Here is a 59,638-nt window from a genome sequence, read left to right as displayed (position 1 = left end):
AAACATCTCAGCCCCAGGACATTGCTGCAGGGGTTCCTCAGGGCAGTGTCCTCGGCCCAACCATCTTCAGCTGCTTCATCAATGACCTCCCCTCCATCATAAGGTCAGAAATGGGGATGTTCGCTGATGATTGTAAAGTGTTCAGTTCCATTCGTAACCCCTCAAATAACGAAGCAGTCCGAGCCGGCATGCAGCAAGACCTGGACAACATCCAGGCTTGGGCTCATCAGTGGCAAGTAACATTGGCGCCAGACAAGGGCCAGGCAATGACCATCTCCTACAAGCGACAGTCTAACCACCTGCCCTTGACATTCAACGGCATTACCATCGCCGAATCCCCCACCATCAACATCCTGGGGCTCAAAATTGACCAGAAACTTAACTGGACCAGCCATATAAACACTGTGGCTGCAAGAGCAGGTCAGAGGCTAGATATTCTGCGGCGAGTGACTCACCTCCTGACCCCCCAAAGCCTTTCTACCATCTGCAAGTCACAAGTCAGGAGTGTGATGGAATACTCTCCACTCGCCTGGATGAGTGCAGCTCAACAACACATAAGAAGCTCGACACCATCCAGGACAAAGCAGCCCGCTTGATTGGCACCCCATCCACCACTCTAAACATTCACTCCCTTCACCACCGGCGCACAGTGGTTGCAGTGTTTACCATCCACAGGATGCAGTGCAGCAACTCGCCAAGGCTTCTTCGACAGCACCTCCCAAACCCGCGACCTCTACCACCTAGAAGGACAAGGGCAGCAGACACATGGGAACAAGACCACCTGCACGTTCCCCGCCAAGTCACACACCATCCCGACTTGGAAATATATGGCCGTTCCTTCATCGTCGCTGGTTCAAAATCCTGGAACTCCCTTCCTAACAGCACTGTGGGAGAAGCTTCTCCGCACGGACTGCAGCAGTTCTGGAAGGCCAATTCGGGATGGGCAATAAATGCTGGCCTCGCCAGCGACGCCCAAATCGCATGCACGAATAAAAAAAATGCGATTTTAATATATAAGCTGTGGGTGACTATCAATGAATGCGCTATTTATATATGAGCTGTGGGTGAGTGTATATGAATGCAATGTTTATATATGAACTGTGGGTGTTTATATATGCGTGCGATGTTTATATATGAAATGTGGGTATGTATACATGAGTGCGATGTTGATTTCTGGACTGTGGATTTGTATATGTGGGTGCGATGTTTATATATGAACTGTCGTTGTATATATAGGTGTGCGATGTTTAAATATGAACTGTGGGTGAGTGTATTTGAGTGAGATGTTTATATACGAACAGTGGATGTGTATATATGAGTGCAGTATTGACATATGAATTGTGGGTGTGTATATATGAGTGCGATGTTTATATATGAACTGTGGGTGTGTCTATATGAGTGCGATGTTTATATATGAACTGTGGGTGTGTTTTTATGAGTGCGATGTTTGTATATGAACTGTGGGTGTGTTTTTATGAGTGTGATGTTTATATATGAACTGTGTGTATGTATATATGAGTGCGATGTTTATATATGAACTGTGGATGTGTATATATGAGTGCGATGTTTATATATGAAATGTGGGTGTGTTTTTATGAGTGTGATGTTTATATATGAACTGTGAGTGTGTATATATAAGTTCGATGTTGATATATGAAATGTTGTTGTGTGTCTGTGAGTGCGGTGTTTATATCTTGAACAGTGGATGTGTATCTATGAGTGCTGTGTTTATCTATGGACTGTGGTTGGGTATATATGAGTGTGATGTTTATATATGAACTGTGGTTGTGTATGTGAGTGCGGTGTTTATATCTTGAACAGTGGATGTGTATATATGAGTGCTGTGTTTATCTATGGACTGTGGTTGGGTATATATAAGTGTGATGTTTATATATGAAGTGCAGTAATGAACAGTAAGGCGTCGCTGGGGTGATATTTTCTTGCAAGACAATGGCGAAAAGTTGCATTTGCTTTGGTGTCCCAATAGCTCAGTCGCGGTTGCATTCGACTGAAAACTTAAAGGTCTTTGGTGTAATCCAGTGTTTGGCTGTTTTTGGTTATTTAGTTTCTTCTTCTTTGGGTCGATTCTAGCATTTATTTGCAGTGAAATTTTATCCCCGCCACTGAAGGATTGGGGATGGAACAGAGAGACATCAACGATGGGAAATATTTATAGCATTTGGTTTTTATTTCTCTGTTACCTTCTGCCTTTTCCTCTTGGTTTTTCCTCTCTCGGTGCCGGGTGACCATTTGATTTGATGCATTTGTTCTAAACTGATCCTTTTTCCACATCTCGGAGCGGTCAGACCCGCTCTGTCTTTCTGTTGTTGCTGATGATCATTAATGGGAACAGGCCGCGAGTTAAACGTTTCTCTGCAAACCGGAGAAAGAAAAAGAATAAGAAAGACTTGTTTCTCCGGCCCAGGGGTAAAGTTACAATGGATGTTATTCAATAAAATTGTCCCGTGAATTTGTCTGTGGATCTGATTGTAAAGCTTGGATTTTAAAATTACGAATACCCAAAACAAAGCCCCTTATCAACCCATAGAGGAATCAAACCCGCGATCACGACATTGTGGCATGTTTTACTCGAGCAAGCTGGACAACCAGTCTCCTAAAATGCAGTCTGAAAAGCGTTTCACATGCAAAACAAATCATTATTAAACTTGTGACTGTCACTCGGTAACCACGTTGGCGTCTCTTTCAGTCTGCAACAGAATGTTATAGGTTGGTTAATGGTGTTTACAGAAATATTTCTCTTTTCGTCGAGTTTATTTGGTTTCATGCAATTAATTATAGAGGTGTGAACACCGAATCATAACCACGAGCCCACCAGGCACCTGTACGGACAGTTCACCCAATCCGGTTACTTTGATGATCTGCCCTACTCTGCTAGAAAAACAATAGGATGAACAGCCCTTGTCTGTGAAAAGGTGTCCTCTCCCCTTGATCAAACTAATGTGTGCAATTGATGAACTGGAGTGAATTGCGCTCGAAGCAGATCTGGAAAATGCGCAATGCAGCCGCACAGGAATTCCAAATCCACTGTACGTGGAGGAAAAGGAGTGACAGAAACAGAAGGAGATGCCACGTGAAAGATTTGGACCCGGACCTGCTGCATGAGACTTTAAATGTTGTCAGCCTTTAACTGTAGCTCACAGAGTCAGAACAGTCATTGTTATCATTTGCCTTTTATGTATCTTCTTGTACTGCATCTCTTCAATATCCCCGGGTTGTTACAGCACTGCTTTCTTCAAATTAAATCCCATTGTGAAAACATACACGATTTCAAACCGAATCGATGTGTGTGAGATTGGAAGGAGAGTGTGAGTGGGGATCATGGGCCCGTGCGTGCGTGCATTTTGGAAATGGAAACTGAGACATCCGCTGCTTGTTGGAGTGTTTCAACTCACTTTTCCATTTCACGCGCAGACCTACCCGCACTCGGTACTGTCATGGCCTGAACAAGTCTTTCGTGTTCTCACAGAAAATGCCACTTTGTGCGAGCAGTTTGTCCGGCCTGGGCTGCAATGAGGTAGGACACTGGGAGTATTCAATTAATGAAATCAGTACTTCAAACAGAAAACATTCTTCACTCACTTATCCTGAGACATTAGGGTCTCTATACTTGAATTATTGTTCCATTCATTGGAACTTGGGAACATGAGTAGGCCATTCAGCCCCTCGAGCATCCTTCCTTAGGTGGGTGCCCGGAACTGAATGCAATCCTCCAGATGGGGTCTCACCAGAGCTCTGTGCAGCTGTAACATAACATCCACCCCTTGTTTTCCAGCCCTCTTGAGATAAACGGGGAGAGTCAGAGCTCAAGAGAGAAAGCGAGAGTGAGCAAATGGGAGCGAGAGAGAGGACTATGCATTGCACAAACCGTCCCTGTGTCGATTTCTCAGGAGCGCTGTGAATCCCCACTGAGCTTTTGAACCACTGACTGCACCGCAGCAAAAGTTCCAAAGCAGCATATGGGTAACGTGAAATAACCTAATCGACAGCCGATTTGTGGTGCCATGGGTAGCACGTGGGACTTCTTCTAATCACTGCAAAGGTTGTATGTCCGAATCTCACCATCGTTGAATTTTAGTTCAGGGTTCGGTGATTTCGGCGCTGGGAAGTGAAATTTTGCAGCAAAACCGCAACAGGATCATTAATGATCGTCAAGGAAGGGAAATAACCCCCTCCACTTCATCTGATACAAGTGGCTCCAGTCCCACCCGAATTTATAATGCTTAATCCACTCTGAGCTGGATTGGTGAAACACTCTCAAGATGGAGGCACATCATCTGCTCACCGCAAAAGTCAATCTGCTGGACTTCCGGCTCTGTCAGACTGCATGTTCCTTCAGAAAGGTTTCCAACTGGACACATGCATCCTGCTGCCTGCGAGCATTGGTGCTTGAGGGGTAGAATTCTTGCTTGCAGTAATTCTATTCCTGTGAAAGTAGCTCCTGAAGATCGCAAGATGGAAAGTATCGTGACTGAGCGGTCGAACGCGCAGGGTTAAAGCTCAGGCTAAATTCCATAATTTGTAGATGGATCAAAATCATAGTTTGCGGCTCCAATACCGCAGCCTCCCTCCTGTAAACTGATAACACTAAATATCTCATCTGATATTGCAACAAGAGGAACCACACGGCGATACAAATAATTGATGCATTTTGGAACACTCAATTATACGTACAGCTCCGTTCGAAATGTTCACAAGGAAAAGGATTCGTTGATCTAGGTGAGATTCGACTAACAACCTCGCCATTTCCCGACCTTGTCCGGTCATATAAGGACCGCGCACTGACTGATTGCGCTGCTGGAGCCCGGTCACTTTGATCACCTCTCCTACTCTGCTGGAAAGAATCTTAAGGTGAGAAACGTGTCCTGTCCCCGTGATGAAAATAATATCTGCACGTTCACTTTCAGCTTCTTTCACATCCTCTGCTCCATCGCACTACAATCGGGTTTTCTGTGAACAGGTCAAAATAAACACTGGCAGAAATTCTAACAGCGGTGGGATTCAAACCCACGCTTCTATAGAAATTAAATTTAACACCTTCGACCGCAAGGCCGCGCTACCATAATGTCACAGTAATGTTTAAAGAGCTGTTTAATGCTCCAATAAATGAATTGAAGCTAATTGACCGCATTTAGCCGGTGCTGGGGTTGTTCTCCTTCGAGCAGAGAACGTTAAGAGGAGATTTGATCGAAGTGTTCAAAATCATGAAGAGTTGAGATAAATAAATAAAGAGAAACTGTTTCCATTGGCGGAAGGGTCGAGAACCAGAGGACACAGATTTAAGGTGATTGGCAAAAGAACCAAAGGCGACATGAGGAAACAGTTCTTTACCCAGCGAGTAGTTATAATCTGGAATGCGCTGATTGAAAGGTGGCTTTCAAAAAGGAATTCGATAAATACTTGAAGGGAAATAAATTCAGGGCTAACGGGAAGGAGCGGGGGAATGGGACTATCTTGACTGCTTTAACAACGAGCCGGCACGAGCTCGATGGGCCGAATGGCCTCCCTCTCTGCTGTAACCATTTTATGATTCTATGATTCTGTTTATACTCTTTATTTTCTTTGCATGCATTTCTCTATCTCTCCCTGTCTCTGTCTCTTGTTTTGTCCTCTAATGGACTTCTCAGGCTTCCGTGAACGGCGATGCCTGATCGATCCTGCAACACCAGCAGAGAAAGTTAAAGAAAGGTTGAGACGGTAGGAAAAGTAAAGGTGCAACCCAGCTGCTGCAGTCAATGTCTAAACATTAAGATCTCTTCGCTCTCACAGTAAAACAAAGCACCAATTTGAGTAAAGTATACTTATGGGAGAGTGTATGTTATCACCATGCCGAGATAGACGGCAAAACATATCATAGAATCATTAAAATTTACGTTAGCGGAGGCCATTCGGCCTATCATGTTTGTACCGGCCGGAAAAGAGATATCCAGCATCACCCGACTTACCGGCGTTTAGTCCGTAGTCTTGTCGGTTACGGCTCTTCAAGTGCATATTGAAGTCCTTTTTAAACCCGATGAGGGTTTCTGCTCCTCCCACCCTCTCAGGCAGTGAGTTCCAGACCCCCACCACCCGCTGGGTGGAACAAAATTCCCCTCTGCTCCACTCTAATCCTTCTACCAATTACCTTAAATCTATGACCCTTTTTATTGAACTCTCTGCTACGTGAATCAGGTCCTTCCTATCCACTCTATCGAGGCCCGTGATAATTTTATACACCTCAATTAAATCTCGCCTCAGCCTCGTCGGTTCCAGAGAAAACAACCTCAGCCTATCCAATCTATCCTCATAGCCAAAATTCTCCACTCTTCGCAACATCGTCGTAAATCTCTGTACCATTTCGAGTGTCGTCCCATCTTTCCTGTAATGTGGTGACCAAAACTGTACGCAATACTCCAGCTGCAGCCGAACTAGTGTTTTATTCAGTTCCAGAATAACCTCCCTGCTCTTACATTCTATGCCTCGGCTTATAAAGCAAAGTATCCTTTATACCTTTTTAACCACATTAAACACCTCTCCTCTTCCCTTCAGGGATCTGTGGACATGCACTCCAAGGTCTCTCTTTTTAACGACACCTCTCAGTATCCTCCAAAGCAATGTAGTTTCCGAGCAACTAATTCTGAAACGTCTTGCTTGATCATATAAGTCGGAGAGACGAAACCAATTTAGTAAAGGGAAACTAATATTGGTGACTGGAAATAGTTAGTGTACAACTTGATATTGCTGTATACCGGAATAGAAAACGAGATTGGATGGACAGAAGAGGTCTGAAAGGGTAGCCGATCGGCTATGGGAGACAGCGAAACTTTAAACTGGCTGCATGATGTAAGTAACAGCGTCTGGTTGGTAGAGATGTATGATTCTTGTTTCGGGGGCTTTGGTTGATTAATATCTGAGAGTCCCGGGGTAAAATCCCCAATAAGCTCTTGCTGTTCAGCTACGTTGAGTGTAAAATACACCAATTGGCTTCTGACATCTTTTCAGTGTTCCTGTTGGTAGGATTAAAGTGCATGTTTGAGCTCCAGAGGACAGAGTGCTGAAGTTTCCAAAGTGCAACACATGTGAAGTAAATAAAATGTCTCAAGATGATGCAGAGATTGATGCTGAATGTGAATCTCCCCCTATTCAGGTGGTCTCATTGATATTGGATGACGGGACAGGGAACGACATATGGAAGTTTGCCGATGACACCAAAATGGGCAGCGTTATAAGCAGTGTAGATTATATAGGAATAGGAGCACAGGAACAGGAGTAGACCATTCAGCCCCTCGTGGCTGCTCCGCCATTTGATAAGATCATGGCTGATCTGTGATCTAACTCCATATACCTGCCTTTGGCCCATATCCCTTAATACCTTTGGTTGCCAAAAAGCTATCTATCTCAGATTTAAATTTATAAATTGAGCTAGTATCAATTGCCATTTGCGGAAGAGAGTTCCAAACTTCTACAACCTTTTGTGTGTAGAAATGTTTTCTAATCTCGCTCCTGAAAGGTCTGGCTCTAATTTTTAGACAGTGCCCCCTACTTCCAAAACCCCCAACCAGCGGAAATAGTTTCTCTCTATCCACCCTATCTGTTCTCCTTGATATCTTATAAACTTCGATCAGATCACCCCTTAACCTTCGAAACTCTGGAGAATGCAACCCCAATTTGTGTAATCTCTCTTCGTAACTTAACCCTTGAAGTCCGGGTATCATTCTGGTAAATTCCAGAGAGACATTAATATAATGAATGAATGGGCAAAACTGTGGCAAATGGATTTCAATTTAGGCAAGTGTGAGGTCATCCACTTTGGACCTCAAAAGGATAGATCAGAATACTTTATAAAAGGTGAAAAATTCGAAACTGTGGAGTTCCAAAGGAACTTAGGTGTCCATGGACAGAGATCAATTACATGTCATGGACACGAACAGAATATAATCCAAAAGGCTAATGGAATGGTGGCCTATATGTTTAGAGGATGAGAATAGACATTATGCTACAGCTACACAAAGCTCTGGTTGGACCACACCTGGAGTACTGTGTTCAGTTTTGGGCACCGCACCTTAGGAAGGATATATTGGCCTTGGAGGGAGTGCAGTGTGATTTACTAGAAAGACAACTGGACGCTAGGCAATAAATTATGAGGAGAGATTGCACAAACTACAGTTGTATTCCCTTCAATTTAGTAGATTAAGGGTTGATGTGATCGAAATGTTCAAGATATTAAGAGGAACTGATGGGGTAGATGGACAGAAACTATTTCCGCTCGTTGTGGTGTCTGGGACTTGGGGACATAGGCTAAACATTAGAGTCAGACTTTCAGGAGTGAAGTTAGGAAACACTTCTGCAAGCAAAGTGTTGGAGAAGTTTGGAACTCTCTTCCATAAACAGCAGTTGATGCGAGCTCAATTGTTAATTTCAAACCCGTGATTTATCGATTTTTGTCAACCAAAGATATTTCGAGATATGGGACTAAGGCGGGTACAGGGATTTCGGTCATAACTCAGCCATGATCGTATTGAGTTGCGGAACAGACTCGACGGAACAAATACCACAATCCTGTTCCGAGGTTCCTCATTGGTGCAAAATGCAAAACGATCTTGCATTGGCCGGGAATCGAACCCGGGTCTCCCGCGTGGCAGGCGAGAATTCTACCCCTGAACCACCAATGCTGGCATTTGCAGAAGTTACATGCTCCTATATGGAATGCTGTCTAAACGAACATGCCGTTGACTTGCGATGGCCGAGTGGTTCAAGCGTTGGTCTCAAAACTCCATTGGGGTTTTCCTGCCTTGGTTTGAATTCTGCTCGCAACCCCCAACTGTTTAAAGATCTCTTCAATGCTCAAATAGATTAATTGGAGTTAATTGACTGCATTTACCGCTCTCCCAGCATCAGAGATACTTCAACGTGGCTGGTGCTTTCAATTGAGCGTCCAATCTTCTCTTGCAAGATTTCAAGACCCGAGAAGGAATCTCTCCCAATCTGTAACTTAAATTCTGGTCGTTTGCAAAACCTGACATTTATACTCTTTATTTTCTTTGCATGCATCTCTCTATCTTTCCCTGTCTCTGTCTCTTCTCTCTCTGTTGTGCCCGACGGGCTTCTCAGGCTTCCTTGAACGGCGAAGGCTGATCTCACCTGCAACACCAGCAGAGAAAGGTAAAAAAAAGGACTGAGACGGTTGGAAAAGTAAAGGTGCAACCCAGCTGCTGCAGCTAATGTCTACACACTTATGTCTCTTCACTCTCACAGTGAAACAAAGCATCAATTTGATTAAAGTATACTTCTGGTCGAGTGTATATTATCGCGATGCCGAGACAGACGGCAATTATATCATAGAATCCGAGAAAGTTATGCCAAAGAAGGAAGCCATTCTGCACATCGTGCCTGTGCCGGCCGAAAAATCGGTACCGAGCCTCATCTCACTTTCCAGCGTTTGGTCCCTAATCTTGTCGGTTATGGATCTTCACGTGCATATTGAAGTTTTTATTTTTCAATGCGATGAGGGTTTCCGCCTCTCCCACCCTTTCTGGCAGTGATTTTCCGACCCCCACACCCACCACCCTCTGGATGGAAAAAAAAATTCACTCCCCTCTAATCATTCTACCGATTAACTAAGATTGATGTATCCTGATTATTGACCTCCCTACGAAGGGAAATAGGTCCTTACTATACACTCGATCGAGGCCCGTCATAATGTTAAACACCTCAATTAAATCTCCCAACAGCCTCCTCAGTTCCAAAGCAAACAACCCCAGCTTATCCAATCTAATCTCATAGCTAAAATTCTCCAGTTCTGGCAACATTGTCTTAAATCTCCTCTGTACCATCTCTCGTGCAATCACATCTTTCCTGTAATGTGGTGACCACAACTGTACGCAGTATTCTTGCTGTGGGCTAACTATTGTTTTATAAATTTCTAACAGAACCTCCCCTGCTCTTATATTCTATGCCTCGGCTAATAAAGGAGAATATTCTTTATGGCTTCTCAACCACCTTATCTAGCTGTTCTGCTACCTTCTGGGATCTGTGGACATACACTCCAAGGTTTTGCTGTTTATCTACATCTCTCAGTCTCCTCCCAAGCAATGTAGTTTCAGAGCAACTCATTCTGAAACGTCTTACTTCATAATTCAAGTCGTACAGTCGAAACCAATTTGTTAAACGGAGACTAATATTGGTGACTGGAAATAGTTAATGTACAACTTGATATTGCTGTGCACCGGAACAGAAAACGAGATTGGATGGACAGAAGAGGTCTGAAAGGATGGCCGATCGGCTGTGGGAGGCAGCGCACCTTTCAACTGACTCCACGGCTTCAGCATCAGCGGTTTGTTGGTCGAGGGGTGTGATTTTCGCTTGGAGGGTTGTGTTATGTGATACGCGCGCGATCTCAGTTTCAAATCCCGCATGACCCCTCTTCTTTCTGTGCTTTTAGTGAAAAGTCACCAATGTGCTTCCGATATCTTTTCAATGTTGCTGTTGGTGGAATTGAATTATATCCAGAGAATGTTTGAGCTCCAGAGGACAGAGTGCGGAAATTCCCAAGGCACAACACAGGTGAAAAAATAAATGTCTCAATATGATGAGGAGATTGAAGCTGAATGTGAATTTACCCCAGTGCAGTCGGTCTCATTGATATAAGATGACGGGATAGAGAGCGACGTGTGCAGATGACGCCAAGATGGGCAGCACTGTAAGCAAAGTAGATGGAAGCAGAACATTACAGAGAGTATTTAATATCATAAATGAATGGGCAAAACTGTGGCAAATGGATTTCAATTTAGGTAAGTGTGAGGTCATCCAACTTGGACCGATAGAGCATTGATCAGAATACGTTCTAACTGGTGAAATGCTCGAAACCGTGGAGTTCCAAAGGGACTTAGCGGTCCATATACATAGATCATTAAAATGTCATGGACAGGTACAGAAAATAATCAAAAAGGCTAATGGAAAACTAGCTTTTATATCTAAAGGACCAGAATACAAGGTGATAGACATTATGCTACAGCTATACAAAGCTCTGGTTAGACCACACCTGGAGTACTGTGTTCAATTCTGGGCACCGCACCGAAGGAAGGATATTTTGGCCGTGGAGGTAGTGCAGTGTAATTTTGCTAGATTGATACCTGGAATCCAAGGGTTAAATTACGAGGGGAGATTACACAAACTAGGGTTGTATTCCCTGGAATTTAGTAGAATAAGGGCTGATTTGATTGAAGTTTTCAAGATATTACGGGGAACTGTTGGTGTTGATGGAGAGAAACTCTTCCCGCTCGTTCGGATGTCTAGGACTCGGGAACCTGGCCTAAAAATTGGAGTCAGGAATTTCAGGAGTGAAATTAGTTAACACTTCGACAAGCAAAGGGGGGTAGAAGTTTGGATCTCACTTCTGCAAGCGACAGTGTCAGCTTAATTGTTGATTTTAAACCTGAGACTGATAGATTTGCGGAACCGGCTCGAGTGGCTAAACTCATCTTCCTAATTGGTGCAAAACATGAAACGTTCATGCATTGTCCGCGAATCGAATCCGTGTCAGAGGCCAGAATTCTATCCCAGAGCCACCAATACTCGTACGTACACGCACTGCATATGTACATTTATGTTACTCTCATAGTGATTGAAAGCAGCAATTTGAGTAAACTATACTTATGGTAGAATGTAAACTATGACGATGTCGAGACAGACGATTATGTTGTTTCAGAGCAATTCATTTTGCATAGTGTTACTTGATAATGCAAGTCTTACATTCAAAGCAAATTTGATAATGAGCGAGAAATATTGTTGATATGAAATGATCAGTGTGGAACCTGATATTGCTCTACATCGTGCATCGTAGAAGAAAGCGGGATTGTATGGACAGAACCTTCTGAAAGGATGGCGGAACGGCTGCATGGCAGCGAAATTTTACAGCGGCTGCACGGCTCTGTTGCTTGTTGGTCTTTGGGTCTGAATGTCGCTCAGGAAGTTCGAATCGTTCAAAATTCCGAATGAGCCCTGTTATGTCCCCATTTTTAGTCAAAAATCACCAATTGGCTTCTTACATCTTTTCAGCGGTGTGGAAGGCAGTTTTGACTTATCTCCAGCAGAGCATGTTTGAGCACCAGAGGAAAGAAAGCAAAGGGTTTGTCCATGCAACACAAGTAGACGAAATGAAGATCATCTTTCAAGAAGTTGTAGATTGAAGCCGGCACATGAATTTATCCCAATTCAGACAATCTCATGGGTACAGAACAAAAAAGGTAAAGGATGCTGCATTGGCCTGTAACCAAACCTCTGGTTTCCCACCAGCAGGCGAGGGTTCCACCACTGAACCACCAATGGACACACGGCTGCAGGCAGCACGTGTAGCTTTAGATACATGTCTAGAACATGCAATCTGGCAGAGTTCCCTACGCAATCGACTCGACAGCCGCGCGATGCCTTTGTGTTAACTTATAGATTAATCATGGTCGTGAAATTCACTGGGGGTTCGAAACCAGCTTACACGACGATTGTGAAACAGTCAAATAAATAAGAGCTGTAATTACCAGGCAGTGTTTACTTCTCTCAGAGGTTAAGGGATAATCCAGCCCAATGTTCACCTTTAAGATTTCACGACTTGAGACAGAATTTCAAAAAAACTGTACCTTAAATTCTGCTCAATCACAGAATTTGGAGATTTATACTATTTTTTTTCTTTGCATGCATCTCCCTATCGCTGTCTACGTTTCTTCTCTCTCTTATCAGGCTTCCTTGAACGGCCAGGTCTGGAAACCCGGGATGGAAAAGACTGTCGGATCTTCAGTCCAATTGTTGGATTTCGACGGGATGAGCTTTGCTATTTTCCGTCTCCGTTTTCGGAAAATATAAACCCAGATGGGATTTCACCTCCTCAGTCCCGTCACCTCCGGGTAATGGGAATGAACCCAATCTATCGCTCGGTCGGAACATCCGTATTCTTATTGCTTAAGTATAAAATTACGGGGTTACAGCTATATTCAGGACGCATTTTAGAAATTAACACGAAACAGACTTATGCGAAAACTAGAAGCACGTGGAATTAAAGGACCAGTGGTAACGTGGGCACCTAATTGGCTCAGGAATGGGAGGCAGAGAGTAGTGGTGAACGGATACCCTTATACATTAGGGTCTCTATACTTGAATTATGTTTTCATTTATTGGAGCATAGGAACAGGAATCGGCCATTCAGCCCCTCGAGCCTCCAGGTTAACACATCCTTCCTGAGGTGGAGTGCCCAGAACTGAATGATGTCCTCCAGATGAGGTCTCACCAGAGCTCTGTGCAGCTGTAACACAGCTTCCACCCCTTTGTATTCCAGCCTTCTTGAAATAAACGGGGAGAGTAAGAGCTCAAGAATGAAAGCGAGAGAGAGCAAGACGAATAGAGAGAGACAGACAGACAGACAGATCACTCGGCATTGGAGAAACCGTCGCTGTGTAGATTTCTCAGGAGCTGCTGTGAATCCCCACTGAGCTTTCGAACCACTTGCTCCACCGCAGCAAAAAGTCATAAGCAGCAAATGGGTAATGTGAAATCACATAATCGATAGCCGATTTGTGGCGCAATGGGTCGCACGTTGGACTTCAAATCACCAGCTCCAAAGTTGTTGATTCCAATTTGACTACCGTTGAAGTTGAGGGCTCAATTTTGGTGGTGGGAATTAGAACTTTGCAGCAAAACCACAACAGGATCACGAATGTGCATCAAAGAAGGGAAACAACCTGAAAATCGCAAGAATTCAAGTATCGTGACTGAGCGGTCTAACACGTTGGTTTAAAGATCCAGCTAAATCCCATAATTTGTAGTTGGATCAAAATCACGGTTTGTGGCTCCAATTCCGCAGCCTCCTTCCTGTAAACTAATAAAACCAAACATCTCATCTGTTTTTACAACAGCGTAGGCCGGAGGAACCACATGGCTGAACAAATAACTAGATGCATTTTGTAACACACCAATTGCACATTCTACTCCGTTCGAAATGTTCACAAAGAAAAGGATTGGTTGATCTAGATGAGACTCAACTAACAACCTCGGCATTTCCCGACCCTGGGCTGTCATATAAGGACCGCCCACTGACTGATCGCGCCGCAAGAGCCCGGTCACTTTGATCACCTGTCCCACTCTGCTGGAAGGAATATTAAGGAGAGAGGCCCTCTCCTGTGGGAACGTGTCCTGTCCCCGTGATGAAAATAATATCTGCACTTTCACTTTCAGCTTCTTTCACATCCTCTGCTCCATCGCACTACATTCGGTTTTTCTGTGAACAGGTCTAAATAAATATTGGCAGAAATTCTAAGAGCAGTGGGATTCAAACCCACGCCTCCATAGAAATTAAATGTAACACCTTAGACCGCGTGGCCGCGCTACCATAATGTCACAGTAATGTTTAAAGAGCTGTTTAATGCACAAATATATGAATTGAAGCTAATTGACCGCATTTACCCCGTGCTGGGGCTGTTCTCCTTCGAGCAGAGAACGTTAAGAGGAGATTTGATAGAAGTGTTCAAAATCATGAAGGGTTTAGCTAAAGTAAATAAAGAGAAACTGTTCCCATTGGCTGAAGGATCGAGAACCAGAGGACACAGATTTAAGGTGATTGGCAAAAGAACCAAAGGCGACATGAGGAAACACTTTTTTTACCCAGTGAGTATTTATAATCTGGAATGCGCTGCCTGAAATGTTGGTGGAAGCAGATTCAATCGTGACTTTCAAAAAGGAATTGGATAAATACTTGAAGGGAAATAAATGCAGGGCTACCGGGAAGTGGCGGGGGGAATGGGACTAACTGGATCGGTCTTACAATGAGCCAGCGCGGGCTCGATGGACCGAATAGCCTCCTATGCTGTAACCATTTTATGATTGTATGATTCTATTGATAACCCTTATTTTCTTTGCATGTATTTCTCTATCTCTCCCTGTCTCTGTCTCTTGTGTTGTTCCCTGATGGACTTCTCAGGCTTCCTTGAACGGCGTTGGCTGATCGATCCTGCAACACCAGCAGAGAAGGTTAAAGAAAGATTGAGACAGGAGGAAAAGTAAAGGGGCAACCCAGCTGCTGCAGCCAATGTCTACACATTAATGTCTCTTCGCTCTCAATTAAGTCACTCTCTTTTCATTCCTCTTATTTCGTTCTTTTTCTTTCTGCCTCCAGCACCTTTATCTGTATCCTGTTTTTATTCCCTCATGTGTCTCTGCTGGATGATCCAAAATTCAGACACGCCGCTTCTTCCAGCTTTTTCATCCTTCCACAATAATGGTCCATTTCATTGAGACTTTACTGCGGCCTTGCTACTCTAACATTCACCTTCACATTCTTACGTCTTTATGTTTGCTCTTTTTCGACCGCTGTTCCTCGGGGGCACATGGCCCGTTCATTTGTGCCTTGAAACATTTCCAGCTGCGTGAATGTTCCAGAGACAAGCACAAAGAAAGCAGGTCTGGCATTCCGAAGGACAGCGGCATAGTTTTCCGTGGAATTTCCATGGGGTATCTTGTGACACGGGGGATGTTAACTGAAGAACTGGAATTTGTTTTCATGGTCGTTGGAGCTTTTCCCCGAGCAGTTGATGTGCGGGAGAGACGGGCGGCACTACATTGCTACGAATGACGGCTGAAAGGTGCACTTTTGGCAATCTGGGCGGTGCAGTAAAGTCAGAAATGTTCCGCTTGATGTTAATAGGTCTGTGGAAATATCTGATTCAAAAGGAATGAGGAGAAATGAGAAGAGCGGCAATGGTGAAAAGGTGTCGATTACAGGAGATTGGCCGTGAGCGAAAGGTCCTTTGAAAGCTCGGCGAAGAGGGGAATTTTGTTCGGAAACGGCAGACTTTAAGCGCGTGAGGAAAGTGAAGTGTGAGCTGCGTTCTTGGGTCAAATTGGGTGTTTTCAGGAAAACAGCCATTGTGAAATCACGAAAATGAAAACAGAAAATGCTGGAAACGCTGAACAGGTCAGGCAGCGCCTGTGGAGAAAGAACCAGAGGAAACGTTCCAGCTGCATGACATTTGTAATCAGAACTAAAAGGTTTGTCATGTGTTTGAGCAACTTGACGGTCGAAGATGCCAGCTTCCATCTCTGAATTATTTGGGTTCGAATCTTACTGCTGCCAGAATTTGTCGAGTTTTTCATTTTGGCCGCCACACCAAAAACCCTTCTTTAATAAGAAGTGTTTTTCCGCATTGCTGGTTTACAACTGTTTGTAAAATTCAGCAAAGTCTGGATTGCCACCCAACTGTTTCTTGGACGGAGGTGTTGGGAGTGTTAGGGGTGATCTCGGTGAAGTATCAATCAATGTGCACAATGGCGCCCTGGTGAACCGAGTACCTCTTATAGTCAGTATAATATCAAAGATATGTAACATAATTATGAATTTCTTCTTTACATCACACTAGGATTTATTATCAGGGAATGTACATGAGCAGGTCGATTTACGTCACGCTCCGGTCGCTTTGCATCGCCCCCCGACACATAGAATAGAATCATAGAAAGGTCACAGCACGAAAAGAGGCCATTCGGCACATCGAGTCCGTGCCGGCTCTCTGCAAGTGCAATCCAGACAGACCCACTCCCCCACCCTTTCCCTGTAGACCGGTATTCTCTTTCGTTTCAAATACTTATCCAGTTCTTTATTGAAGACCATGATTGAATCTGCCTCCACCACCCCCTCGGGCAGTGTATTCCAGATCCTAAACACTCGCTGTGCAGAAAAGTTTTTCCTCATGTCACCTTTGGTTCTTTTGCCAAACACCTTAAATCTATGTTCTTTGGTTTTTGATAGGAACAGTTTCTCTCTATCTACTCTGTCTCGATCCTTCATGATTTTGAATACCTCTATTAAATCTCCTCGTAACCGTCTCTGTTCCAAGCAGAACAACCCCAGCTTCTCCAATCTATCCATGAACCTTCTACCCCTCATCCCTGGAATCTTTACAGTAAATCTCTTCTGTGGGGATTCGGTATTAACATCGCCGAATCCCCCACCATCAACATACTGGTGGTCACCATTAACCAGAAACAGAACTGGACCAGCCACAGAGGCTGGATATTCTGCGCCAAGTGACTCACCTTCGAATTCCCTAAAGCCGTTCAACCATCTACAAGGCGCAAGTTGAGTGAGTTCGAATACTCATGTGATGGTCATCGACCTGAAACGTTAATTCTGTTTCTCTGTCTAAAGATTCTGCCTGACCTGCTGAGGATACGCACATTTACAGTTTCTGTTTCAGGTTGGCAACAGAGTCAGTATTTTCATTTTGAATAAAGGGGCTTTCGCGCATTTCTCCATGCGACGAGGTGGTTGAGAGGTTAAGGCGATGACCTGTTAATCTGTTGTGCTCTGCAAGCGTGGGTTCAAATCCCATCTTCGACGTTATTGTGTTTAAGTTTTGTTCCTCTCATTCGTGAAAGAAGGTCTGGTTGAAGTCCCATCCTTCTCGAAACGGCAAACGGAGGGTTGTGCATTGTTTGCTGAAATCAGCTACAGTTCCTTCCAGGAAGGTGTTGAGATTGTATGGTCGCGAAGTATCAGATTGAAGATTGGTGTCATTGTAAAAAGAGTAAATCTTATGGTCATCGTAAGAGAAACGTATGTACCATAATTATGATTTATGTCCGGATCATTGCGTGTCTGTGTCTGTTAAAAATGGATGTGCTGTAAGTCCCGGATCATTCTGTGTGCGTTTTACCCGATTTTCTTGATACCTTTTTCCTTCTGAACTGAAATGACGATCCTCTCTCGAGAAAACGGTTCACCGCCTGCTTCAGGCAACTGGTCGGAAAAATAACAAAAACTGATGAGACCAAGTTCATTCTGCTGGGCTTCCATTCCAATCTCCGCACTCTATCCCCCATTCAGACCCACCCCCGCCTGGACATTATAATCTGCGATATTCATAAGGGAATGGAGAAGCAGAATATCACGGTTATAATTTTCTTCATTGCTCAACACTGAATAGCTTCAATTGTAATGATTCAGAAGGTAATCATAGAATCATAGAATCTTACATCACAGAAGGAGGCCATTCGGCCGTCGTGCCAGTGTCAGCTTTTTCGAAGACCTGTCCAAATTAGACCCACACCCCAGATTTTTCCCAATAATCCTGCAAATTCGTCCTCTTCAATAATGTCCAATTGCCTTTTGAATGATCCAATGGAATCGGCTTCCACCACCCTTTCAGGAAGTGCGTTCCTGATCTTAACAACCCTCTGTGTGAAAATAATTCTCCTCAATTCCCCTCTAGTTCTTTTGCCAATTATTTTAAACCTGTGACCTCTGTTTACCGACCAACATGCCAGAGGAAACAGTTTCTCCCTACTTGCTCTTTCAAAACCCCTCATTATTTTGAATATCTCTGTTAGGTCTCCCGTTAATCATCTCTGCTGTAAGGAGAATAATCCCAGCTTCTCCAATCTCTCCATATAACTGAAGTCCCTCATCCCTGGTAACATCCACTTCAACCTGCTCTGAATCCTCTTCAATGCCTTTTTATCCAAAGGTGCGTTGCCCAGAACTGAATACAGTACTTCAGGTGTGGTCGAAGCAGGGCTTTGTATAGCTATATCATAATCCCTATCCCCTTGTATTCTCGTCCTCCAGATATAAAGACCAACATTCCATTAACATTTTTGATTATTTTTTGTACCTGTCAATGACATTTTAATGATATATGTAGATGGACACATCAGTCTTTTTGGACCTCCACTGTTTCGAGCTTTTCACCATTTACAAAGTATTCTGATCGATCCGTTTTGGTCCAAAGTGGATGACCTCACACTTGACTAAATTGATATCGATTTGCCACAATTTTACCCATTCATTTATTATATTAATACCTCTCTGTAATTTTATGTTTCCATCTGCACTGCTGAAAATGCTGCCCATCTTGGTGTCATCGGCAAACTTGGATATGTGGCTTTCTATCCCGTCATCTAATATCCTCCTGAATTGGAAAAAAATCCAAATTTAGCTTCAAACTCCTCATCATCTTGAGACATTTTATTTCCTTCACGTGTGTTGCGCCGACGAAACTTCGGCATTCAGTCCACTGGAGCTCAAACATCCTCTGGACACAATTCAGTTCCACCAACAGCAACACTGAAAACATGTCAGAAGCTCATTGGTGACTTTTCACTAAAAGGAGGGCTCGTCCGGGATTTGAACCCGGGACCTCTCGCATATCACTCAATGAAACGCCCTAAGCGAGAATCATACCCCAGACCAACGAGCCGCTGTTACTTCAGCTTTGCAGCCAGTGTAAAAGTTCGTTGCCTCCCACAGCCGATCGGCCATCCTTTCAGACCACGTCTGTGCATCCAATCTCGTTTTCTGCTCCGGTGTCCAGCAACATCAAGTTGCACACCAAATATTTCCAATCACCAATATTAGTCTCCCTTTACCAAATTGGTTTCGAGTGTACGACTTGAGTTGTCAAGTGAGACGTTTCAGAATTATTTGCTCTTAAACTACATTGCTTGGGAGGATACTGAGAGGTGTGTCGATTTGCGGCACGCTCTGTTCCCTTTGCATCGCCTCATGCACATTGAGTTGAATCATAGAAAGGTTGCAGCATGGAAAGAGGCCATTCGGCCCATCGAGTCCGTGCTAGCGCTCTGCAAGAGCAATCCAGCGAGAAACACTCCCCCGCCTTTCCCCGAAGCCCTGCATTTTTTTTCCTTTCAAGTACTTATCCAGTTCCCCTTTTGAAGGCCATGATTGAATCTGCCTCCATCACACCCTCGGGCAGTGCATTCCAGATCCGAACCTCTTGCTGTGTGAAGAAGTTTTTCCTCATGTCACCTTTGGTTATTTTGCCAATCACCTGAAACCGATGTCCTTTGGTTCTTGACCCTTCCGCCAATGGGAACAGTTTCTCTCCATCTTCCATGCCCAGATCCTTCATGATTTTGAATACCTCTATCAAATCTCTACAAAACCGTTTCTGTTCCGAGGAGAACAACCTCAGATTCTCCAGTCTATCCACGTAACTAAAGTCCCTCATCCCTGAAATTATGCTGGTAATTTTTTTCTGCACCCCCTCCAAGGCCTTCACATCTTTCCTGAAGTGCGGTGTCCCGAACCGGACACAATACTTCAGTTGTGTTCGAACCAGTGTGTTATAATGTTTCATCCTGACTTCTATACTTTTGCACTCTATGCATCTATTTGTAAAGCCCAGGACCCCGAATGCTTTTCAACCGCTTTCTCAACCTGCCCTGCCACATTCAACTATTTGTACACATGAACCTCTCTTTGTTCCTGTACCGCTTTCACATTTGTGCCCTGGAGTTTATATTGCCTCTCCTCGTTCTTCCAAACGAAATGTATCTCTTCGCATTTTTCTGCGTTAAATTTCATCTGCCACGTCTCCGCCCATGCCACCAGCCTGTCTATGTCCTTTGAAGTCTATCACTGTCCTTAACACTGTTTACTACCCTTCCCAGGTTTGTTTCATCTGCACATTTTGAAATTGTGCTCTGTGCACTCTGGTCCAACTCATTAATATATATCAAGAAAAGCAGTGGTCCGAGCACTGATCCCTGGGGAACACCACTGTACAACTCTCCAGTTCGCAAAACAACCGTTCACCAGTAATCTCTGTTTCGTGCTCTTAGTCAATTATGCATTCATGTTGTTACTGCCCCCTTTATTCCATGTGCCGCAATCTTGATGATAAGCCTACAATGCGGCACTTTATCAAACACCTTTTGAAAGTCCATATACACCACATCAACTGAATTGCCCTCATCCATCCGCTCTGTTACCTCATCAAAAAACTCTTTCAGGTTAGCGAACCACGATTTGCCTTGATCAAATCCGTGCTGGCTTTCCCTAATCAGTCCACCCTCGTCCAAGTGACTGTTAATTATGTCCCGGATTATCGTTTCTAAAAGTTTCCCCATCACTGAGGTGAAACTGTCTGGCCTATAATTGCTGGGTTTATCCGTACAGTTTTTTGAACAAGGGTGTAACCTCTGCAATTCTCCAGTCCTCTGGCACCACCCACATATCTAAGTATGTTGGTAGATTATGGCCAGCACCTCCGCAATTTCCACCCTTACTTCCCTCAGCAAACCAGCATTCATCCCATCCGGATCTCGTGGTTTATCTACTTTAAGTCCAGCCAGCCGTTCAAGTGCCTCTTCTTTTTCAATTTTTAGACCATCCAGTATCTCAACTATAACTTCCTTTGCTAAGACTCTGGCAGCATCTTCTTCCTTGGTAAAGATAGATGCAAAGTACTCATTTGTAAGCTGAATAATTTCTTCCGTTACAGAGTGATACCAGGCAGCATATTTCCCTTCCAAATTTTCCCCACAAGAAACTTCCAACCGATGAATATCGGCTTGAAGAAAATCAGAATTGTTTGTTTGGTTCTTTAGATTTAATGATCTCGTACCGGCCCCTTTGCCATATGAGCTGCCGCTAAAAGCCCCCTCTCCCCCGATGAACAAGTAAACTGGCACTTGCTATTGAAAGACGGTAGGCCAGAGGAACACAAGTGCCCACATGGGAACACTATGAAGTAGATGCATTATGGAACATACCAGTTGTGCTTTGAACTCCGGTCAAAATGTTCGGAGTAAAAGGATTGATTGTTTTAAAAGACGCTCGAACTCACAACCTGGTCATATCTGGAGCCCATACTGCTGTAAGTAAGTAACGCATTCTTAACAATTGTGCAACACGAGAGCAGCGAACAACCGACACCATCAGCGCTCCTGTCAAACAGCTACATTTTCGGTCTCTCATTTATCACTTCGAGATCTTACTGAAACAGAAGCCTCCAATCAAGATGCGCTTCGTTAAATAAAAATTCCTAACTCAGGAAAGTTTTGATCGATCATGACTGAAGCATGTACAATTTCCTCACCTGTTCCTTTTAATCCCCTGGGGTGGTAACAATCAGGTCCTGGAGATTTGTCTATCTTTAGTCTAATTATTTTCTCCATTGCCATTATTTTACTTGATTTATTAACAGTTTTCCTGGTGTCTCTGGTATGTTAGCCTCATCATTTTCTGTGACGACCGATGCAAAGTAAAAATTTAGCAACTCTACCATTTCCTGATTTTCACTTACAATTTCACCTCCACCTGTCTTTAAGGGGCCCACACTACTCTAAGCCTCCCTTCTCTCTCTTAATATACTTGTAAAAACCTTGAGAGTTGTCCTCATTTTCCCTCACACGTTTTTCTCCTTTTCCCTTTTTGCTCCTCTTCCGATTTTTTAGTTTCAGCACCACAATAAACAACACTCCGCTGTAAAGTTCGGCTCAATAGTTCTCCAATGTCAGAGCGAGAATTGTCTGAAGCCCTAATTTATTTAATGTAACAAATACAATCACACATAATCATCCGTGTATCACCGCACTGATGGATACACAAAGATAAAGAAAGCGAGAAATGCAGGCAACATCGAAATGCACAGGTAAACGGACAAGCGAAACAGACAAAGAGAAAACGGCCTGAACCCCCAAACGTGAAGTGTCGCTAATAGATATTAATAAGGAGGTGGACCCGTAAGATCATCACTTGGCGCTGTGGCTTAGCTGGTTAAAGCATCTGTCTAGTAAACAGGCGATCCTGGGTTCAACTCCCAGCAGTGCCTTGTGTAGCTTGTTATTTTACCTAATTTGTGCAATTAAGCGACAAAATAACACTGTGGTCTTGGTATTTGTTCAGGAGGAAACAGATCCCAGAAAGACTGTTCAAAATCATTCTTTCATTGTCCAGACAGACCTCTCATGGAATGTGTTTGAAACACGTTAACTTGAAGACACGTTCTTGTTTCTGGGCTCGTTGGGGTCGTGGTATAATTCACGATTTGAGGTTCAAACCCGGAAGTAGTCCTAATTTGGACCTGGACTTGTGATCTTGACCTGCGTTGGAAACTTTTGCAAAGAGGGAAAGGAAGTCCCCAAATCACTCCACCTGAATCGCCAGGCCCGGATGAAATATATCACAGGCTGTTAACAGAAGCAAGGAAGGAAATAGCGGAGGCTCTGACCATCATTTTCCAATCCTCCCTGGTTACAGGTGCGATGTCGGAGGATTGGAGGACTGCTGAAGTTGTACCGTTGTTTCAAAAGGGAGAAAGGGACAGATCGAATTATTGCAGGCCAGTCAGCCTAACCTCGGTATTGAGCTCAATTCTGGGGGAAAGTATTAATCTTCATTTAGAAAGGGACGGATTAATGAAGGACAGTCAGCATGGATTTGTTCAGGGAAGGTCGTTAGAATTGAATTTTTTGAGGAGGTATCAAGGAAGGTGGATAAGGGTCGTGCGTTTCTTGTCGTCGACACAGATTTTCGCGAGGCTTTTGACAAATTCCTACATGGCAGATTGGTCAAAAATGTAAAAGCCCATTGGATCCAAGGGAAATTGACAAGTTGATCCAAAATTGACCGAGTGGCAGGAAGCAAAGGGCAATGGTCGACGGGTGTTTTTGTGACTGCAAGGCTGTCTCGAGTGGGGTTCCACAGGGCTCCGTACTAGGTCGCTGCTTTTCGTAGTACAGATCATTGATTTGGATTTAAATGTACGGGGTATTATTAACAAGTTTGCAGAAGATACAAAAATTGGTCGTGTGGTTGATGGTGAGGAGGGAAGCTGTAGACTGCAGCAAGATATCAGTGGAATGGACAGGTGGATAGAATAGTGGCAAATGCAATTCAATCTGGGGAATGAGGTAATGTATTTAGGGAGGGCAAACAAGGCAAGGGAATACAAAATAAATATTGAAACTAATTTGCCATTTACACGCCAATTTTGCAAGTTTACTGATGTCTTCCTGTATTTTTCGCATTTTTCCTTTGTATTAACTACAGCTCCCAATTATGTGCTGTCTGTCAATTTCGAATTTGTATTTCCGATTCCTGTGACCAAATCATTAATGTAAATTGTCAACAACAGGGGTCCCATCACCGATAAATTGTGAACAACAGTGGTCCCAGCACCGATAAATTGAGAACAACAATGATCCCAGCATCTTTCAATTGTGAACAACAATGGTCCCAGCACCGATAAATTGTGAACAACAGTGGTCCCAGCACCGATAAATTGTGAACAACAGTGGTCCCGGCACCGATAAATTGTGAACAACAGTGATCCCATCACCGATAAATTGTGAACAACAGTGGCCCCAGCACCGATAAATTTTGAACAACAGTGGTCCCAGCATCGATAAATTGAGAACAACAATGGTCCCAGCACCGATAAATTGTGAACAACAGTGGTCCCGGCACCGATAAATTGTGAACAACAGTGGCCCCAGCAACCATAATTTGTGAACAACAGTTCCTCCAGCACCGATAAATTGTGAACAACAGTGGTCCCAGCACCGATAAATTTTGAACAACAGTGGTCCCAGCACCGATAAATTGTGAATAACAGTGATCCCATCACCGATAAATTGTGAACAACAGTGGTCCCAGCACCGATAAATTGTGAACAATTGGTCCCAGCACCGATAAATTGTGAACAACAGTGGTCCCAGGACTTTTGACCTTGAACTGCATTTGAAACTTTTGCATCAAAGGAAACGAAGTCCCCAAATCGCCCCACGTGGCTCTCAAACGCATTGGGAAGAGGTTCAATGCAAACAATCAGGAATTTAAAGGCAACTCAACGACCTGCACTTTCTTTCAATAAGTTTTGTTAGCCATTATATTTGACCGTGAAATCGCTCTCGGCTTTCATCTCACTGAAGCAGAGTGTGGCCGCTTTATATCTGCAAGCATGTCGGTGACGTGGTTCGCTTTGACACTGATCGCTTCCAATTTGTAAAATTTCACCAAGCGTCAGCCAAAAGAAACCGAGAATCGAATTGTCCCTGTAAGTGATGAATTGAAGGGATTGGTGCTCCAAGCAGATCTGGAAAATGCACAGTGCGGTCGATCAGGAAATCTAAATCCACCCTCCAGCCACTCACCAATCATATTAACTGAGCTTTACTCTGGCCCAGTGTCACCGCACTGAAAGCGAGTATTTCTCCTGCATGTTTTTCTTCATAGTTGCTACTTTAAGAGTGAAGACCGGCTGTTTGGATTTTCACTCCTACAAGCTTCAATCATTCATTTTTCACTGACTGAAGAGAGTTGTTATATTGGTCGCTGCAAACTCAAAGTTTAGCCCAATTAATTATTGGTTTAGCAAGTGACCTCTTCGCCTGTCTAGTTGGTGCTGTCGGTTAGCACGGAAGTTTGATGGTTCGAGCTCTTACTTGATTTTTCCTCAGGATTCTTCGCCTCAAAGTTCCAGGGTTTCAATGTATGTTTTGGAAGCAAGAAAATTACAATTCTCCTTGGCAGACAAGCCCCCGAAAGGCCCGAAGGGAGGCCGCACTCGCTGCAGGAGAGCTGGTTCGCTGTGACATGGAGATTTCTGTAGTGAGCGAGACCAGACTGTTCCTATGTTCAGAGAATAAATGTCACACCCTTTATTTTGGAAAAGCAAAACGGTGGGGATTTTTGTATCAGATGTTGCTCGTTGCGTTCCTTTCATCTTGATTGTCGAACCGGTTCGGTCGTTCCTGTGATTAACGGCGACAATTTCCTATTCATTTTAAATTCAACAACAGCTGCACTGAGCTTTTAATCATACCCTTAAGATAAGCCTATAAAATGATGAAATTTGATCACCTGCAAAGCATAAAAATCTGATTAAAGTTTTGACTGTCTCTCGGTAACCACGTCAACATCTCCTTCAGTATGAAATAGAAAGTTATCGTTTGATTGATGGTGAATAAAACAGTCATTCATCTACCAATAGGGTTTAATTAGTTTCATGTAATTAATTTAATAATTTCCTAACTTTTGCTAAATTTAATTCCCTGACTTGGAATCGAACTCATGCGGCAGTGGGAACACTGAAACACCATCAGTCCATCGGGGAGCGCCCAAGATTGCGCACGGAACACAGCGGAATTGGTAAGATTTACTTTTGTTTCACTCTTCCGTGATTCATTCGGCTCTGTGTTTATTCTCAGGCCTCTTATCTCTCCCTTATTTTCAGCTTCTGACTACGGATATTCTTGTGGTTAAATATGAATAATATAGAATATCTCACAGCCCCGGTATATTTGCTCCTTCTCTGTACAGTTCTGTACAAAATCAAACTGTACGTTTACACCGACGGTGTCTATACTTCGCCCCCGACAGAAGCAGGAGGAGATGCCACTTTAAACTGCCAGTTGCTTCAAATGATTCATGATGGACCTGCGTGGCCTTGCAGTTTTCCCAGGAGCTGCATTCGTTGCGTGAATTTTGGAAATGGAAACATGTCCATCAGCAGCTTGTGGTAGTATTTTACCTCACTTTCCATTTCATGTGCATGCCTAGTTGCACTTGGTGCTGTCATTGCCTGAACTTCACCTTCTGTCGCGATAGTAGTTTGAACAGAAAATGCCATTTTGTGCGAGCAGCTTGTCCAGCACGGAAATGACCTGAATTACAAAGAGGCAAGTAGGAAAGGCCGCGTTGGTCTGCTTGTTCGCAGCAAAGAATTTTCAGCGTTTCCTTGTGGTCTCGTGTTTCGATTCGGTCATCACCATGGCAACGGTTCGATTGGTGTCTGTCTCGACATCCGCATTTAAACACTCTGCTGTAAGTGCACTGTACTCAAATTGTTGATGTTTCACTGTGAATTCGAAGAGACATAAATGTCTGGACAATACCTACGATTTCATCAGCTGGATTGCACCTTTGCTTCTACCCCCGTCTCAGTCTTTCCATCTTTACCCTTCTCTGCTGGTGTTGCAGGTTCGATCATCCTTGGCCGTTTAAGAAAGCCTGAGAAGTCCATCAGGGGAAAATTCAGAGAGTCAAGAGACAGAGGCAGGGAGAGATTAAAGTATAGAAACAAATAGTATAAATATCAAGCTCTGCGAACGAGCAGAGTTTAAGATGGAGCTTGGGAGAGATTATTTCACGTGGCGTGCAACTTTGCAAGAGACCATTGGCTCCGAATTAAAAGCATTTGCCGCGCTGGAGCATCTCTCTGAGGGAGGGAAAACGGTCCGTCAACTCCAGTTCAAATTTATTTGAGCATTGAACAAATCTTTAAGAAATAGCGCTACGAGCAGGATTCGAACCTGCGCAGGAAAACCCCATTGGATTTCAAGTCCAACGCCTTAACCACTCGGCCATCGCAGCTGCGAGAAAGGTGAACAGCTACTGCTACCAAACGGGTACGACCAGTGCAGAATTCGGTGCCACACATTGCCGATCGTCCATCCCACCATCCATCCAATCACGTTTGCTATTCCAATGTACAGCAATGTGAAGTTGTACACTAACTATTTCATATCAACAATTTTAGCCTCTCTTTACCACCTTCGTTTGGAGTGTGCGACTTGTATTATCAAGTGAGACTTTTCAGAATTAATTGCTCTAAAGTTACATTGTTGTCTCCCTCGGCATCCGCAGATTATCCACTCGACCACAAGTATAACAGTGACTGCACTTCAAAAATACTTCATTGGTTGTAAAGCGCTTTGGGACGTCTTGAGGTCTTGAAAAGCGCTTTATAAATACAAGACTTTCTTTCTTTTTATAGTGGAATAAAATTACTGATGTTTTCACTGTGAGTACGAAGTGACATTAATGTGCAGACATTATCTGCCAATTCATCATCTGGGTTGGATTTTTACTTTTCCTACCGTCTCAGTCTTTCTATCTTTTCCGTTCTCTGCTGGTGTCGCAGGTTCGATCAGCTATAGCCGTTCACGGCTGCCTGAGAAGTCCATCAGGGGGAAACACAGAGAGACAGAGACAGAGAGAGATGGAGAGATAAAAGTACAGACAAAACCTAACATCAAGTTAGCAGCATTTAAGATGGAGATTGGGAGATACAGAATCATAGAATCATCACTGCACAGAAGGAGGCCATTCGGCCCATCGAGCCTGTGCCGGCTCTCTTTAAGAGCAATCCAGATCGTCCCATTCCCCCCTTCTTTCCCCGTGTACCTGCAAATAGTGTCCCTTCAAATACTTATCCAATTCCTTTTAGAAAGTTACGATTAAATCTGCTTCCACCACCCTTTCAGGCGATGCATTCCTGATTATACCTACTCGCTGGTTTAAAAAGTTTTTTCCCCAAATCGCCTTTGGTTCTTTTGTCAACCACCGTAAATCTGCGTCCTCTGGTTCTCGACCCTTTCGCCAACGGGAGCAGTTTCTCTTTATTTACTTTATCTAAATCCCTCATGATTTTGAACACTTCTATCAAATATCCACTCAACCTTCTCTGCTCTAAGAACAATCCCAACTTCTCCAGTCTGTCCACATAATTGAAGTCCCTCATCCCTGGAACCATTCTAGTAAATCTTTTCTGCATGCTCTCTGAGGCCTTCACATCCTTCCGAAAATGCGGTGCCCAGAATTGGAACAATACTCTGGTTGTGGCCGAACCAGTGTTTTATAAGGTTCAACATAACTTTCTAAATTTTGTACTCTATGCCTCTATTTATAAAGTACAGGACCACGCTCTCAGCCTATCCTGCCACCTTCAAAGATGTGTGCACATATGCCCCTAGGACTCTCTATTCCCGCACCTCATTTAGAATTGTATCATTTAGTTTATATTGCCTCTCCTCATTCTTCCTGCCAAAATATATCACTTCGCACTTCTCTGCATTAAATTTCACCCATGATGTGGAGATGCCGGTGATGGACTGGGGTTGACAATTGTAAACATTTTTACAACACCAAGTTATAGTCCAGCAATTTTATTTGAAATTCACAAGCTTTCGGAGGATTCCTCCTTCCTCAGGTGAATGCTGTGGTCCACGAGGAAGGAGGAATCCTCCGAAAGCTTGTGAATTTCAAATAAAATTGCTGGAATATAACTTGGTGTTGTAAAATTGTTGACAATTATATTTTATCTGCCATGTGTCCGCCCATTCCACCAGCCCGTCTGTGTACTCTTGAAGACTATTATTATCCTCTTCACTGTTTACTGCAATTCCTAGTTTTGTGTTATGTGAGAATTTTGCAATTGTTCCTGTACGGACAAGTCCAAATCATTAATATATATCAAAAAGCAGTGGTCCATTTCAGACCCATAGAAAACAACACTGTCCACCTTCATCCAGTCCTAAAATAATCCGTTCACCACGACTGTCTGTTTCCTGTCATTTATCCAATTTAGTATCCATGCTTTTATTCCACGTGCTTCAATATTGCTGACAAGCCTATTATGTGGCACTTTACTTCATCGAAAAACTCAATCAAGTTAGTTAAACACGATTTGCCTTTAACAAATTCGTGCTGGCTTTCCTTTATTAATCTACACTTGTCGAACTGGCTGTTATATGTATCCCGTATTTATCGTTTCCAAAATCTTCCCTACCACCGAGGTTTAACTGACTGGCCTGGAGTTGCTGGGTTTAACCTTGCACACGTTTTTAAAAAGGGAGTAACATTTGAGATATTCCAGTCGACTGGCACACCCCCATATCTACGGACGATTGGAGATTATGGCCAGCAACTCTGAAATTTTCACCCTTACTTCCCTCAGAAACCAAGGATGCATCCCATCCGGACCGTGTGACTTGCCCACTTTAAGTACAGCCAGCCTTTCTAGTACCTTTTCTTTATCAATTTTTATCCCATCCAGTATCTCCACGACCTCCTATTTTACTGACTTTGGTAGCTTCTTCTTCCTTGGTGAAGACAGATGCAAAGTACTCATTTAATACTTCAGCCTTGCCCTCTGCCTCCGTGCATGCATCTGCTTTTTTGGCCCCGAATCTCAATTTGGATTCCGATGTGGTGCAATGTCAAGTTGCACACTAACTATTTCAAGTCAACAATATTATCTACTCTTCATCAAATTCATTTATGGTGCATTTTCTTACAGTGAAAACACACATTGAAATCCGGGATATTGTATCGTCCCTTGGGGGTCATCGAACCACCAAATTTTGTTTTAAGAGCCCAACGTGCTCAATGATGGTGCCAGAGAAAAACATCACATTGCATGGTTAACAAAATTAATATTTCACCGAGCTAAAGCTTGCGGTTGCAGTGACCAATGAACGTTATTAAATTAATTAATGGAACTAATAAAAGACTATGAAAGTTGAATAATTGTTGAAACCGATAACTTTATGCTGCAGACTCACGGAAATACTAACATGGATAGTGAAACTTTAGATAATTTTTTGTGCTTTGTATGCGATGAACTTTCACCGATTCTCACTTTCCAGACTGCATTTTAAGAGTTGGGTTTAAAATGTTGATAGTTTATGACACTTGGAATTTGGTACAGCCGTTGTTAAAGTTAACAGCAAGGAACAATAATTGTCCCTTCTCTAAGCACAAGTTGACGCCTGGAGGTTTATCCGAAGCAAGTTGTTCAAAACTATGTTTTTATGCGGGAAATGAAATAGAGCTTTTTCACGTAAAAGGCGAACATGATAAGCACTACAATACGGAAACCTGAGCACACGATTTTCGCAGTACCTCAGGGTCCTGCCCACTGGTTTAACAGCGGTGCAGTGTTTTAGGGGTGGGGTCTTCATTGTTCAGAACATAATGATTACCAGAATTAAATTAGTCGCATTAATGTGCTCCTTATCTGTTAATTTCGATTTACTCCCTTGCCAGTTTTATGCAGAAACAAGCAACAATGTTTAAGGGATGTGGTGTGTTCAATGTTGGTGCAATAACCGTATAACGCAGTGTGAGAAGTGAAACACAGACCACCCAACGCCTGCCCAAGCCGATGACGATGAAAAAAGCGAATAGTCGTTTAGCTCAGTTGGTTCGAGCGTGGTGCTAATACCGCTTAAGGTCGCGGGCTCGATCCTTGTATGAGCCATCAGTTGTTTATTACATTATTTTGGTAACTTTGAAAATCCAGATTTTACAAACAAGCAAATTCACCCAAAAAGTCAGAAGGAATAGTTTTTGGAGTAGCATTCATTACAATGTTTGATATATCTTTGCCTGTGGGGCGGAGAAACACATCTTTCTTTTCATTCTTCATTTATCCTTCTTTTCTCACTCACCTTTCCGTGTCTCCATCTCTTTCCATCTGTCTCTTTTCTCTCTTTTTCCATCTCTCTATTTCTTTCCATTTCCGGCACCCCTTTTCCGGGTATACTTACTGACAAACATTACAATCTGTGTCACTCAGTATCCGGGTATGTTTACTGACAGACATTACAATATGTGTCACTCAGTATCTGGGTATGTTTACTGACACACATTACAATATGTGTCACTCAGTATCTGGGTATGTTTACTGACACACATGACAACCTGTGTCACTCAGTATTCGGGTATGTTTATTGAAACACGTTGCAATCTGTGTCACTCAGTATCTGGGTATGTTTACTTACACACATGACAACCTGTGTCACTCAGTATCCGGGTATGTTTCCTGACACACATTACAATCTGTGTCACTCAGTATCCGGGTATGTTTACTTGCATACATTACAATCTGTGTCACTCAGTATCTAACAATGTGAGGCAAAGAGTTTTATTCCCGCTGTGTTATCTCTCTGTCGGTTTGCTGATAAACCTTTAACTCGGGGCTTGTTCCCTTTAATGGTCACAAGGAGTAACAAACAGAAAAAGCGTGTCTGGCCGCCCGAGATGTGGAAAAGGCATCAGTTTAGGAATCAAATGTTTCAAATAAAATGTTCACCCGGCACTGAGAGAGGCAAAAAACAGAGAAAAATGCCGAAAGAAATAAAGCTAAATAAAGATTGTATCAATATTTCTCAATCTTGATGCCTCTCTCATCCTTCCCGAAGCCTCCAGCGCCGGTTAAAATTTCATTGTAAGTTAATGCGAGATTCGATCCAAAGAACGAGAGCCAAACAACCAAATTTTGCTGAAATTCGGAATTAAACCAGGGACTTTCAAATTTTCGCATTCTCAACTAAGCTATTTCGGCTCCATCCCAAGTTGGACTGTGTGGCGTTGCTTTGGAAAAAAAAACATAAATCGGGTGGAATTGCCTCTCCCGCTCATTCCTTACTTCGGGGGAATGGGACCCGACCAGATCTCGGAACTCAGGTTATGTTAATGTTCTGCTGGTGATATATTAATATTATCGTGTGTTTGGGCCACTTTTAACCAGGATCATGGTCACATTCTTCCATCATCCCGTCTCCCACATCGCGCCTCTCTCTCATTAATTCTTTTCTCCATTCAATCCATCAGGGAGCGGGAATCAGAGCTCACCCTCAAAATCCCTACACACAAACCCCCGGTCAATAATTTACACTCTTTATAAACACAAAATGCTAATACACCAGGGGAGACGTCACAGTTTTGGACACGGAACGAAATACACCGAAGTGTTTCGAAACACAGAAAGTGGACACGCTAGGGGAGACCACACAGTGTTGGACACGGAGTGAAAAACACTTTAGTTTTCATGAAAAGTTACAGAACATGGAATGTTTGTAAAATTCTCCATTCTTTTCCCGGCACTGATGGGCTCTGAAGGGAGAGATGGGCCCGAAACACTCTGATCCGCACTGACCCCGAGCTGCAGGTGAATTGAAATAAAGTTCAATCTGTAGCAGCGAGCGGTTGGAGAGAGATCAAGGTCCAGAATCAAGGAGGACATTTCTGATACTGCCCTTGAATCTAATTTATATCAAATACTCCTTGAGCTCTCTGTCGGTGGAATTTGGAACTGAGAATCGCTTGTGAAATCAGCCTAAAAATTATCACACAAACCACTCGAAGTTGGGCTCGAAACCATGAGCCTGACAATAGAAAACTCAGCACAGGCCTGGGACTGAGCCTGGGCGTTTCCTGCTCTGTGGGGCTCAGTACCACTCCGGGTGAGATCAGGAAACGCACCCTAGAGCGGAAACTGTGCTTTTCCTGTTTTGTGTGGAGCAGGTGAAAGGCCTCTGCCCAGTGTGACTGCTTCGATGAGTTCCCAGCTCAGAGGATAATTGAATCCCTTCCCACAGTCCCCACATTTCCACGGTTTCTCCATGGTGCGGGTGTCCTTGTGTCTCTCCAGGTTGGACGATCAGTGGAAGCCTCGTCCACACACACAACACGTGTACTGAATGGTGTGGCGTTTTTTCAGGCTGTGTAACTGGTTAAATAACTTTCCACTGTCAGTGCACTGGAACACTCTCACTCGGGTGTGTGTCTCGGTGCTTTTCCAGTCACACTGATGTTGGAAAGCGTTTCCCGCAGACAGAAAAGACAAACATTTCTCCTTTCACATTCAAAGGCCGATAATAGTCAGGTCCTGTTGAATCGTGTGACTCTGTCAGATCTTGACGTGATCTTTGGTTTGAATTTCCGTCTGCAATCCTCCCCTTCAAATACCCTGGAAAAGTGTCCGTTCATCCGTTGTCGCAGCGTCTGCATGGTCTCGCCGATGTACCATGCTCCGGGGCATCCTTTCCTGCAACGTATGAGGTAGACAACGTTGGCCGAGTCACAGGAGTATGAACCATGCACCTGGTGGGTGGTGTCCTCTCGTGTGATGGTGATATCTGTGTCGATGATCTGGCATCTCTTGCAGAGGTTAGCATGGCAGGGTTGTGTGGTGTCGTGGACGCTGTTCTCCTGAAAGCTGGGTAATTTGCTGCGAACGATGGTCTGTTTGAGGTTACGTGGCTGTTTGAAGGCGAGTAGTGGAGGTGTGGGGATGGCCATAGCGAGGTGTTCGTCATCATCGATGACATGTTGAAGACACCGCAGAACAATCACCAGACAGGAGGGTTCCCTCCCAGTCGGGGAACACTTCAGCAGTCAAGGACATTCAGCCACCGATCTTCAGGTCAGCGTTCTCCAAGGCGGCCTTCGAGACACACGACAACGCAAAATCGTCAAGCAGAAATTATTAGCCAAGTTCCGCACCCATGAGGACAGCCTCAACCGGGATCTTGGGTTCATGTCATGCTGCATGTAACCCCACCTGATGTAGAGTCATCCAGGCTCAAGTCATTGTTGGCTTGATCTCCATACACAGATGCGGCCGGACCTGCTGCGATTTCCAGCAAAAAAAAAAGTTATCTGTTTTTAATACAAACCCCAGCATTTGCTACATTTGACCCCTGGTGACCCCACCTCAGTATTCTTGGATGTAATGTTTCCTGACTAACCTGTTTGAACACTCCTTTGATTGCTGTGAGTATCTCTCTGCCGAGGTGTGATAAAGGGCAGTTCGAAAGATTATCTGTAATCATCTGGCTTTGTTCTCTGACTATATATGCTGTGCTTTTATGTAACTCTTCACTTCACCTGACGAAGGAGCAAAGCTCCGAAAGTTTGTGATTTCTCATAAAGCTGTTGGACTATAACCTGGTGTTGTGCGACTCGTTACATGTGTCTCCTGTAGTCATTGATAAGGCACAGACTGAGGCGCGGGGGTTTGTGGGGAAATGCCCTGCCATTGAAAGCCGGAATTGGTGAACAGAAAATTAATTATTGTCATCCAATCGAGGTCGGTGCCAGGGAGGCAACAAACAAAATAAATAAATAAATTATACAGAAACCCGAGTGCTCGGCCCTTCCCCATGGTGCGAAGTAAACTGGCCGCCAGTTTTCCGTTACTAAGTCGCAACTCAGACCCGACCCACCCAGTCTGGTTTAATTGCTAAATTTTCTCTAACTCGAATTCAGACCTGTCATTCTCAGGGAAACTGACGAGGTTTCATTTTTTTCTGTGCCCTACCCGAGAGCCAGTTCATGGCTTTAATAAGCTGGCAACAATTTTTGCAAAAGTGAAAAGAGGAGAAAAATTCCACGAGCAAGGCCTCAATACAAAAGGGACCACGTACACTGTGACAGCAAATCTAGGGCAACTTACACAGTGCACCAAATCCAGGGACCACTTACACTGGGACACCAAATCCAGGGACCACTTACACTAAGACACCAGTTCCAGGGACCACTTACACTGAGACGCCAAGTCCAGGGATCACTTACATTTGGGGCACCAAATACAGGGATCAGTTACACAGAGACACCAAATCCAGCGACCACTTATATGGTGACATCCTTTTTGCACCTTCTCCAGTATCTCTATATCCTTCTTATAATATGGAGACCAGAAATGTTCACCAGTACTCCAAGTGTAGTCCAATCAAGGTTCCATACAAGTTTAACATAGCTTTTCAATTCTATCCCTCTAGAAATGAACCACAGTGTTTGGTTTGCTTTTTTATGGCCTTTTTAACCTGCATCACTAATTTTAGTGATTTGTGTATCTGTGTCCCTCGATCCCTCTACTCCTCTACCCCATACAGAGTCTTATTGTCCAAGCATTATGAGGACTCCTTGTTCTTGCTACCAAAATGCTCCACTTCATCCTCATCTTTATTGAAATTAATTTGCCAATTACACCCCCATGCTGCAAGTTTATTGATGTCTTCTTGCATATTCTTGTAATATTCATCAGTATCATCTATCCCTCGCCCCAAACTGGTGTCATCCGTAAATTTTGAAATTGTACATCCGATTCCCGAGTCCAAATCGTTTATATAAATTGTGAATAGTAGTCCCAGCACCGATCCTTGTGGAACACCACTTTCCACCTTTTACCAGTCTCAGGAGCGACCCTTAACCCCGACTTTCTGCTTTAGTGCAGTGATCAAGAGAAACCTCTTTACACAGGGAGTTGTGAAACTGTGGAAATCACTTCCAAAGTTCTGTAATGACAAGTGGCCTCATGTTTTTATCCAAGACATCACACAGCCCAGTCATTTTCTCCAAATATTGATGCAATGGTTCAAGCCAAGAGGTGCCAGTTATCGGGAGCTGCAGTAGCAGTAAATAAAATCTAAACGTAAGTAAGTAACAATATGGTTCACCTTCATCTATTTCCAGTTCAATAACTTTTGCTGTATGTGGCCCAGGCCAGGTGCCATGATATCGGATCAGGCTCATCATCCAAAATGAGTTTGACACCCTTGAGATAGACAATGTGAAGCGGATTTCCCTCATCCACTAACCCAGCAACTTCTTCAAATAACTGAAGCAAGTTTGTAAGACACGACCTTCTTTCCCAGAAGCCGTGTTGAGTATCTCTAATGGCCCCTTCTCTTTCCCCGTGGTCATAAACAGCATCGCTTAGGATCCCTTCAAGCACATTCCCTCTGATCGATATCACACCGATGGATCTGTCATTCCCTGGCTCTGATTTGTCCCATTTAATGAAAATGGGAACTACGTAAGCTATTTTCCTATCTCAGGAGACAATCGCTGACTCTACTGAGCTGTTGAAGATACAGGCATGGGGCTCACAGAGCACCGTCTCATCTCTTTAAACACCCGTGGGTGAATATCATCTGGACCTGGAGCACAATCTATTTTGAGATTTCGTATTTCATCCAAGATGACATCCCTTTCCATTTTAATATTTATGATGTTATTGTCGACAGCACATCCCACAACTGGAATCTGAGCATCATCCACAGGAGTGTAGGCTGATGAGAAATAGTCATTTAACAGCTCTGCCATAGCCTGGGAATCTGTCCTGAACTGTCTTTCAGTGGACCTAAACTATCTTTAATGGTCTTCTGACTGCTGACGCAGCTGAAAAAGCGTTTGCTTTTATTCTCACAATTGTGCACCATCTTCTTTTCCAATGATCTCGTAGCTTGTCTAATGGCTGATTTTGTCTCCCTCGATTGTGGGTGATATTTGACACTATCCTCCTGTAAACTGAATTCATCCTGATCTGACCTGAGTTAAATGTGAGACAGTTCGGGGAGTCAGGAATCATTCACCCTGAGACTTAAACTAACAGGTAAAACCCCAGACGGTTCCTTCGTCAGGTTTTCTCTGGTTCCTCGGCATATATTTGTCAGGATGCCGAAACCCAGCTTTCTTACAGTCCACTCCTGGAGGTCCCACTCCCTGAGCCTACAACCTTCAGCAGGGTCAGTGGTGGAGTTCACAAATGAACTGAAACCCTTCGGAATGCGAAAACAATTTTGCGTTTCCAAAATAAAAGAACTGACATTTATTGTGGAAACAGTCTGGTGTCGCTCACTGCAGAAACATCCATGTCAGAGTGAAGCGGCTCTCCTGCAATCTTTGGACCTTTTCTGTCAAGGAGAATTCTGATTTCCGTGAAGGCAATCTCAGGTTAAATGGTGGAAGATCGGCCATGCTCAGCTGGCCATCGAAACCGGGCATTTTTGTGCAGACAAAACATATATTTGAAACCAGGAAATATGAGACCATGAATCTTAAGGTAAAAGTTTCCCTACCGTCCCTGGGTGGGCTCGAACCACCAACCTTTCAGTTAACAGCCGAACGCGCTAACCGATTGCGCCACAGAGACACGACACGTTTGTTTTTGAACTATTGATTCAACGAGCTAAAAATTCAGGTTGCCGCGATCAATATACCATCTCTCCACTATCAGTTTACTTTTCCAAAATAAAGGGTGTGAAGTTTGCATGAGTGAAAATCTGTGCTGTGTTATTTCTGAACATTAAACTCACCTTGCCATTAAACATCTGTATGTCGGAAGTCTCCGTCCCCTCGTGGTCGAGAGGATTGATTTTTCGAGTTGTGATTCTCCATTCTCGATTCCAGTGATATTCAGGTATGGTGAAAATGAGAGGACATGAAACGAGCAGGTCCAACGAGCAGGTCTGTGGCACTGCACGGTGTCTACAAAGTTGTCTCTTGTATTTACAGTGAAACGGACGGCAGTTTTCACCATTAAACCAGGAACTATGATGTTAAGAAAAGATGTGGCCGACAAACATTCGATTTCAGCGCCCTGACACTGGGTCAGAGCAAAGCTCAGTTCGTGCGATTGCCGAGTGGCGAGAGGGTGGATTTGGAACTCCTGTGCGGCTGCACTGCGAGTTGTCCAGATCTGCTTGGAGCGATATTCACTTCAATTCATCACTGACAGGGACAGTTTGATTCAATGTCTCTTTTCTCTTGTAATTGGTGAGATTTCAAAAGTTGAAAACGACCCGTGCTGACCCCAACCTCGCCACTTACACGCTGACAGATACAATGCGGTCACAGTCTGGTTCATTGAGATGAAAACCGAGAGCGATTTCACAGTCGAATGCAACGCGAACAAAACTCATTTAAAGAAAGTGCAGGTCACAGAGGTGCCTTTAAAGTCCCGATTGTTCGAAGCAGAACTGGAAAATGCGCAATGCAGCCGCACAGCAATTCCAAATGAACTCTACGTGGAGGAAAATGAGTGACAGGAGCAGAAGGAGATACCACGTGAAAGATTTGGACCCAGACCTGCTGCATGATACTTTAAATGTTGTCCACCTTTAACTGTCGCTCATAGTGTTAGAACTATCACTGTTATCATTAGTCTTCTTGCACTGCAACTCCTCAATAGCCCCAGGTTATCACAGCATCGCTTTCTTCAAATTGAATCTCAGTGTGAAAACTTACACGATTGCAAACCTAAGCAAAGGTGTGTGAGATTGGAAGGAGAGTGCGAGTGGAGATCATGGGCCGGGGGGCAGTGAGATCATCACCTGAGCATTAAGATATCCGACATACCAAAGAAGCAGGGAGATGAGATCTTTGTGTCTATTTTTCCCGGCATGTGCAAAATCCATCCCTTCTCAAAGGCCAGCACCGTTCTTTCCCTCTCGCTCCTTGCTGTCCAGGTCAGGATGGGATTCATGAATTCCCCTGTGTTTTCATCATGCATCTAATTCACCTGGCAGCTGGAGGAGTAGAGGAAGCGGGAGGGGAAGAATAGTCAGAAACAGGAGATGCCACGTGAAACGGGCCGAATCGTGTGTGTGTCAGTTGCTTCAAATGATCCACGGCAGCCTTGCATTGCTTCGCAGCTTTACCAGGAGCTGCATCGATTCGGCCCGTGCGTGCGTGCATTTTGGAAATGGAAACAGAGACATCCGCTGCTTGTGGTAATATTTCTCCTCACTATTCCATTTCATGCACAGGCCTACCCCCACTCGGTACTGTAATGGCCTGAACAAGTCTTTTGTGTTCTCACAGAAAATGCCACTTTGTGCGAGCAGCTTGTCTGGACTGGACTGCACTGAGCTGGGACACTGAAAATATTCAATTAATGAAATCAGTACTTCAAACAGAAAAAAATCTTCACTCACTCGTCCTGATACAATGAGGTCTCTATTCTTGAATTATTGTTTCATTCATTGGAAAATAGGAAGAGGAGTAGGCCATTCAGCCCTTCGAGTCTCCAGGTTAATACATCCTTCCTGAGCTGGGGTGCCCAGAACTGAATGCAGTCCTCCAGATGGGGTCTCACCAGAACTCTGTGCATCTGTAACATAACTTCCACCCTTTTGTATTCCAGCCCTCTTGAGATACATGGGGACAGTGAGAGCTCAAGAGAGAAAGCGGGAGAGAGCAAAAGTGAGAGAAAGAGAGAGAGAGGAGTGAGAGACAGAGAGCGCGCACTAGGCATTGCATGAACCGTCGCTGTGACGAATTCTCAGGAGCTGCTTTGAATCCCCACTGAGCTTTCGAACCACTTGTTCCACCCGACCAAAAGTTCATAAGCAGCATATGGGAAATCTAAAATCACATCGACTGCAACCGGTTTTGCAGCGCAATAGTAACACGTCGGACTTTTACTTCAAAGATTGTGGATTCGAATCTCGCCACGGTTGATTTCGAACGAAGAAATTATTCCTCATCTCTTTATTAAATGGCCGACCCCTTATCTTGAGATTATGACCCTTAGTTCTAGCCTCTCCAGCCAGGGGAAACGGCCTCCAAGCATCTACTCTGTCAAACCCTCCAAGAATTTTATAAGTATCAATGAGATCACCTCATTATTCTAAACTCCAGAGAATATAGGTCCATTCTACTCCTCACAGGACAATCCTCTCATCCCAGGAATCAATCTTGTGAACCTTTGTTGCACTCGCTCTAAGGCAAGTATATCATTCCGCAGGTAAGGAGATCAAAACTGTACGCAGTACTCCAGATGCGGTCTCACCAAAGCCCTATATAATTGCAGCAAGACTTCCTTACCCTTGTACTCCAACCCCCCCTGCAATAAAGGTCAACATACCATTTGCTTTCCTTATTGCTTGCTGCACCTGCATGTTAACTTTCTGTGATCCGTGTACAAGGACACACAAATACCTTTGAATACCAACATTTCTTAGTCTCTCACCTTTTCAAAGATATCCTGCTTTTCTATTCTTCCTAACAACGTAAATGAACTCACATTTCACCACATAAAATACTTCATTTTCGATCTTCTCGCCCATTCAGTTAACCTGTCTATATCACTTTGCATCCTCTTTGCGTCCTCCTCATAGCTCACTTTCCCAACTACCTTTGTATCGTCAGCAAACTTGGACTCATTACACTTGGTCCCCTCATCTAAGTCGTTAATAAAGACTGTAAATAGCTGAGGACCAAGCACTGATCCTCACGGCAACCCACCAGTTACAGCCTGCCTACCCGAAAATTATTCCGACTTTATGTTTTCTGTAAGTCAACCAATCCTCAATTCATGCTAATATACCACCCACAATCCCATGAGCCCTAATCTTGTGTGACACCTTGTCGAATGCGTTTTTATAATCCAAATATACTACATCCACTGGTTCTCCCGTATCTATCCTGCTAGTTGCTCTCTAAAAAGCTCTAATAGTTTTGTTAAACACGATTTCTTTTTCATAAAACCGTGCTGCATTTGACTAATCAAATTATGATTTTCAAAGTGCCCTGTTACCACGTCCCTAGTAATAGATTCTAGCATTTTCCCTATTACTATTGTCAGGCTAAATGGCCTGCAGTTCACTGTTTTCTCTCTCCCTCCTTTCTTGAAAAGCAGGGTTACGTTTGCTACCTTCCAATCCAAGGGGAACTTTCTAGAATCTCGTGAATTCTGGAACTTCGAAACCAATGTATCCACAGTCTCTGCAGCCAGCTCTTTTAAAACCTTATGATGCAGACAATCAGGTCCAAGGGATTTGTTGGCTTTTAGTCCCATTAATTTCTCCAGTACTTTTTCTTTACCAATCTTAATCTTTAAGTTCCTCACTCTCATTTGCCCCTTGGTTCCCCACAATTTCTGGTATATTTTTTGTGTCTTCTATTCTGAAGATAGATAAAAGTAGTTTTTTTAACGTCTCTGCCATTTCCTTATCCCCCACTATAATTTTTTTGTCTCTGCCTCCAAGGGGCCCGTGTTTACTTTTGCTAATGTCTTCATTACACATACTTGTAGAGGCTCTTACAATCCATTTTTATACTTCTTGCTAGTTCACCCTTATTCTATTTTCTCCCTTTGTATCAATTTCTTGGTCATCCTTTGCTGGTTTCTAAAACTCTCCCAATCCTCAGGCTACCAGCCTTTATGGCAACATTGAAAGCCGCTTCGTTTAACGCAATACTATCCTTAATTTCTCCAGTTAGCCAAGATTGGACCACTTTTCCAGTGGCGTTTTTAATCCTCAAGGGAATGTATTTTCATTGAGAATTAGTATTTATTTATTTAAACGTTCACCATTGCATAAAACCATCATATTTTAATCTAATTTCCCAAACTGCCTCAGCCAACTCACCCCTCATAACTACGCAATTGGTTTTGTTTAAATTTAAGACCCTAGTTTCGGACTTAACGACATCACTCTCAAACTCAATATGAAATTCTATCATATTATGATCATTCTTCCTCAGAGGATCATTTACTATATGATTACTAATTAACCCTGTCTCATTACACAATACGAGATCTAAAATAGCCTGTTCCGTGGTTGGTTCCTCGACATATTGTTCTAGAAAGCTGACTCGAATGAATTCCATGAACATAAAACAGGTTATCTTGAGTTACTAACATGATGTAAGCATGTTGGGGTGACTTATGACTCGAAGGCAAGGCCAGATCTGCCAGTTGAATTAGATGTTTGATGCAAACACGGAGAATTAATGAAACCAAGACTTCCCTGCAGAGCAGGGAGTGGGAAAGAAAGATGCTGGGCATTGAGAGGCGAAGGATTTTGTATGTTGCAGGATGAATATATACAAGGATCTCATCTCCCTGCTTCTTTCAGATAATGAATATCTTGACTCTCAAGAGATCACTGATCCAAGCCAATTATCCCCAGTCTCACTCTCCTTCTAATCTTGCACACGTTGCTTAGCTTTGAAACCGTGTATTTGTTCACACAGGGTTTCAATTTGAAGAAAGTCGTGCGGTGATCAGCTAGTGTTGTTAAAGAGCTTTGGTGCAGCAAGATACATCAAAGGCTAATGATAACAGTGACTGTTCGGACACTGTAAACTACAATTACAGGTTGGTAACATTTAAAGTGTCAGGCAGCAGGTCTTTTCCAAACCTTGACAGAAATGGCAAGAAAACATCATGCAGCTTTTGAAAATGACGTCATTTTACACAAGGCAAAAAAGTACATTGTTTATCGCGATAATGGTTTGTAAGAATAAGGAATGATGGGCTGCTGGCTGTTAAGGCAAGAGCAGTGGTGGTGAAAAGGCTCATGTTGATTCGAGGGATTTTGGTAGGTTTCGCGTCTTTCAGATACTGACTATCTTAATGCTCAAGATATTTTATCACTGTCCCAGGCCCATTATCTCCAGTCGCATCTCCTTCCAATCCTGGACACGTTACTTCCATTTAAATTGTGCATTTTTTTTCACACTGGGATTCAATTTGAAGGAAACGATGCTGTCATCAGTTGGTGTTGTTCAGGAAATAGAGTGCAAGATTATACATAAAAGGCTAATGATAACAGTCACTGTTCGGACACTGCGAGCTGCAGTGAAAGGTTGGCAACATTTAAAGCACCAGGGAGCAGATATTTTCCAAAATCTTGACAAAAATGGCAAGAAGACTTCATGCATACTTTGATGAGCGGCACGACTTTCAAACAGGAGGCATTTCACACAAGGCAAGAAAGTGCATTGTGCATCGCTCTTATGGGTTGTAAGATTAAAGCTTGACCGGTTGCTGGTTGTAAAGAAAGGAGAAAAAATAGCTAATGAGCAAGTATTACACTCTGTTAAAGGAATTTGTTTGGTGTCAGTTTGAGTAATATCAACAAGTTCAAATTCTCCTTTCGGGAATCGAACATGGGCCACAGAAACAACAGTACCGCATCTAAACCACCATAGAATCGACCGCAATCTTACGGCAAGCAAGCAAACCAGCACTGCTTTTCCTTTTTGTCCCTTTGATACTCAAGTCACTTTCGCCCCAGACAAGTTACTCGGACAAACAGGCATTTACTTTTGGAACACGATAGATTTGTTCATACAACGTCAGCACCAAGTGCGGGTAGGCAGGTACATGAAATGGACAGTGAGGGGAAATATTACCACAAGCTGCTGGTGTAACTGTTTCCATTTCCAAAACGCACGCACCTAATCTGTGCAGCTCTCGGGAAAGAAACACGGCAAAGCAGGGCTGTCATGTCTCACTTGAAGCAATTGACACACACAAGATTTTGTCATCACGTGTCATCTCCTTCTGTTTCTGTCATTACTTTACCTCCAGCCTCCTCTGCTCCTCCAGATGCCGGTGAAATAGATGTTCAAAGCAAATACTGCGACTTAACGAAAAAAAAAAACCCTTAACCGGAAAGCAGGAGAGTGGAAGAAAGATGCTGGGCATTGAGGGATGATGTATTTTGCATATACTAGAACAAATAGACAAAAAGACCTCATCTCCCTGCTTCTTTCAGATACTGACTATCTAATGCTGAAGAGATGCTCTCGCTGCCCCAGGCCCATAATTTCCAGTCGCACCTCCTTCCAATTTGCACACGTTGCTTCGCTTTGAAATTATGCATTTTTTCACACTGGGATACCATTTGAAGACAGCACTGCTGTGATAAGCTAGTTTTGTGAAGAGCCCCGACTAGCTCTCGGCAGTAGTGCTGAAGCCTTGTGCTGCAGAACTAGCCGCGCATCGAGACAAACTGTACAGCTACAACACAGTCATCTACGCGACAACATGGAAAATTGTCCAGGAATGTCCTGTCCACAAAAAGCTGGACAAATCCAACCTGGCCAATTACCGCCCCATCAGTCTGCCCTCAATCATCAGCAAGGTGCTGGAAGGTGTCGACTACAATGCCAACAAGCTGCACTCACTCACCAATGATCTGCTCACCAATGCTGATTTTGGGTTCCACCAGGACCACTCGGCTCCAGACCTTGGTCCAAACATGGACAAAAGAGCTGAATTACAGATGTGAGGTGAGAGTGACTGCCCTTGATATCAAGGCAGCATTTGACCGAGTGTGGCACCAAGGAGCCCGAGTAAAATTGAAGTCAATGGGAAACAGGGGGAAAACTCTCCAGTGGCTGGAGTCATACCCAGCACAAAGGAAGATGGTAGTGGTTGTTGGAGGCCAATTATCTCAGCCCCAGGACATTGTTGCAGGAGTTCCTCAGGGCAGTGTCTTAGGCCCAACCAACTTCAGCTGCTTCATCAATGACCTTCCCTCCATCATAAGGTCAGAAATGGGGATGTGCGCTGATGATTGCACAGTTTTCAGTTCCATTCGCAACCATTCAGATAATAAAGCAGTCCGTGACCGCAAGCAGCAATATCTGCACACCATCGGGCTTGGGTTGATAAGTGGCAAGTAAAATTCGCGCCAGACAAGTGCCAGGCAATGAACATCTCCAACAAGAGAGACTGTAACCACCTGCCCTTGACATTCAACAGCATTTCCATCGTCGAATCACCCACCATCAACATCCTGGGGGTCACCATTGACCAGAAACTTAACTGGACCAGCCACATGAGCAATGTGGCTACAAGTGCAGGTCAGAGGCTGGGTTTTCTGCGGCGAGTGACTCACCTCCTGACTCCCCGAACCTTTTCCACCATCTGCAAGGCACAAGTCAAGAGTGTGATGGAATACTCTCCACTTGTCTGGATGAGTGCAGCTCCAAAAACAATCAAGAAGCTCGACACCACCCAGGACAAAGCAGCCCGCTTGATTGGCACCCCACCCACCACCCTAAAAATTAACTCCCTTCACCGCTGGCGCACTGCGGCTGCAGTGTGTACATTCACAGGATGCACTGCAGCAACTCGCGAAGGCTTCTTCGACAGCACCTCCCAAACCCGCGACCTCTACCACCTAGAAGGACAAGGGCAGCAGGCACATGGGAACAACACCACCTGCATGTTCCCCTCCAAGTCACACACCATCCCGACTTGGAAATATATCGAAGTTCCTTCATCGTCGCCTGGTTAAAATCCTGGAACTCCCTTCCGAACAGCACTGTGGGAGAACCGTCACCACACGGACTGCAGCGGTTCCAGAGGCGGCTCATCACCACCTTCTCAAGGGCAATTAGCGATAGGCAATAAATGCTGGCCTCACCAGCGACGCCCACATCCCATGAACGAATGAAAGAAGATATGGAGTGCAAGGAGATACATCAAAGGATATATGTCATATGATATCAATGACTGTTCGGACACTGTGAGCTACAGCTAAAGTTGAGCAACATTTAAAGTGTCAGGCAGCAGGTCTTTTCAAAATCTTGACAGAAATGGCAAGAGAACTTCACACAGACTTTGATCAGCGTCATGACTTCAACAAAGACGGCATTTTTTCAGGCATTCCACACCCTGGACTTTGACTCTTCCCCTGCGATCCTCACTTCAAGCAGCTGGGATTTGTTTCGAGACAGGATGTCCCAGCTCTTCACCTTTAAAGGGACAAGGAAAGCCCAGATGGTCTGAGTGGCACTGTTTATGACATTACAGCAGTGGCTAGAAACCCTGCTCAGTATGGTCTGTGAGTGTTTGATGGCTTGGTGTAAATGTAGTTTTACTCTGTACCTAACCCGTGCTGTACCTGCGCTGGGAGTGTTTGATGGGAAACTGTAGAGGGAGCTTTTCTCTATATCCAACGCTTGCTGTACCTGAATGGAGAGTGTTTCAAGCAGATACTAAGTGCTCAGAATGCCAAATTCTCCGACGCTGTCATCCATCACCTTGCCGAGAACATTTAACCCGAAGATAGAATCATAGAATCATGGAATCATTAAAGCATAGAAAGAGGCCCGTCGGCCCATCGAGCCTGTGCTGGATCTTTGTAAGAGCAATCCAGTTAGTCCCAGTCCCCCGTTATTTCCCTGCAGCATCCGTTGATAAGAGAAAACCATCAGTTTCTCCCCTGACACAGATCTGGAAGAACAGTGAGTGTCCCTAACATTTTTGTACAGTGTGTTCGAAATGTTATCCCTGGAGCTGAGTCTTTTGGTGAAGACTTGAAATTGATTCCCTCCAGTTACTCACTCACCGACCAATGGGAATAGTTTTTTCTTGATTTACCTGATCAATTTTTGAACACCACGCACCCGTCTTTGCTCAAATGAAAAGAGCCCCAGTTTCTCCAGTCTCTCCTCACAACTGAAGTCTCTGGTATCAACTCCGTCAATCTCTTCTATACCCTCTCCATGGCCTTGACATCTTTCCTAGTGTAAGATGCCCAAATCTTTACACCATATTCTAACTGCAGATTAATCAATGATTTGTACAGTTTTACATGACCTCTGTCCTTTTGTACTCGATACCCATATTTGTGAAACCTAGGTTTCCATTTGGTTTTTTAACCACTTTATCAACTTGCCCTCCCACTTTTAAAGATTTATGTATCTGAACCCTTTGTAGATTTTAGAGATATTAACATAACATGTTTAAAACACATTGACATAAATCTGATATAATGTGTATTATGGGAAAGAGAAATTTAGTCTGAGTTAGAAACTCAAACAAGCGTTTCACAGCAGACAGGTCGCCATGGCAACATTGATCAGACATTCCATTCCACAGAATCGGCTAGTTGGAAACTCTAATCTGATAAGGAGAAAGAACAGGAGTTTGTCTGTTATTAACCACACTATAAACTTAAACCAGAGCGAGCAAAATAATAGATTGGATGATAACGTGTGATGTTTCTACCTATAATTGTAAAAGTATAAGAAATATCATAATTAACAGTCGGCAGTGTAGCTTAGGGATAATGAGAAAATTACTGAACAAAAGTAATCTCTCGGAACCAAGGAATGTGTCCTTGTAAATCACAGATTGGAGAAGCTCCAGCTGTCATTTCCTCACTTCCGGCCGAAACCCAGCAGAGAAGACAAAGAAAAGTCAGGTGACAGAGATGGATCACTACAGGGTATAAAAGTGAGGGGATGCTGATGGAAGGGGGCAGAGGGGACTGGAGACACCAGAGATCAAGCTCAGGGCATCCGAGGTCCCGTCCAATGGGCTGACCTCGTTTACATTACTGTGGACACCAGGGTCTTGCATGTTTACTCTGATTGATGGACCAATAGAAGATACGGTTGAGGACAGGCAATCTGCTCATCTTGTATCTATTAATAAAGTATTAAAGTTGCTAACGCTAGACACTCGAATCTGCTAATTAATAAGACAAGGCGTTCGTTAGAATCTTACACCCAGCTACTGTTCTGCTCCTCTACTCCTTTTAAACTTTTATCATTTAGTCCCGATTTTATCTTTTTTTAAAATTACAAAATGTATCACCTCATATTGCCCTGCTTTAAATTTCATCTGACACCCACCTGCCCCATTTACTAACCTGTGTATGTCACACTAAAGTCACTGACAGTCCTTTTCACAGTTTGCCTTGATGCCTTTTTTGGCGTCAACTGATGATTTTCATCTTGTGCCCATATACCCAAACCCAGATCGTTTCTTGATATTGAGAAGAGCAATGGTCCCAACACTGACCCTGGGGGACACCATTGTTTACATTCCTCCAGTCTGGAGAACATCCATTCACTACTACTCTCTGTTTTTTGCCCTTTCCCCAACTACCTATCCGCGCTGTCCCACTCCCTTTAATTACTTCAGCCTTAATTTTATCAACAAGGCTCCTGTACGGAACCTTATCAAACACCTTTTCACAATCCATCCACACAACATCCGCTTCATTTCCTTTGTCATGGTGTACTTAATTAATCCATTTTACCAACAAATGTTGAAACGTTAGATCCGCTTCAAAGGGTTTCATCTGTTGAAAGCCACAACATAAAGCTCCGATTTTCTCCTGGTGTTTAAGATAAATTAAGTTTTAAAAATGATGCAGAGTTTCAGACAATTCGGGTCATCCGGGCTCAGACCCGCCCACTCCATGCCGGAAGTCCCGCTCCTCACACACTCCGACTGGTTGGAGGACCAGCCGCCCGCTCGGTCCTCCAGTCCATCTCCGCTCTTCCTATTGGTTCGGAACTCTCCTTAGTCACCAGGGCGGGTTAATGGTGACAGTGACGTCCTGAGCGACAGTTGGGCAATAAACATTAAATGAACCCGTCAGTTGCAACATTTAATAAAACGAAATTAATAGTAACGGGAAAAAAAATCATATGTGCCGTTCACCAAAGTAGCGGGTCTCGGCTGCATTGAGTGTTTGTTGCGGTTTTAATAGCACCAAGTTTTGGGGTTTCAGTTTATTTTATGACCCTTGGTCCAAACGCGTTCTCCCTGATTCTAATCTCTTTGCTTTCAGTCCGGAGATTAAGTTCATCAATGGCGGCTGCAGCCCCCAGCAAGCAGCGCGGAACAGAATATCACCTATCTGAATCAGAGGAGACCGGAGCGCAGGCGCAGTAGAGGCTCTTTGTTTGGCTGTGTGTTCTGAGCATGAGCGGTCGTGGAGGCTGCGGGAGTCGGAGCGGTCGGTGGAGGTAAGAGGATCGGAGGGAACAGGTTAATAAACCCGGGGGGAGAGGGCCCCGGGCCCGAGTATAAAGCAGTGAACGTTATCCCCGCACCGCGAGCCACCCCGACGGATTCCGGTTTCTCCCCTTTCGCTTCGGTCCAACTCTCAACCAAAGGCCCGTGGCCCCGCGCATGCGCCAAACTCCGGGACAGCCTGGAGGTGCTCTGAATTCTCAGGGAATGTCTACAAATGAAGGAGAAACGGAAACATGTCAGGGAGCTTCCTCAATTGAAGGAAAAGTGTTGACATATCAGGTAGCGTCTGTAAATGAAGAGGATATGGTGACATGTCAGGGAGTGTCTGTAAATGATGGAGAAATTGTGACGGGTGAGGGAGTGTCTGTAAATGATGGAGAAATGGTGATGGGTCAGGGAGATCCCTTCAGCAGAGTTGGGAGATATTGCAGATGGACAGTTCACAAGGAGGGACAGGTTGATGGAACGTGGGGAGAGAGAAAGAGAGAGAACATATTGATGGAGGGAGACAATTAAATATGAGAGTATATCAGCAAGAAATATAAAAAAACAGATTGTAAGAGCTTCGTATGGGAAGTAAAAATGAATAGATTAGCGAAAGTAAACGTGGGTCCCTTAAAGGCTGAGACAGGAGACATTATAATGGTGAATAAGGAAATGGCAGAGACGTTAAACAAATGTTTTTTTTAATCTGTCTTCACAGTGGAAGACACAAAAACATATCAGAAATAGTGGGGAACCAAGGAAAAAACATCCTCTCCCTCTCTACTCTATCGAATCCTATTATCAGTTTAAACACCTCAAGCAGATCAGTCCTCAACTTTCTAAACTCAAGGGAACACAACTCAGGTTGATGCAACCTGTCTCCGTAATTTAACGCTTTCAGCCCCGGTTCATTTTGGTCAATTTTCATTGTTCCCCTTCTCAGGCCAATCCATCCTTCCTGAAGTGTGGTTCCCAAAACTGAACACCATTCTCCAGATGTGGTCTGATCAAGGCTTGAAACAACTGAAGCATCACTTCCGCCCCTCTGTATTCCAGCCCCCTCGAGATAAAGGCCAACATTCCATTCGCCACCTCGATTCCGTGTTATACCTGTTTAGTAGTTTTTAATGATTTGTGTCCTGGAACTTAAATAATATATTTGGCAATTGTTTGCTTGTTTAAAATAATTGGCAATATTTCGGTATTCCCTAACAATGGGGCACAATCATAAAATTAGAGCAAGGACATTCAGAAGTGAAATCAGGAAGCACTTTTTCACCAAAAGGTTCGTGGAAATCTGGAATTCACTTCCCATAGGGCAGTGGAGGCTGGGTGAATAGATATTTTCAAAATGATAGAACATTTTGATGAGAAAAGTGTCTCCAATATTATTGATCAAAATTGATATATTGAGTTGAGTTGCAGATCAGCCACGATCGAATGAAATGACGGAACACGCACGAAGGGCTGAATGGCGTCGTCCTTTTCCGGAGTTCCCTCTGCTGGTGAATAATGGATGGTGCAGCAGCTAGTCTGAAAACGCCCTCTGTTGGTGAGTAACTGCATTATTTAGCTTTTAAAATTAAAATCCAAAAACATTGGCCCTGAAATTGTGATCAGATTCTCCTGATCTCCCGCCACACGCCGGAATCCCCAGGTATAGATGTAGAGCAGTGAAACAATATTGTGGTGTGTCTGGGAACCAGTTGTAGGGAAGTGTACAGTGGTGTTCCCCAGAGGTCAGTATTAGGACCAGTGCACTTTTTAACATATATTAATGACTGGACTTGGGGAGAGAGGATTTAATTTCAAAGTTTGATACTCGGAAATGTAGTAAACATTGTGCAAGATAGTAACAGACTTCAGGAGGCCATAGACAGGCTTGTGAAAGGGGCAGACACATAGCGGATGAAATTTAACACAGAGAAGTGTGAAGTGATACATTTTAGTCGGAAGAATGAGGAGAGCCAATATAAACTAAATGGTACAGTTTTGAAGGGGGAGTGCAGGAACAGAGAGACCTGGGGATCTATGTGCACAAATCTTTGAAGGTGACAGGACAAGTTGAGAAGGCTGTTAATAAATCTAAGGATCCCATATGCTTTTTCAATCTCTGTTTATAAAAGCATATTGGATCCTTAGATTAATTGACAGAGGCTTACAGTACAAAAGCAAGGAATTTTTGCTAAACCTTCATAAAACACCGGTTCGGCCTCAGCCTTATTGTGTTCAATTCTGGGCACCACACTTTAGAAAGACAAGACCTTAGAGAGGGTGCAGAAGGGAATCACCAGGTTTGTACCAGGGATGAGGGACTTCAGTTATGTGAAGAGACTGGAGGAGCTGGGGTTGTTCTTCTTAGAGCAGAGAAGTTTAAGGGGAGATTTGATAGAGGTGTTCAAATTCATGAACTGTTTTGATTGAGTAAATAGAAACAGAAAAAATAGGAGCAGCAGTAGGCCATTCGGCCCTTCGAGCCTGCTCCGCAATTCAATATTATCATGGCTGATCCTTTATCTCAATACCATATTCCCGCTCTCTCCTCATACCTCTTGATGCCTTTTGTGTTAAGAAATCTATCCATCTCCTTCTTAAATATATTCAGTGACTTGGTCTCCTCTGCCTTCTGTGGTAGAGAATTGCACAGGTTCACCACCCTTTGAGTGAAGGAATTTCTCCTCATCTCAGTCCTAAATGTCCTATCCCATATCCTGAGACTGCGACCCCCAAGGTCTAGAGCCCATAGCCAGGGGAAACACCATCCCTGCATTCAGTCCGTCTAGCCCTGTCAGAATTGTTTACGTATCAATGAGATCCCCTCTCATTCTTCGAAACTCGAGTGAATACAGACCTAGTCGACACTATCTCTCCTCATACGACATTCCTGTCATCTCAGGAATCAGTCTGGTGAACCTTTGCTGCACTCCCTCTATAGCAAGTATATCCTTTCTGTGGTAAGGAGACCAAAACTGCACACAATACTCCAGGTGTGGTCTCACCTATGCCATGTATGACCGCAGTAATACATTATTGCTCCTGTGCTCAAATCCTCTTGTAATGAAGGCCAACATATCATTTGCCTTCCCAACTGCTTGCTGCACCTGCATGTTTTCTTTCAGTGACTGGTGTACAAGAACACACAGGTCCCTTTGTAGATCAACATTTCCCAATCTATCACCATTTAAATAATAACCTACCATTCTGTTTTTCCTTCCGAAGTAGATAACTTCACATTTATCCACGTTATACTGCATCTGCCATGTATTTTCCCACTCACACAACTTATCTAAATCGCCTTGAAACCTCTTTGCATCCTCCTCACTACTCACGATCCCACCTAGTTTTGTGTCGTCAGCAAACTTGGAAATACAACATTTGATTCCCTCATACAAATCATTGATATATATTGTGAATAGCTCGGGCCAAGCACTGATCCCAGCGGTACCCCACTAGTCACCGCCTGCCACCCCGAAAAAGATCCAATCACTCCTACACTATATTTCCTGTCTGTCAACCAATTTTCAATCCATGCCAGTATATTACCTCCAATCCCATGTGTTTTAATATTGCACACTAACGTCTTACGTCGGACTTTATCAAAGGTCTTCTGACGATCCAAATGCACCACATCCACTGATCCTCCGTAATCTATTCTAACATTTATATCCTCAGAAAACTCCAGTAGGTTTGTCCAACACGATTTCCCTTTTATAAATCCGTGTTGACTTTGTCTAATCCCGTTAATATTTTTAAGTGTCCTGTTATCATATCCTTTATAATGGACTCAAGCATTTTCCCCACTACGGATGTTAGGCGAACCGGTCTGTCGTTCCCTGTTTTCTCTCCCTCCTTTTTTAATAGTGCAGTTACATTTGCCACCCTCCAATCTGCAGGAACTGTTTACAATCTATAGAATTTTGGAAGATGACAACCAATGCATCCATCATTTCCTCTTTAATATTCTGGGATGCAGAATATCAGGCGCTGGGGATTTATCGGCTTTCAGTCACATGAATTTCTCCAGCACTATTTTTTTTACTAATACTAATTTCCTTTAATTCTTCCTTTTCACTGAACCCTTGGTTCCTTAGCATTTCTGGGAAGTTATTTGTGTCCTCTTCCGTGAAGACAGATTTTGTTTAATTGCTCTGCCATTTCCTTGTTCCCCATTATAAATTCTCCCATTTCTGACTGTAAGGGGCCTACACTTGTCTTCATGAATCTTTTTCTCTTTAGATACTTGTAGCAGCTTCTACAGTCCGCTTTTATGTTCCTTGCAAGATTACTCGCGTAATTTATTTTTCCCCTCTTAATCAATCTCTTGGTCATTTGTTGCTGAATTCTAAACTGCTCCCAATGCTCAGGCTTGCTACTTTTTATGGCAACTTTACATTGCTCCTCTTTGGATCTAATGCTGTCCTTAAATAAGGAGAAATTGTTTCCAGTGGCAGAAGGGTCGGTAACCAGAGGACACAGATTTAAGGTGATTCGCAAAACAACCAGAGAAATACGAGGAAACATTTTTTTACGCAGCAATTTGTTATTATCGGAAATATGCTGCCTGAAAGAGTGGTGGAAGCAGATTCAAGAGTAACTTTCAACAGGGAATTGTATAAATACTTGAAGGGAAAACATTTACAGGACTATGGGGAAACTGCAGTGGTGTGGAACTAATTGGATAGCTCTTTTATTGGCATGATCGGCCAAATGCCCTCTGTCTGTGCTGTCCCATTCCGTGAGACTACGATACTATGTTAATAACTTGAACACCTTAAACAGAATTACACCAATAAAGGCACACATTCCAACTAAAAGAGTGAACAAACTTATTTTATTTTATTATTGAAAAATATTTACGCTGTACATCACCACTTACATTATGAGACTGCAGCAGTCTCTGCACATCGAGCATAAGGTGGGAAGTTAACTATTGTTTCAGCTTCTGTGGCTCTGGAGGGACCAGGTACAACAAAGGGGGAGAAAACAGACAGACCATTCATTGGACCCCCTGCGGGTTCTAAACCTCGTTTAATGATGAGATATGAAAAAGTGAAGCGATCAAATAATGAAGTTCCTGTAAACACATTGTTAATAAACACAGGTTCTCTATTACAAAGTTGGTCCATCGATGCAGAACAGCGTATATACAGTATTAACATAAACTGAGCAATGATCAGAAATACATTGTTTCTGTTTTACATTTGTCAATTAATCAGAACACAGACACTTTCAGACAGAATATGGAGAAAAACCAAATCCAGTTATTTCAACACAACGTAACATGGTGATCGATTAAAATAAAGTGATGTTTATATCGTGATGAAAAGCACATTCAGCATGTTCACACTGATGGATAAGTTAATGGACATTCTCTCAGAATTAACACAGAACATTTCCCGCCAGTCTGTGACACGTATCGGGACATCACATCCTGGATTTCACGTTGACTTTTACCTGGAATACAAACAAACGATGAGAGAGAGAGTGAGAGGGGGAGAGAGAGAGAGAGATCGCGGTGAAAACAATTCCCCCCAGCACACCCTCGAATCAAATACAGTTTTCTTCATCACTAAATATTCAGAATATTCTCTCTGATAGTTTCTGTATCATTAACTGTAATAACTATATCCCCACTATCATACAACAGAATAAAATGCGGTTCGTATAAAGGGAACAGGTTCTCTTACAAAGTTTATGAATCATAAATTGTAGGAAACACACTCCCCACAATCAGACAATATAATTAAATACAGCCAGTATGAAAGGGGATTTATATTTAAACAGTAAAGACACAGAATATTCTCTCTGATACTTTCAATCACTCTCCATTATAGGACAGTCGATATCACCCGGGTCTCAACGCTTAACCAACACTGGGATATCAGGGAGAGAAACAACTGCAGCCCTTGGTTAATATGTGTATCATTATATCATAGTAGGTACAGCACAGAAGGAGGCCATATGGCCCATCGTGCCTGTCCCGGCTCTTTGAAGGAAGTCCTGCTCCCCCTGTTCTTTCCGCATAGCCCTGTAAATGTTTTCCATTCAAGTATTTATCCAATTCCCTTTTGAAAGTTACTATTGAATCTGCTTCCACCACCCTTTCAGGCAGTGCATTCCAGATCATAACAACTTGTTGTGTTAAAATAGGTTTCCTCATTTCGCCTCTGGTTCTTTTGCCAATCACCTTAAATCTGTATCCTTTGTTTACCGACCATTCTACCACAGTTTCTCCTCATTTACTCCATCAAAACCGTTCATGATTTTGAACACCTCTAACACATCTGCACTTAACCTTCTCTGCTCTATGGAGAACAATCCAAGCTTCTCCAGTCTCTCCACATAACTGAAGTCCCTCATTCCTGGTACCATTCAGGTAAATCTCTTCTGTACCCTCTCTAAGGCCGTGACATCCTTCCTAAATGGTGGGGCCCAGAATTGAACACAATACTCCAGCTGCGGCCTAACTAGGGTTTTATAAATGTTTACCAAAAGTTATTTTCTTTTATACTCCATACCTCTATTGATAAAGCCCTGGATCCTGTGTGCGTTTTTTTAACGGCCTTTTCAACTTGTCAATGTCCCGGAAACGGTGTGGAGGAGGGGGACGGGGTCGTGGTGTGGGGGGGTTGGTGGGGTGCCACCTGTCAAGTTGCCAGGAAGTAAGCTGCCTGTCCCATCCCGTTGGACATGAGTGTCCAAACTGCAGCTCATGGACACATGTCAACCCTCACCACGCGCTGGCAATTGGGCCCTCAAAGCCCAGACAACTCGGTCCTCTTTACACTTACATTTCTCATTTGCATTTGTCCAGCTTGAATTTTGTGGATCTAGAGGTTTGCACAGGGCTGCTCTTGGCACTGTTGGTGGATAAACTCTCAATCAGACACCAGGATGGTTCGGATTCACGGTTTGAGACTTAACGCAGATTAACAGGAACAGGGATTTAAACTTACATGTGGCCCAGGAGGCTCAATGGTAAGTAGCTATGTCGCCCTTGAGGACGAAAAGCTTGTAAATTTCTGCTTTGGGTACATGAAGTCCATGACTCTGAAGTGACCAGCAAGGGGGATGGAGGATGAATGGGAACAGAGGAACATTAGGAACAGGAGGAGACCGTTGAGTCTCTCGAGACTGTCTCGCCATTCAACTAGATCGTTGCTTTTCTGCACCTCAACTGCTTTTACCCACCTTTGCTCCATATCTCTTCATACCTTTGCCGAACATATATCTATCAATCTTCGCCTTGAAAGCTCCAATTATCCCGCAGCATCCACAGCCTTATGAATATCAATAACACCCGAGACTGGACACTCCCCCAGCACTGGGATATCAGGGAGAGAAACAACTGTAGCCCTTGGTTAGTATGTGTAATAATCAATATCACCCGGGACTGGACACTGATCCAGAAATCAGCCTAAACTTCTTCTGGTTTCTTCTCCTTCACTTTAAGACCACGGGGAGAATTGCTGCTCCCGCTCTACCTGAATTTCCTGATTGATTTCGACACAGAAATATTCTACTTATCCGGACCTATGGATATTTGTTGTTGTACATTTGGGAAAGTTTACACAGATTACCGTCCTCTTGTACTGGGATTCAGTCTTTGCGATAAGGGTTAAGTTTGTTTGCAGACACTAAGCTGTCATGTGTTTTCAGTTAATTAATGATATTACCGAGATATACTTCCCTCTGCCTGAAAGGGTTGTGGAGGCAGGAACCCTCACAACATTCAAGAAACATTTGGATGAGCACTTGAAATGCCATAGCATACAAGGCTACGGACCAAATGCTGGAATATGAGATTGGAGTAGACAGCGCTTGATGGCCGGCGCGGACACGATGGGCCGAAGGGCCTCCATCCGTGCTGTATAACTCTAATACTCTATGACTCCATGACCTGCTGGATGTTATGCCGCCTATGTTCAAATCACAGGGTGAAAGTTCCAGCAGCATTCTGTCAATATTTCATGTGAGCAGACAGCAAAACTCGACCACAGAAATCCACACAACGCCAGGTGCTTCCTGTCAGTTCAACAGAACAGCAAAACACACAGTGACTGGTCTGAGACACTGCAGACTGTGAGCGGCTTTTCACACACTGGGGTTCTGGAAAGTCTTCCTCGATTCCAAGTGATCACCTTCTATAAATCACTTCCCTTTTTGTTTACAGGGAAGACACCTTGTCTTTCCCTCGTACATTTCATCGATGTTGATAATGTGCAACTTCTGATTCCCAGCAAAGGTGTCCGTCGGCTCTGCTTCTCTGTGAGAGTCTCACTGAGGGATCACAACACATTTCCTCTAATCTTTGGCAAGTTGCCATCAAAAGTTACAAGCTCATTTATAGATTGTGACTGTTAAACTGTTCAATGGGCAAATACAGCAAAACTGGGCGATAAACAATTGGGGGTCCCAGTACAGTGGATAAATGAAGCATCACTACATTCAATGATAATCATCGGAGCAGGATCGGCTCCAATGCGAAACCGTTCACTAAACAATGGGAGTTCCTGTACAGTGGGGAGATGAAGCATTAATTCAGTCAGTGAAAATAGTCAGAGCGGGGTCAGCTCCAAAACAAAACTCTTCAATAAACATTGGGGTCCACATATCCGACCACATCCCCACTCCAAACCCAAAACCTAATTCCATCTTTGTAATCTCGCCCGTCAAAGCCACTTCCTCAGATGATCTGCTGCTGACACTCTCATCCATGCCTTTGTTACCTCTAGACTTGACTATTCCAATGCTCTCATGGCCGGTCTCCCATCCTCCACACTCTATAAACTTGTGCTCATCCAAAACTCTGCTGCCTGTATCCTAACTCACACCAAGCCCCATTCTCCGATCACCCCTGTGTTCGCTGACCAACATTGGCTCCCAGTCCGGGAACGCCTCGATTTTAAAATTCTCATACTTGTTTTCAATCTCTCCATTTCCTTGCCTCTCCCTATCTCTGAAACCTCCTCCAGCCCGACAACCTTCCGAGATCTCTGCGCTCCTCCAATTAATGCCTCTTGTGCTTCCCCAATTTTAACCGCTCCACCATTGGCCTTCAACAGCCTAGGCCCCAAGCTCTGGGATCCCCTCCCTAAACCTTTCCGCCTCTGCACATCTTTGTCCTCTAAGACGCTCCTTTAAACCTACCTCTTTGACCAAGCATTTGGCCTCCTGTCCTGATACCTGCTTATTTGGTTCGGTGTCAAATTTTGTTTGGAAATTGCTCCTGTGAAGCGTCTTGGGGCGTTTTATTACGTTAAAAGCGATGTTAAATGCAAGTTATTATTATTGTTGTTGGTCCCTATACAGTGGGTAAATGCAGCATGGCTACAGTCAGTGATAATTACATAGAATTGCATTGAATTACAGTAATTTACAGCACAGGTACTATCCATTCGACCCAACTGATCTATGCCCGTGTTTACGCTCCACACGAGACTTCTCCCAGGCTAATTAATCTCATCCTATCAACATATCCTTCTATCCCTTTCTCCCTCATGTACTAATCTAGCTTCCCCTTAAATGCATCTGTGCTATTCGCCTCAACCACTCTATGTGGCAGCGAGTTCCACATTCTCACCACTCTCTGAATAAATAAGTTTCTCCTGATTTCCTTATTTGATTAATTAGTGACCATCTTATATTTATGCCTACTAGTTTTGTATTTCAACACAATTGGAAACATCTGCTCTACGTCTACCCTATGGAACCCCAACATTATTTTAAAGACCTTTGTTATTTCAACCCTCAGCCTTCTCATTGCAAGAGAAAAGAGCACCAGCCTGTTCAGTCTTTCATGATAAATATCAACTCTCAGTTCTGGTATCGCCCTCATGAATCTTTATTGCACCGTCTCTAGTGCCTCTATATCTTGTTTGTGATATGGAGGCCAGCATGCTGCACAGTGCTCTTTAAGTATAGTCCAAACACGGTTCTATATAAGTTTAACATAACTTCTCTGCTTTTCAATTCGATTCGTCGAGAAATGAACCCCAGTGCTTTGCTACCATTTTATGGCCTTGTTAACCTGCATTACTACTTTTAATGATTTGCGAATCTGTTCCCCTAGATCACTTTGCTCCTCTGCCGCTTATAGAATCTTATATTCCAGGGTGTATGTGGCCTCCTTATTCCTCCTGCCAAAATGTACCATCTCACATAATGAGAGCCGGATCAGCTCCAATACAAAACTGTTCAGTAAACAATGTGAGTCCCTGTATAGTGAGTAAATGCAGTATCATTACAGTCAGTCATAATAGTCAAAGCAGGGTCAGCTCCAATAGAAAACTGTTCAATAAACAACCACAAATCTGTGTCCTTTGGTTACCGACCCGTCTGCCACTGGAAATAATTTCTCCTTATTTACCCTGTCAAAACAATTCATGATTTTGAACACCTCTATCAAATCTTCCCGTAACCTTCTCTGCTCTAATGAGAACAACCCCACCTTCTCCAGTCTCTCCACATAACTGAAGTCCCTCATCCCTGGTACCATTCTAGTACATCTATTCTGTACCATCTGTAAGACCTTCAAATCCTTCCTAAAGTGCGGTGCCCAGAATTGAACACAATACTCCAGCTGAGGCCTAACCAATGTTTTGTAATGGTTCAGCATAACTTCCCTGCTTTTGTTTTGTATGCCTTTATTAATAAAGCCCTGGTTCCCATATATTTTTAGTAGCCTTCTCAACTTGTCCTGCCACTTTCAAAGATTTATGCATGTGCAACCCCAGGTCTCTCTGTTCCTGCACCACCTTTACAATTATACCATTTAGTTTAGATTGTCTCTCCTCATTCTTCCTACCAAAATGTATCACTTCACACTTCTTTGCGTTAAATTTCATCTGCTATCTGCTAATTCACCAGTCTGTCTGTGTCCTCCTGAAGTCTGTAACTATCTTCCACATTGTTTACTACATTTCCGAGTTCAGTGTCATCTGCAAACTTTGAAATTATGCCCTCGATGCCCAAGTCCAGGTCATTAATATATATCAAAA

General features: G+C 43.6%; 4 non-coding genes across 4 annotated transcripts; 1 reads left to right on the top strand and 3 right to left on the bottom strand.

Moving 5' to 3' along the window:
• Positions 1–8,598: 8,598 nt before the first annotated feature.
• Positions 8,599–8,669, bottom strand: trnag-gcc (transfer RNA glycine (anticodon GCC)). Its single transcript has one exon. It is a non-coding gene; the product is annotated as a tRNA-Gly (tRNA).
• Positions 8,670–22,533: 13,864 nt separating this feature from the next.
• Positions 22,534–22,607, top strand: trnat-agu (transfer RNA threonine (anticodon AGU)). The gene has a single exon. It is a non-coding gene; the product is annotated as a tRNA-Thr (tRNA).
• Positions 22,608–27,069: 4,462 nt separating this feature from the next.
• Positions 27,070–27,151, bottom strand: trnas-uga (transfer RNA serine (anticodon UGA)). The gene has a single exon. It is a non-coding gene; the product is annotated as a tRNA-Ser (tRNA).
• A 10,058-nt stretch (positions 27,152–37,209) lies between these two features.
• trnan-guu (transfer RNA asparagine (anticodon GUU)) lies at positions 37,210–37,283 on the bottom strand. The gene has a single exon. It is a non-coding gene; the product is annotated as a tRNA-Asn (tRNA).
• Between the last annotated feature and the right edge of the window lie 22,355 nt (positions 37,284–59,638).

This window comes from Heptranchias perlo, chromosome 20 (genome assembly GCF_035084215.1).
Source record: "Heptranchias perlo isolate sHepPer1 chromosome 20, sHepPer1.hap1, whole genome shotgun sequence".
Taxonomy (NCBI): Eukaryota; Metazoa; Chordata; class Chondrichthyes; order Hexanchiformes; family Hexanchidae; genus Heptranchias; species Heptranchias perlo.
Note: the sequence above shows the minus strand (reverse complement) of the source record. Positions and strands in the feature narration are given on the sequence as shown.